Genomic DNA, 72,089 nt, shown 5'->3' on the forward strand with positions numbered 1-72,089 from the left:
TCCTTTGCAGCAATTGTAATGTATGCTCTCTTACCAAACGCACTCAAGAAGTTCTTTATGAACCCATTGGTCATTGGTATCTTCATAAACATACTAATTGTAACACCAGTAATTGTATCTACATGATTTGTTGTCCCTGTGGGCTACAATACATAGGGATGACCACAAGATCAGTAAAGATCAGAATAAATGAACATCGTAGCAACATCAGGTGTGGATGTCTTACGACCAAATTGAGCGTCCACTATCATGATGCACACCATACCCCGGACGATCTTTGGTGGATAGTCATAGAAGTTGTTCAATCACCCACAAGAGTCCTTTTAGAAGTAGAACAACATCAGGTGTTTAAGTTAGGGACTCACATTCATGGTTTAAATGACGATATACCATGGTTGAGTGTTGCAGGGGGTATGAGATAATTTGTGATACTCAACTGCCTTCCTGCACTAGCTCCCCTTCTCTGACCAAAATCAGAGTGCACCTAATTCTACCTGTTATGGCATTACCCACTAATTTACAGTGGACACGTCTTTGTCCTGCTTTCCATCATCCGGCAGGTCCCCTTACATTTTCACACGTGTTATTCCTTAGTGAATATCGGAATTCACCGGAAGTGCAGCTTCAGGCTGCTGCTGAAGCCTGCGCTCCTGTGTTTCTAGAATAGCGCAACCCTTCCCCTGCTTGCACCTTCTAGTAACCACTGACTTTGATTTTTCTAGTACCCCAGGGCTTGACATGTGCCATATAATATTAGCACTATATTCGACTTGTTACAACGTGGTCTGTTCGGGCGAGGCAGCATTACCAGCCGCATTTTAACAACCTTGCTCTTTTCCTGCTTTATTTGCTGGCCTAATCACTGTATACAGTTTGAATACAGACACTATTGTGAAATCCAGCCAAACAGCGTTTTTGCTCATAGCTATACCATTTTTAGTCCTTGCTGAGTAGATGGCGAGATAACATGTAAATTTGTTATTGGCATGATACAGATTTTTGTCTTTAATATATCTTTCTAGAACCAACAATTGCATGTAAGCTTGCGCATCCCAGAAAAATGTTGTCCAAAATATGGGTGGTAAGCATTTCTTTCCATTGTTTCTGCCTTGATATTACCTTGATGACCTTTAACATGCAGCACTAATTGTGTAACTCTAACGTAATAAGGTGGGCAATTGATTAATGCACTATTTTTGTATGACATTATTTTGTATCATATAAAAAAAATTCTTTCAATCTGTTTTGACTACAGGTATGGTTCAGTTGTAGGAGCCTATTGAGAATTGTTGTGAGTAAAGTCTCACTCTCAGATGCTTGGTTATTTATTTATTTTTTGACTGCATAATATTGTTTTCTTCCTATATTTGTTGGAGAAGAACTGACTTAGTCCTGATGAAGCGCCAGTAGATCCGTGTGGACATTGATAGGCGCAAAACATGTTGACTATTAGAGTGGTGTAATAGACATTTTTTAACCACCCATCTTTAGGAGTAAAGGATCATTGTTTCCCTTAACTCTCTTTTGTTTTTAACCTTAACCAGCGCTCCTTGACAGAAATAAAATAGTTTTTTTAAAGGAGTGTTAGAGCCAATTTTAACACACTTTTTTCTACCTCTCCTTCTGTTTTTTCCCCCTATAAGTCATGTACAGAATTTGTCAAAGTGGCCCAATTAGGGTGCCATCAGGCATTGCAGTACCAGTCTGACATGGAGAAAGCCCAATGATGAGACATGAGGGCCTTTGCTTCTGAAGTAGGATATACTTTAAGACAGACAGAGATTTTCCGGGGTTCTCATATTCTTTTTTGGAACAGTGACCCTTTTGGATTGATACATTATCACTTACGTATACTTCCCTCATTCTTCCACCTTCCACCATAGAAACAAAGCCCAATTGTAACAATGTGCAGGTTGTGCGTCAAAGCAAGAGAAGACCTGCAGCTCTGCATATGCAACTCCCTCTTGCCCTAACAGAAGACTGTTCTCTGCCTCCTAATCAATTTGAGTGACATTCGCAGCTGCAGACAGGCAGTAATGGCATGCTTCTCTGCAGATGACTTGGAACTAGACTGTCTCTTGGTAAAGTTCCTGGAAATAGTGGAAAGGAAACAAAAAGTCCTCTGGGCATTGATTAAAAGTTTAAGATTGTGAATAAGTTCTTACAGACTTAGTTAGATCCATAGAGTGTTTTAACAATGTGGCACTATACTAATGTTAAGTGATTCATAACTAAAATTAAATCATTAGGTATGTAGGTAACCATAATATGCAATTCTGGGTAACAAATGAAACTGTACTAGCTTGGCAACATTGCCATTACAAACCATTGCACAAGGATCTGCATGGGTTTAATATAGATGGCCCGGCCCTGGGTTGGATATGGCATGCAATAAGAACATACAATCATTGTTACACTAACCAAACACTCATCAAGGCCTCACACAGCACTAGGTCGTGCATTTTATTGTATTATGAAGTTAGATCTGTGCATTACAGTAAGGACATTGATATAATGATGTGTTTTAATTTTAGTATAATGATTCATATTTTTAACTTTGTTGGTTTTATGGAACGTGGATGCTACTTTCAATGGTTTTAATTAAGCAAACAAGAACCAATAAGTAAATACTATTTTAAAAAAATCTGCTCAGCACCAGAATACCATCCCATATGATAGTGTACTCGATAAATCTGCATAACCATAACATAACATTGTTACCTTGATTCATCAAAGGCAGAAACGGCTTAGTTCACCTGAGAGTTTTCCAGTTATTTGTTATTTGTTATTTGTTTTTTTGTTGCATTTTTAAAATGTGAAACTTGAGACAGCAACAAAGGAGTGTTTTACATCCACCTAAATAACAGTAGAAGTACATTCAGCCAAAAGAGGTAAGTATAACATAGGAGTTAGTCAATCAGGGAACTGTGTTCTACAGAGGTATGTCTTAAATTTGTTTATGAAAGCTAAAAGATAAAAGTTATCAAATTATTGCTGTATTTCATCTGGTTCCTAATGGGTCACCCCTTCCCTCTGTACTCTCTGAATGTTCCATTTTGAAGTTAATTTATAATGTTGGATACTCTAGTCAGTTGCCTGTCATGCAAGACTGGAGACATACCTAAATGGTCTATCAATAAACTCAGACACTTGCCTTAGTTGTATGTCACCTTTTTTCAATGGTGAGAAGAATGGGATGATGTGCAGGGTACAGCCATATGTCTTCAGCCCTGTGATCAATGGTTCTTGCCTCCTGACTGGACATTCAATGTGCTGTGTCAAGACCTGGAGTTGCTGTGATGCCAGTGCTCTTTTTGTATCTTCTCATGAGGTTGAAGATCCCTTGATGCTGTTCTCAAGGGGCATCACCTAAAAGCCTGTATCACCCATGTCACTGCTGTTCCATATTTCATACTGTATACAGTGGCGGTCCCTCCTTCAGGGCAGATGAATGTCGCCCCTCTGACTAAAATATGCCCTAGGGATGAAAAATAAAATGGTAATAAAATTCATTTATTACCATTTTATTATCCATCCTCCCGTCTTGAACCAAGTTTCAGGACGGGACCACTGCTACTCAGTGGCAGCAGCGAGCTGTGTACAATTTAAAGTGTGCATGTCTTTTTGGCAGGCTTTCTTGTGACAGCCAGCCAGACATGCGCACTTTAAACTTCTCTAACCCAGCTGTCTTAAGAGAAAGAGAAAGCACAGGCCCCCAGTGCTCTTAAGAGTGCTGAGAGAGGACACTCCGTCCAATCCTGATGTTTCTTTTATGCTGGTTACCAGCATGAAAGCAGCGCCACGATTCCTTAAGGGAAGTTGCTGGAGCCCGAGGAGACAGTAGTGAGGAGGGCAAGTGTTTTTTTCTTTTTATTTATACACACCACTCACCTTGCATGCATGAACGCTTGCACCAACACCACATTTGCCAGACCCCCACTCTGCTCTGCCTCCATGCCAGCCACCACTGATGGTATACCTTGTGGGAGTCTATTGATGTATTTTTTGTATGTGAAGTATCAACTGGTGTCTGCCACCAGCATATTGTGTTCTCTCCAACTGTGGTGTGGAGTGCATTGGATGCGGCAGAATGAGGATAGTCTTTGTTCCCTCAGGAGAAAGCAGAACATAAGTTACTGCTAAACTTGCTGTCATTGTCCCTCATTGTCGAACAGTCAAGTCCTTGATGTAGTGGGGATACTCTCAAAAGGAAATTTATCTGTACACCCAGCAGGCACCTGCCGTGGTTGGTAGGATGCAGCCCCATGCCTGCAATTGAGGAGTTCCTTCCTTTTTTATGAAACCACTGGTTATTCACTCCAAGTACTTATATACTCATGAGCAGAGCCAGTTGATCCAGCGTCGGAGAGCAAAGACAGTTGAACACAAATTTTCTTAGGTAGTGTTCTTTGCATTCTGAGGCCATGTTCTTTGCATTAGCCAGGTTGCAATTACGGCAGAAGCCAAAGCTACTGTTGACCTTCATTACCGAAACTGTACACCTATGATGACTTATTTATTGGGAGTCCCTGTATTCTACTGGAACCTTCTCCTATTGACTTGCAAACTTTCCTTCCTGCAAGCAACAGAAAAAATCAGCCCTCACCCTTCCTAATGATATGGGTGAACTGGGGTTACAGTGGGAAAAATTGGTAAATATTTGTTTATAGTATTTAATAGTGTTAACGCGTCCCTCTATGTCAATTTTATACACATTAGGACTCGTTTTAGGCCAATGAATCTTGTGACCCAGTGGTGAGACACCTTAGGACGAGATAACTGATCAATATGTCAAGCAATATATCAATAATGTCATCAATATTCACCACCACAATACACTTTACTTTGGTTAAAGACATTAATCAAATTATCGGCACAACCATGACCTTTCAGCCATGAATAACCACACCTTTTGGTAGAATTTTATGAATTTTATTCCCTATTGATTACAATCTACCAGCAAAAGTGCTAATCTCAAAACCAAGAAGCATAAGAGCATAGTCACAATATGGCAACTGTGATAAGATTTCATTAGTGCAAGAATCACAAACATAAGAACATAGCACGGCGTGAACATGGATCAGAATACAATGAATATCACGTAAGTCTCAGTTCAGCATAGCGCAACGTCAGTCTTTGTCTATTTACGTCAGTCAGAGTGATTATCTGTCATAACCACTAATTAGCATCAGCATGTTGGGCTTCATGCAAAATAATTTAGAACATCAATTTAGAAAACGTCTAGCTATGGCCTCTAATAAAAAATTAGCAGTTGGTACCTAGAAAGGAAAAGCAAACAGACAAATTACAAATCGCATTGTCATAATTACCCTCCAAGGATTAAGTCAGCACACAGGATCAGTCTTGGTCTTCAGGACATCAGTCGAATCGCCATCAGTCTAACCTCGTCTAAAGGACAGGGGACACTTCCCTCATAAGGAGAAGAAAAAAGGGGCAGTCTATGGCTGAGGATGGTTTATTAAGGCTCAAAGTCACCAAACAGAGTGACAGAGTTTCTGGATAAAATCAACAGCATTCCCTACCTAGTTCTAACGTCCCTTCTGTGACATGAGTTTTTATCCCTTTTTCGTAATACCTTCCCCCAAAATTCTATTGGACATTTACTATACCCCACTATCTTTAGCCTATCAAATTATACATTAGGTAATCACAATTGTCACCCCACGATAATTTATAACACTTTGATTGGTCTTCATAATTGACGTCTTCGGAGGTGGCACGTCCGGTGGGTTTCTTCACCACTTGGCACGTCTTCTTGGGTCATGAGTTCCTTTGTCCATGGTGTAATTTCCTTGTACATTAGATTAATCTACTTTTGTTTCAAATTGTATTTGAATTCATACTAAGGCAGCAAGCATGCGGATGAGAACGGAATAAGGTTTGTTACATAAAATGAAGGAGAGGAACAAATGCAGGGTCATGGCCCTTTGCGAGTCAGCACACTGGAAAACAGAGAAAATGCTTTAATATGAGAGCTAGGCAGCCAAATCTACAACTCACGCTCACTTAAGGCCTATAAGATTTTAATACAAATGCAATATCGTAACTGTTAATATAAATCATAGCATGAACAATTTTACTTATCATTATTAGCTCACATATATATTGGTAACCTCATACATTATAGTCATAATTCAGATGCGTGTTTTAAGCAGAACACTAATTATTTTCGTTTTCTATGCAGCGTCATTAATCATTGATATAAGCATTTCACGTTTAGTATATGTAATATTTAAACTACGCTCTATCAATAGCGATAGGCAACAAACACTGCTACATAATTTGGGCAAACAGGGTGGAAAAATATTTGAATATTTTCAGAAACACCTGATATAAACATAGGGAAAAATAAGGAGTCACAATTAGATGTATATCAAGCCACATTAAAGAAATTAGAACATTTCAGTTGGAAAATCAATGTGGTGCTAATCAATCAATCAATCAAATTTCTTTACGCACGCTACTTACCCGGTAGGGTCTCAAGGCGCTGTGAGTGGGGGGGAGTTATTGCTCGAAGAGCCAAGTTTTGAGGTGCTTTCTGAAAGTCAGGAGGTCCTGGGTCTTGCATAGGTTGGTGGAGAGGGAGTTCCAGGTTTTGGTGGCAAGGTAGGAGAAGGATCTTCCTCCGGAGGTGGTACGTTGGATGCGGGGGACTGTTGTGAGGGCGAGGTCGGTGGAGTGTAGCTGGTGTGTTGGGATGTAGAAGTTGATTCTTTCGTTGAGGTAGGCCGGTCCGGTGTCGTGGAGGGCTTTGTGTGCGTGGATTAGGATTTTGAAGGTGATCCTTTTGTTGATGGGCAGCCAGTGTAGGGGTCTGAGGTGGGTGGAGATGTGCTTGTGGCGAGGGAGGTTGAGGATGAGACATGCAGCGGTGTTCTGGATGCGCTGGAGTTTTCTCTGAAGCTTGGCAGTGGTCCGTGCGTAGATGGCGTTGCCGTAGTCAAGACTGCTGCTGATTAGTGCGTGGGTGACCGTTCTTCTGGTTTCTATTGGAATCCATTTGAAGGTCTTGCGTAGCATGCGGAGTGTGTGGAAGCACAAGGATGATATGGAGTTGATTTGCTGAGTCATGGAGAGAGACAAGAGTATGATGCTGAGATTGCGTGCATGAGTGGTGGGGGTCGGGGTGGTCCTAGGGTGGTAGGCCACCAAGGGTCATTCCATGCTGTCTTGTTTGGTCCGAAGATGATGATTTCTGTTATTCCTGAATTTAGTTTGAGGTGGCTTGCCGTCATCCAACTAGCAATGGCGAGGAGGTGTAGGTTGTTCTTGGCAGTAGATGAATTTCTCGTGAGGGAAAGGATGAGCTGGGTGTCATCGGCGTAAGAAATGATGTTGAGGCCGTGGGGGCAGACAATGCTGGCGAGCAGAGTCATGTAGACATTGAAGAGGGTGGGGCTGAGTGAGGATCCTTAGGGGACCCCCACAGATGGACTTGGTTGCTTTGGACCAGAATGGGGGGAGGCAAACTCTTTGGGTTCTTTCGGAGAGGAATGAGGTGAGCCAGTCCAGGGCTTTGTGGCGAATTCCAGTGTCGAAAAGACGTGTACGAAGGGTTTCGTGGCATACAGTGTTGAATGCTGCAGAGAGGTCTAGAAGGATGAGGGCCACGGTCCAGTCTGATCCTGATGTCCTCTGTGCAGGCGATGAGGGTGTTCTCGGTGCTGTGGTTTTTGCGGAATCCAGACTGGGAGACGTCAAGTATGTTGTTGTCCTCCAGGAAGCGGGACAGTTGTTTGTTTACTATCTTCTCTATAACCATCACAGGGAAGGGGAATAGAGAGATAGGTCAGTAGTTTGTGAGGTTTTCGGGGTCTGCTTTGGATTTTTGGAGCAGGGCGTTGACTTTGGCGTGTTTCCATATATCTGGGAAGTTACAGGCTTGAAGGAACTGTTGATAACGGCCCGGAGTTGGGGAGCGATGATTTCGCTAGCCTTGTTGAAGAAGTGGTGAGGGCAGGGGTCTGTTGGGGAGCCTGAGTGGATGGAGATCATGGTTTTGCTGGTTTCTTCGTCGGTGGTGGGGGTCCAGGTGTTCAGCAAGATGATGCGGCAAGGTGCTGCGTTGGTGGTGGTGGGTGGCAATGATATGAAGCTTTTGTGTATATCTGCGATCTTGCGGTGGAAGTAGCTGGAGAGGGAGTTGCAGAGGTCTTGAGAGTGCGGAGGGTCGATGGTGTAGGATTTGGGTTTGGTGAGTTATTTAATGATGGTGAAAAGTTCTTTGCTGTTGTGTGATTTGTCTTCTATGCGTTCTTTGTAGAAGGAACGTTTGGTGTTCCGGATGAGCTGGTGGTGTTTGCTCATGGCTGATTTGAGGGGGGAGAAGTTGCTTGCTGATGGTTCTTGTTGCCAGGTTTTCTCAAGGAGCTGTTTTGTTGGTGCGGGTGTTGTTGCTTTTTTTGAGAGGGGCGAGGGAGTTAGCGCATGTGTCGAGCCAATATGCGAGGCTGAGGGCGGCGGCGTTGGGGTCTTTTGTAATGGGTGGTGGAGCTTGGGCGAGGTTGGAGATCAGTTGTTCCTTGAAGATCTTGTTCCATTTGCGGTAAGGGATGGGATGTTGTTGGTGGTGGGCTTCAGGAAGGAGAAGTGAACACAGTGGTGGTCCGTCCAATGGAGTTCGGTGGTGTGAGTGAAGGTGATGTGGTTGCTGGAGGAGAAAATGGTGTCAAGTGTGTGACCGGCTGAGTGGGTGGGTGAGACCAGTTGCTTGAGGCCGAGGTTTGCGAGGTTGTCCAATAGGGCAGTGGAGTTGTGGTCGTTAGTGTTTTCAAAGTGGAAGTTTAGGTCGCCGAGGAGTAGGTAGTCCGTGGTGGCGAGGGCGTGGGAGCTGATAGCATTGGTGATGGTGTTGCAGAATGGGGGGCGGGGTGCAGGTGGTCTGTAGACGAGGGTTCCTCTCAGGGTGCTGTTGGCGTTGCTGTGTATTTGAAAGTGTAGGTGCTCTGCGGCGTCCAGGGTGTTGTTGGGGTTGGTGGAGATCTTGATGGAATCTCTGTGTATGATCACGAGTCCTCCTCCTGGTTTGTTGATACGGTCTCTACGGGTGATATTGTAGCCCTCTGGGATGGCTATGGCAATGTTGGGTTCCGATGAGGGGTTTGTCCATGTTTCAGTGAGGAAGGCGACGTCGGGAGTGGTTGTGGCGAGTAGGTCCCAGAGCTCAATGGCGTGCTTGTGGATGGAGCGGGTGTTGAGGAGTATGCAGCTGAGGTGACTGGGGTGTTTGGTGTTGCTGTGGTGCTTGTTGGTGTGAGTGCAGGAGAAGCGCCAGGAGTGATATGCGAATGGTCCGTGGGTGTGTCTGGGGTCAGCTTGGGTGCAGGCTGTGTGTCGGCCGGAGTTGAGAGTGAGGAGCTTTGTGGGGGAATAGAGGTGCTTTGGGAGGCTTTTGGTGCGTGGACCAGGAGGACAGGCGCTGGGTGCGGTCCAGGCACGGACGGGCGCAGATGGGCTTGCCTCTGGCACACTAGTGGTGCGTCCGCGCAGCGACCGCCATTAAGATGGGGAGGTGGGAGGGAGGAGCAGCTGGGAGGTGGGAGGTGGGAGGCTGGAGGCGGGAGGGAGTGGTGAATGGGGGCGTGAGGGGGCGGGGTGGGGCCGCAGGAGACACAGCGGCAGGGATTTCGAGAACTGGCAAAAGCCAGAAAAAACGGGCAGAGAAGCGGAGCAAATGGGCACAGAAAAAAAGCAAATATACGTGAAACAGAGATCAAAGCAACAGTATATGAACAAGAATAGAAAAATACAGTAAATACACAGTGATATACAAGATATGCCTATCACTAGGCACCGGGGATGAGGCGCAGGCGAGTGCCGGCGGGTGGTGGAGGGCCTCGAACCCTTCACAACAGCAAATCCAGGGTATGGGTCACAGAGGCAGGATGGTGGAGCTGTCTGCTGTGCCGAGTGTACTCCTGGCCTGAAGGAGGCCAGGAGTACGAGACACAGATTGTTTGGGAAAGCTCAAGGTAACGTTGAAAAAGTAATATGTTACATTGCTGTGTATAAAAGGTTATCTACTTATTGTGAGTGTGGACATTTAATAATTTCCAAGAATTAGAGACCAATTGGTCAGGTGCACCAATGACCCAAAGATTCAAGACAAACTGCTGGCTTATAATCCCAATTTAGTTGAAGCCATCAGCATTTCAAAAAGCATTGTGCAAACAGCTATCTGTATCAAGGAGGTGAAAGTATCTAAAGAGTTTCCGAGACAAAGTCACTGAGATGGATGACCTTACTAATGTTAATGAATTGTGCAAAATAAAGGAGGAACACAGGAAAAGACTGAAAGGATAATCAGGAGAAAAACATAAATATTTCTGATGTGGCAATAGCAATCACTTAGCCAACAACCTCAAATGACCTGGACGTGGAAGGATATGCAGAAAGTGTAACAGGAGAGGCTAATATGCTAAAGTTTGTTGAGAACAAGCAAACATTATTGTTGACAATATTAGACCAGAAGAAGAAATAAGAGATGAAAAAGGTAAAAGGGTATTCCAAATGAACTCAGCAGAAGGTAGAGGTACAGATTCAAGATCAAAAGGAACTTGATGGAATCCCTTTAAAAGCATATGCTGACTCCCACTAATGTTTCACCTTAATAGACAGGGAAACATATAATGGTAAATTTGTAAGAAGGACACACTCAAAAACCCTTTGACCTTAACCCAGATGGATACAGTAAAGTCTGCATAACCTTAGATGATATTTTAAGGATGGAACAAAATGGGTACAGCCTACTGGGCTGGAAATATGAAAAGGTTCTGGGCATTAACCTTGACGCTAACAACAAGGAATAGGTATTACTGGTTGACAGATCTTTCATTGATATGAATGTGTGTGAAGAATTCCCCAAAGGATTCCCTGAAAAATTACTTTAAAATTGTGTGCATAGGATAAAATGTAAGTCAGATGTAGTACCTGTAGCACATAAACATGTTCATCCTATCATTTTACTCATGAGAGATCCCTTAAGGAATATATTTGAAAAACGTAAAACACAAGGAATAATTTAATAAATAGAAAGCTCTGTTGTTATTTATGTTAAGAATGCTGAAGATAATATATGCTTATGTCTATAGCTGAGAAATGTAGAAACAAATATTTCAACAGACAGACAAGAATCTACAAAATGTTAAGCCTTAGATATGATGTCAAATTCTTTGTGTCCTCAATCTCTCTTCAGTATACCACCAAATTGCACTCTACCCAGAGTCAAGATCCCTTGCATTGTTTGCCACATCTTTTAGAGCTTACAGATTTTTCCCGATACAATCTGGAGTGGCTGTGGTTTTCCAAGGGGAAATGCAAAGAGTATTAAAGGACATACATGGTTCGCTATGGTTCCAAGATGACATTCTGATATATGTAATATCAGAAAAAGAATATAATGATTACCTTAAAAGAAGTACTTAGCAGCTTGTGAAAAAAAGGATTCACTACCCAAAGAGAAAAATATGATTTGTGTTACATCCGTGGACTACCTCAGACATACCATCTCAGTTGAAGGGATTAAAACCATATTGGGTTTAATTGAATCTATCAAAAATACATCTCCACCCTGTAACTAAAATGAACTTAAGCTGTTTTGGGGGTTTGGCAGAGTAAATGTCAACACTTCGTTACTCAAAAAAAGGGGCCCCATTTGAATGGTCATTAGGACATATCAACACTTGTAATGAAATGAAGAAAGCCATCACCAAACCACCTTTCAATGGTTGTTTTAATATCAAAGCAAAAAACATACTAACTACAGATGCTAGTTATAAGGGCCAGGGGGCTATGTTATCCCAAGACGTTGATGGTACTGAGAGAATAATAGCTTTTGCCTCTAGATCCCTCAGAGATGTGGACTACAATTACTCCACAGTGAAAAAGCAGGCATTAGCATGTTTCTGGGCCATAAATTATTTCAAGTTCCAACCATGGTAATTACCATTTCTTCTAAAAACAGACCATACATTTTAGTGTTGGTGTTCTCCACCAAATAAATTGAATGAACAACTCCCAGAGTAGCAAAAAGGATCTTTTGCTTATAAGAGTACGATTCCTGAATGTAATGTGGTCCTGGTACACAAAAATCATGCAACAGACTATCTATAAAGATTGCTACTTGAAAATGAAACAAGTGATGTGACAGTAGTAGGCACATCAGTTTTATCAGAAATTCCTGCAATATTTAAAGAAGAATATGAAAATTATATGAAATGTGACAAATGTTAGATTTAGTAAGAAACAAGATTCTGCAAGAACGTCAAGAAATCTGTAAAGGATTACTAGATACACTGCATGAAAGATGAATTATCCCTAGCTAAGAATATTTTCAGATCTGGAAAAATGATTCCACTTGAAGGTATTCGAGAACACATGCTGGCATTTCCCATGAAAGCCATTTAGGCAGACATCTCTCTGAAAGCAAGATCAGGGCAGAATATTGATTCCCCCATTTGGACTGCATCATAGAAAAGAGGGTGAGAGATTTTTACGCCTGTGGCATAAGCAATAAAATCAACAGTACATGTAACCCTCTACTTTTCCCTATTGAAGGCCCCGCCAAACCATTGGGCAAATTGGGCTTGAACATGATTGGTCCCATTAATTTGAATGGAATCGAAAATAATGTTATATTTACTTTAATAGATTATCATTCTCAAGGCGGTTAACACTCAATTGGTCAACAACTTCAGAATCAAGTCCATAATTGACTTCCTCTCTGATATTTCTCCCAATGAATTAATTCTGAGCAACTTTGTCATGGACAATGAAGGGCAATTTATTTCAGAGGAAATGCATACATTTATAAAAAAAATGTATTCATTCGTATTGTAAAGACCCCACCCACTTCATTGTTAGAAGACCAAGTGGCTTTGTAGAATGATAAAAGAGTCTGTCCACATAGCCTATCTGCAAGTAAACTCATTTTCAACACATTGAGAGATATGCTGTGGTCTTACAATGTCCCATCAAATTCTGTTTCTGGTCTCACATTTGTACCCCTAATAGGTAGAAAACTTGTGTTAAAACTCACACCTAACTGGCTAAATAGGGGACAAACTGTTTCTGTTAACAGAGATATACTCAATGAGAAGATAGCTATCCATATAGCTGAATGCAAAGCATGGTATGATAGAAAGTAGGGCGAGACAATCAATGGTGGTAAAGAAACTGCTTAGTTGCCAGAACAAGTTCAATGCATTTTTCAATCCATTAAGGATTAAACAAATAAAATAGAATGCTGTGATCCTTGAGGATGGGCAGACTTGGAGCATGGATAGAATGGCTGAATGTCGCAACATCTCTAGTCCCAAGTATGCTACTCCTTTCCAGTCCATTACACTTCAGAAAGGTCCTGCTGCTGCACAGTGAAACACCAGAATGTGTTGTCCCTCAGTTTGGCCAATAAGCTGTATGCAGTGTCAGTTTCTTGTACACTTCTTACCAGCGCTTATAATTGTTTATTTTTTATCATCATTATTTTGTAACTGTAAAATCCTATACTATAATTTGATTTACCTCTTCTGTTTCTATTTAGGGAAGGAGATGCGCTGTATCTCATTTAGGGCCAGGTCTAGAAGAAAGTGGTGCATTGATCTTGATGCACCACTTTTCTTGTGCTGCCCCTGCCCCATTTAATGACACTATGGTTGTGCTTTATTTACAATACGGTGCACCATGATGCTCGTTTCCACAATAACAACATTTGTGATGCTTTTGTGCCACTTTGCGGGAAAGTGCCATAAATTGTGGCGCTAGTGCAGCAAAGCACTAGGGAGTAGCATAGGCAACTATGGGCCTGCCACTTTAAATCCTGCCCTGAACAGGCCTTAAAAATGACGAAAACAATGTTGCAGTAAAATCTTTTAGATTTCACTGCGACATTTTTTGTGCCCTTCCTGTGTGGGAATGCCCCCTTTGCATACATTATACCTGGAACAAGTATAATGTGGTGCAAGGGGTTACAAAGTGTTGCAATGCTCGCACTGAGCCACTTTGAAAATATGGTGACGGAGAATGGCCTCCTTAACTGATAAACAGACACTCAAACTACTATGCCTGTCACATTTTCATACATTAAGCGGCTAGATACAACAAAACACTGCAACCAGAGATAAATATAAGCTTTATTTAAAAATCTATGTTAACAAATCCATTTATTAAAGAAATCTCATCCTGCTTTTTAACTCCCAATGCCATCTATCTGCTCAACACCCAGCCATGAATGCATAAAGGACAGCATAAAGCTTCTCTCACAAAAGGGCAATTTTCTGTATTTTTCACTTTCAAAAAACATACAGACAGAAAGCACATTATTTTATGTCTGTATTTATCTGTAGAAATCACTAAAAACATAAAGTTGGGATCCAAACAACATCAAGGCAGCCTTAAATTCTTAAACTCCACTTTCCAGAGCATTATGGTTTCCTGCCATACATAAAAAAGAAAAGTTGCCATCCAATTCTCAACTTAAACTTGAAAGAAAGGCTACGTGCCAAATAAAGGTAGATGCAAACAGAAGAATAGGACATTCATGTATATTGTAGAGTACAAATGATAGGGCCTATTAACAAATTGCATTTTGTAGTACATTTTAGATTACTGCAATAGTACTACAAAACTTCTGTGAAATGTTATCAGTAAACTTACATGCAGAGTGTGCACTTCTGGCTCTCCTGACCTTTTCTTTGTGGAGATCTCCACTCAACAGAGGGGTTTCTGCACACGTCGGTATATATTTTATTGGTAGATGTGGGAGGGAATGGCTAGAACCTGGAAATTGGGGAATACTTATAACTAAAGGGGAGGAGTTAAGGGAGGGGCAAGGAAGGCTTTAGGAAGGAACATGTACCCACTGACAAAAGAGAAAGCCTGTAAGGAAATAATGCTAAATTAGAAAAAAAAAAAATACTTACAAATATAAATCATATAATATATAAATACAAATCTTTTACTGTTAAAAATAAAAAGCACATATTTTTAGCTATAAAATGTAACATTTTTTGTATTAAAAACGTAATCTGACTAATTAATGTAACAATACATATATACCTTTGATGATATGCATAATTTTTAATATTTATTAATGCACAATAAAAATCCTGTTTTGTTACTTTACGTAGGAATCTATATTTTTATTTTAAACTTGAAAAAAATCATGTTCGATTAAATTTAATTATTTACAATAGTTAAAGATCTTTTTCAAAATTAGGTTATATTGCTGTAGCATGTATAAAATGTACATCATTATTCAGCATAAAAATGAATGCTTTTTAACATTTTTCCTATACTTTACCATATAGAGATTCTGCAATCAGAGTGGAAGTCCGAATGTTAAAGAATAGAGAAAAGTCCTATCTCAATAATTTTCTAGGAGATCGTGTTGCAATACCAGTGGTTGGCCATGTGTGGTGCAGGACTTACTACTGTTTTTAGTAGTAATTTACACTTGTAAGTTTGACTCCACCCCCTTTTTCATTAGGTGGAGACATGTAAGTCTATAATTTTGGTAATTTTAAACTCAAATTTGTGAATGCCAAAAGTAGTTAAGTTACTCAAAAGTGTAAGAGTAAAGTTACAAATGTAGGGGCTGATTCACAAAGTTAAACTTAGACCAAAAATTCTAAGTTTAGACCTAAAGTCTACTTTACTTTTTGACTGGACTTAGACTTTTGGCCTAAGTTTACATTTCTGAATCAGTCCCATTATTACACACAAGTGTAACTTACCTTTGTGATTAACCCCAAATATGTTTATTTTTAATGACTTTAGAGTTAGGAAGGGATTTTGATTTTGCGTGTGAATTCTGGTCCTGTTTAAATGCCATAGAATGGATTCCTTTAAGGAATAGTTCCCTGGATGGTTCATGCAATCATCCAGAATGATTTTGTGTCTGTATCCCGATCTACAGAGATGTATTCTAGCACTACACTTCTACATATCAACTGTTATTCTTACTGTATGTGGTGAATAGTTAGAGATTTGTTATTTAATATTCTCATATTTTATCTCCATATAACTTCCCTGCTATGTTTTGAATCCCACTTTCGTGGATTTCCTGTTTATTCCTCTTGGGATACACATAAGGAAAGCATTACCTATAGTGCTGTTGGCATTGTTTCATTGATCTTCACTTCTTAACATATTTTGGAGCCTTTGTATCTGTCAACTTGGCAGACTACAAATATTGTTCTCCTTCTTTTTAGCAAAGCAGAGAAAAAGCTATAAAGGGTTTTGTGAAACCAGTTTTTCAGTAAATGTGAACCCATAGAAATTATACTACAAGTGTATTTCAGATGGGATGGCTCATAAGAACAAAACACATCTTCACATAGACCTCTACAAATAAGACCAGAGATATGGTGGGTTCCAATTGCTAAGGTGCTATTTATCTTGGACATTCTGCTTCAAATTTTGATGTAGCCAGTTACCATGTATAGATTTAGATATAGTTGGCCTCTGCACCTCTGCCCAGTTAATTCCATTGGGACTGCACGGGTTTTCCAACTTTGATGACACTATGGCAGTTCTATTTTATGAACCATCCCTAGGTATATGTCACATGAAAAGCCAAATTAGCTTTTACTGTGATGAATTTACAGGAGGAAAGTGATGGACAGCAGTTGTATAGAAAAAATCAAAAAGCCTTCCTAAATTGTCATTATACTTTGCTGGCTGCATTCAAGACAGGTCATTCATAAGCAGTCCATGAAGAATGAGCTGATAGATGCTAAGCTTAGAGCTAGGATGTTTTAACTTACACTGCTAACCTCAGGTATTTAGTTGCTGTCACTAAATAATTTATTGAACATTGTCACTGTATTTGAAAAGAAAATCTTGAAAAAAGTAAAACAGAAAACCATAGCCCTCTTCCTCACTGGCCACACATAAATTCAGCTCTGAAAATCTGGAAGAGAAGGGATGAATGAAGAAAAGAAATTGAAAAATGCCTCTTTCATTCTTAGTATTGCCATTAATTCCTCAATGTCCTAAGCTTTTTTGGTTAGTAAGTTTAATAGCGAGTAGTGGGTGAGGAATAGACCTGTGTATATGGGTGTAATGTGGGACTCCCAGAGGGAATCAGAAAATGGATAAGCCTCTCTCTTGAAAAGGGTCCAGAGTTGGGTCCCAGGATGCTTGTTTCCAATCCAGGGAGAGCCTAGCCTGGCAGTTTGGGCTGGACTGTTCCTATGGGGGGGCAGGGTCAAGACTGATTTGCATACGGCTGGGTTCAAACTGGAATGGAGTGTGAGCAAAAAAAGATAGATTTAGGCCCAGATCTGTGAATGGAGGTAAATGTTTGACATTGTTCAGCATTCCTTCTATCATCTGTTCTTTTTGCATTTGTCACCTTAAGTGGGAACGGTATACCCAGAGGTGTGTCTTGTGCTTTAAGCTAGCCTGGCTAATGAGGGGTGATACCCCAAAACCGGTCCCAGGATGCTTGTTTCCAGTTCAGGGATGACCTGACAGCCATTGCTGGACCACTCTCATGAGGAGCAGGTTCAAGACTGATTTGCATATGATTGAGTTTAAACTGGAATGGCATGGAAAGCAAAAGAAGCAATGACTTTAGGCCTGGATCTGTGACTGGGGTGAATGTTTGACATTGCTCAGGATTCTGTCCATCATCTGTTCTTTTTGCATTTGTCACCCTAAGTGGGAAGGGTATGAGCAGACATGGGTCCTGGGCTCACCATGCCACTGGATTCAAGCCAGCTGGCTGATGAGGGGTGAAATCCTAAAACCAGTTCCAGGATGCTTGTTTCTGATCCAGAAAGGACCTGGCAGTTCAGGCTGGACTGTTCCTATGGGGAACAGTATCTACACTGATTTGCATATGGCTGGGTTCAAACTAAAATGTTAAGGTGAGCAGAAACAATGGGTTTAGGCCTGGATCTGTGACTGGGGGTGAATCTTTGACACTGTTCAACATTCTGTCCATCATCTGTTCTTTTTATATTTGGATCAATGGTGGCTGAACCTCCATGTTGACAGAAAGGAGTCTGTCATTACTACGTTGCCGTCAGGGCAGAGGGATTGTGCTGAGCATATTTAGGTTTAACAGCCATGGTGGCATTGTTCTGATGGCAGATACCTGATAGTGGGAGTCCATCTTGGGACATGCTCAACATTCTACAATGGCTATTGGATGGATATTAGCAGCACACACCTGAGGTGTATTGGCCAATTGTGAACACCTGCAAACCACACTATAAATCACACTCCATTTCAGACCATGATCCTTTGCCATTCTACTGCATACCACCATTTTGCTGCTGAATCCACCATTTCGAAGTCATGTTATTTATTTTTTGTCTCCCTGTGTTCATTTTTCATTTGTTTCATTTGTAAAACTTTTTATCAACTTGTGGGCCACTGTTTCATTTATTTCTTGTTTCTCACTATTGCAGGGAGGAGAAATTAATGTTTTACTGAGTGATAATTGTTAGCCGTAGTGGATGAAATCATCAGAGTAGAGCCACATTTGTTTCGAGCAAATGTGGGTCAAAATAGTTGACAGAGTGAATGCTGTAGCAAACAACCTGTGCACACAGGAGGAAATTAGTAACAGGTGGAATGACCTGCGGCGGACAGTGTGTTCCCTGGCCTCTCAGCATCAGAGTGAACGCTGTCAGAGTGAATGCTGCAGCAAACAACCTGTGCACACAGGAGGAAATTAGTAACAGGTGGAAAGACCTGCGGGGGACAGTGTGTTCCCTGGCCTCCAAGCATCACCTGGAGGCCAAGAGAACTGGTGGTAGTTCTCCCAGCTCCCCTACCCCACTTACAACTTTTCCCTGGGAGCAGAAGGTCTTGCAGATCCTACAACCTGAGGGCTTGACAGGAATCCCTAGTGGAGTGGCGACTGGTAAGTTAAACTTATCAATGGCTCAGGAAGGAGAAATGTGTTTGCTCTTCACTTAGCTGATGATAATGTGTTTTCCACCTTTGCTAAACATATACACCACAATTTAAAATTCACAAATCTAATGTCATTATCAAAATAGTAGCAGAATGGTAATATCTCCAGTTTCAATACTAGACAATATGTGTAGACAATGGCCCTCATTATGACATTAACGGTAAGTATCGCTTACCGCCATGCTGACTGCCGCCAACATACCGCCGCAGGTGGCGAATTTCTGCTACCCATATTATGACACACACATAGCAATCCATCACTATACAGCCACACACACAAGTCCGCCAGCCCAATGGTTGGTGATAAACTGGGGGTATCCAAACCCACACCGTTACGCCAACAGAACTACGCCCACAACATTATGACCCACGAATCACCACAGCGGATATTCAATGGCGGTAAACCATTGGCGGTACATACCGCCGCGCTCAAAATACACACACACATAAAAAACAACACCAGATTGGACAATTGAAACTGCGCAGACCTGACACCCATTCACACACCACACCCACACCACTATAAAACACACACACACATTACCCACAACACTTTCCGTCTACAAACAAGTGCCACAAGAGAGATAGCAAGACCACAGATAAGACCACAGCCACACACCACCATCACCTATACACCATCCAAGCACCTTACATCACACGCCCCAACACATCACCCTACACACCCTCACCCACACCACTCACACCACTCACACTACACCCATGGCACCACAACCACAACCTAGGTTCTCAGAGCTTAGGGTCATGGTGGAGGAAATCATCCGGGTAGAGCCAAAGCTATTCAGATCACAGGTGCAGCAGACATCCATTGCTAGGAAGATGGAGCTATGGCAGAGAATCGTGGACAGGGTCAATGCCGTGGGACAGCACCCAAGAACAAGTGCTGACATCAGGAAGAGGTGGAACAACCTATGGGGGAAGGTGCATTCTGTGGCAGCAACACACCAAATAACTGTACAGAGGACTGGAGGTGGACCCCCACAACTAACAACATGGGAGGAGCAAGTCTTGGCAATCATGCATCCTGAGGGCCTACCAGGAGTAGCAGTAGGACTGGACTCTGGTAAGTCAACTCTTTACTACTTTCACCCGCTCTACCTGCATGCCATCACATACCCCCACCCTTACCCTCACTCCCATCACTCCACCACCTCCCACATAACCCACCATCACAACCCACCCATCCCAATACCAAGCCCTGCATGCAGCACCAATGCATGGACACCCATCACAGACCTACATGGACACCTATCACTAAAGCATGCACACTAGAGGGAAACGGCTAGCCCACCAAATAACAACTCACACAAGGCAAAGCTGCCAGGGCATAACAACCAGAGGGCAACACACCCATGCACAAGCTGTCACACCCAGAAACAATAACACTGCATGTACATCCCCACACGTCCCCCAGCCAACGTCAGCGGAGAGGAGGTGCCAGCAATATCCAGTCCCCCCCAGAAGAGGCCCACAGTGATGACAGCAGCTCTGGACACCTGGATCTGGATGACCAACCTGGCCCATCAGGGATCTCCGGACAGTTGGTTACCCAGGCACAGTCCCATACCACCACAGAACCTCCACCCTCAGGAAACACCAGCACAGTACCCACCCAGCGGGCCAATACCTCTGTCCCCAGGACACGTCAATCAGCAGTGTATCCACCACTACAGGGACCCCAGGCCACCACACAAACACAGGACAATCAGGGACCTGGGGTCAGTGGCACTGGGTACACGGTTCAGGAGACAGAGGCACAGGACAACAGGGAAGCTGGGAGGAGTGCTGTGTGACAGGAAGAGGACAGGCCCAGGGATCCGACTCTCAAGGAGGCACTCGCCGAGATCCTGGGAGAATACCACCACTCCCCGGAGACAAAGAAAAAGGACACAATGCAGGAGAACCAGCGGCTGTAGGAGGGACAGTACCTGGGGATCAGAGAGAGGACTTGAAGGACATCAACACTACCCTAGTCACCATTGCAGGGGTGCTGCAGACAGGGCCAACACTATGAGGAAGGCAGTGGCACACCACCGAGCCCCTACCACTAGCCAAACCGATGAACAGCCCTCCACCTCCTCTGCCACTAGTGGACAGAAGGCCCTGCCACAGGACCAACAGGCCACCATCACCCCTCCCTCTGCAGAAGGAGAACTACCCCGCAAACATTCCCTGCGATCCTGGCAGAAGAAAGAGACTATTGCGAAGTCCCCCGGCATGAAATAAGACTCGCCTGAATGTCACCCTTGTGTTCCACCCTGTCACCCTGTCCTCCTTGAACTGCCATTGCTCCCCTTCCTATGCCTCCTTGGACAATGCACCTGTGATCCACATAGACTGGACTCTATCCCGGACTTTCCTCCATCATCACTCCAGCCCATTGCACATCCCCCTCTACTTATTAGCACTTAAATAAATACCCTTTGAAAAAATACAAGTATGGTGTATGTCAAATGATTTAACTATGTATTAGTTTAACAAGGTCGAAACACTGCAATACAACTGTACAGCAAAGTATACATAGGAATGATCTGTAGTTGGCTGCAGTCAACACACCAGGAGTGATAGTGGGGCACAAATATCTGCAAATAGAGATGCCAAAGGGTACGGTGAGTGGCCATAGAAGTGGGAAAATCAGCCTGCCCGTGACAATGTCAAACACAAAACTGTGAATTTAAAGTGAAGTTACACTGTCTTATCTGTGTGTCATTGGAAGTATTGATGAATTATTGCACTTCTGTTGTCCTCATCCTCATCCTTTGCCGCCTCATCTTCACTGTCCACAGGGTCCACTGCTGCCACACGCCCATCTCCAGCCTCATCCTCCTGCAGAAAAGGCACCTGGCAACGTAAAGCAAGGTTGTGCAACATCCCGCATGCCACGACGATCTGGTAGACCTTCTTGGGTGAGTAGCACAGGGAACCACCTGTGAGATGGAGGCAATGAAACCTAGCCTTCAGGAGGCCGAATGTTCTCTCTAAAATTCTTCTTGTTCGCCCATGTGCCTCATTGTAACATTCCTCTGCCCTTGTCCTGGGATGTCTCACAGGGGTCAGTAGCCATGAGAGGTTGGGGTAACCAGAGTCACCTGCAAATATCGAGGGACACCTGTTAGACACAAACTAACCCATAGGGCCCACACCATACCCATACACCAACATCCACTGGGTGGAAACCAGGGCTCACCTATTAGCCACACCCGGTGCCTCTGGAGTTGAGCCATCACATTTTGAATGCTGCTATTCCTCAGGATAAAGGCATCATGCACAGACCCAGGATACTTTGTATTGACATGGGAGATGTATGGTACGCCAGGCGCACTATCTGCACATTCCTTGAGTGAAAGCTCTTTCGATTTCTGAACACCTGTTCATTTCTCGGGAGGGGGAACAAATGCAATATGTGTACCATCAATTGCCCCAGTAATGTTGGGGATATGTCCCATTGCATAGAAATCAGCTTTCACTATGGCCAAATCCTCCACCTGGGGGAAAACGATATAGCTGACTATGGGGGTTATTCTAACTTTGGAGGAGTGTTAATCCGTCCCAAAAGTGACGGTAAAGTGACGGATATACCACCAGCCGTATTACGAGTTCCATAGGATATAATGGACTCGTAATACGGCTGGTGGTAAATCCGTCACTTTTCCGTCACTTTTGGGACGGATTAACACCTCCTCCAAAGTTAGAATAACCCCCTATGTGTTTAATGAGAGCAGGCAACACTCTGGTCAGCACTATTGAGAATATTGGCTGTGACATTCCTGCTGCCAAGCCCATTGTCACTTGGAAGAAACCAGTTGCCAGGAAATGGAGCACAGATAGAACCTGCACAAGAGGGGGGATCCTGGTGGGGTGACGTATATCAATCAATCATCAATCAATCAATCAAAAAATGTATAGAGCGCGCTACTCACCCGTGAGGGTCTCAAGGTGCTGGGGGGGGGGGGTCAAGGGGGGGTAGAGAGGGTCACTGTTCGAACAACCATGTCTTGAGGTTCTTTCTGAAGAGCAGAAGGTCTTTGGTTTTGCGAAGGTTGGTGGGGAGGGAGTTCCAGGTTTTGGGGGCGAGGTAGGAGAAGGACCTGCCTCCTGTGGTGGTGCGTTGGATGCGGGGGACTGTGGCTAGGGCGAGGTTGGCTGATCGGAGGTTGCGTGTGGGAGTGTGGAAGTTCACTCTTTCGTTGAGGTAGGTTGGGCCGGTGTTGTGGAGGGATTTGTGTGCGTGGATGAGGATCTTGAATGTGATTCTCTTATCTATGGGGAGCCAGTGAAGGGATTTGAGGTGTGGTGAGATTCGTTCGTAGCGGGGAGGCCAAGGACGAGGCGTGCGGCTGTGTTCTAGACTCTCTGGAGTTTGCATTTGAGTTTGAGTGTGGTGCCGGCATAGAGGGCATTACCGTAGTCTAGTCTGCTGCTGATGAGTGCATGGGTGACTGTCTTCCTGGACTCTGGGGGAATCCATTTGAAGGATTTTTTTAGAGTGCGGAGTGTGTGGAAGCAGGAGGAGGTTAGAGCATTGATTTGCTGTGTCTTGGAGAGGGAGGGGTCCAGGATGATGCAGAGGTTGCGTGCGTGGTTTCCGGGGGTGGGTGCGGACCTAGGGCGGTGGGCCACCAGGAGTCGTCCCATGTGGTTTTGTTGGGGCCGAAGATGATGATCTCGGTTTTGTTGGAGTTAAGATTGAGGTGGTTAGTAGTCATCCAGTTGGTGGAGTCGAGGAGAAAAGCGTGTAGTTTGGTTTTGGCGGTGGTGGGGCTGCGGGTGAGGGAGAGGATGAGTTGGGTGTCATCTGCGTAGCAGAGGATAGTGATTCTGTGTGCTCGGAGGATGTTGGCTAGGGGGATCATGTAGATGTTGAAGAGTGTGGGGCTGAGGGAGGACCCTTGGGGGACTCCGCAGATGATCTTGGTAGCTGTGGAGTGGAAAGGTGGAAGGCGGACTCTCTGGGTCCGGTCGATGAGGAAGGAGGTGAGCCAGTCTAAGGCTTTGTGGCAAATTCCTATGTTGTGGAGGCGTGTGCTGAGTGTTTGGTGGCAGACGGTGTCAAAGGCTGCGGAGAGGTCTAGGAGGATGAGTGCGGCGGTCTCGCCTTTGTCAACTTTGGTCCTGATGTAGTCAGTACATGCTATGAGGACGTTTTCCGTGCTGTGGTTCTTGCGGAACCCGGATTGTGAGGGGTCAAGAGGGTTGTTTGCTTCGAGGAAGTGGGATAGGCAGGCGTTGACTAGTTTCTCGGCAACCTTGGCGGGGAAAGGGAGGAGGGAGATGGGGCGATAGTTGGAGAGGATCTCCGGGTCGGCTTTGTTTTTTTTTAGGAGAGCTGTGATTTCCGCGTGCTTCCAGGGGTGTGGGTAGGTGGCGGAGTTGAAAGAGGAATTGATTATGTCGCGGACCATGGGGGCGATGGTTGGGCTGGCTTTGTTGTAGATGGGATGTGGACAGGGGTCAGAAGGGGATCCGGAGTGGATGGAGTTCATGTTTTTTTTGGTTTCTTCGTGTGTGGTGGGGGCCCAGGTGGTGAGTGTGGTGGGGGGGTCATGAGTGGGGCTGGGTTGGATGTGTGTGTGGTGGGTGTGTGTGGTATGAAGCTGTTGTGGATGTCCAGGATTTTGTGGTGGAAGTGGTTGGAGAGGGCGTCACATATGGGCTATGTGTGTGAGGGGTCTATGTTGCTGGCTTTGGGTTTGGCAAGTTCATTAATGATGGTGAAGAGTTCTTTGCTGTTTTGAGAGTTGTTGTCAAGGCATGTCTTGTAGTGATCTCTTTTGGCGGTGCGTATGAGTTGGTGATGGGTGCGAATGGTGGCTTTGAGGGTGGAGAAGTTGGTTGTATAGGGTTCTAGTCACCATATTTTCTTAGCTTGCCGGCATTTGCGCTTGGAGTCTTGGAGTTGGGGGGTGAACCATGGGGCGTTCTTGATGTTGCGGGTGGCAATGTGTTTTCTGAGGGGGGCTAGTGTGTCTGCGCAGGTAGTGATCCGTTTGGAGAGGTTGTGTGCTCCTGTGTTAGAGTCATTGGTGTGGGGGGTTGTGAGCCAGTTGGGAGTTCAGGCGTTCTGTGGGTATCTTGTCCCACACGCCGTAGGGTGTTGTGTGTTGATGGTGGTGTGTGGGGGGTTTGGTGAAAGAGAAGTGGACGCAGTGGTGGTCAGTCCAGAGGAGTTCGGTGGTGTGGGTATAGGCCATTGGTTGGCTTGAGGTGAAAATTGCATTGAGCGTGTGTCCTGCTGAGGGGGAGGGTGCAGTGACCAGTTGTTTGAGTCCGAGGTTGGTGAGGTTGTCTATGAGGGAGGTAGAGTTGTGGTCTTGTAGGTTTTCCAAGTGAAAGTTGAAATCATCAAGGAGGATGTAGTCTGTGGAGGTGAGGGCGTGCGAGCTGATGGTGTCGGCGATGGTGTCGCAGAAGGCGGTGCATGGTACTGGTGGTCTGTAGAATAATGTACCTCTGAGGGTGGAGTTGTTGTTAATGTGGATCAGGAAGTGCATGTGTTCTGTGTTGTCAATAGTGTCTTGGGAGCTGGTGGTGACTTTGATGGTGTCCCTGTGTAGGATGGCGATGCCACCACCTGGCCTGTTGAGGCGGTCTTTGCGTTGAAGTTTGTATCCCTTGGGGGTGGCGATGGCTATGTCGGGTTCTGAGGATGGGTTGGTCCAGGTCTCTGTGAGGAAGGCAATGTCAGGTGAGTGTGATGGGCAGAGGTCCCAGAGTTCTATGGCATGTTTGTGAAGGGAGCGGGTGTTGAGGAGCAGGCAGTTGAGGTGATTGTGGTGGGTGGTATTGGTGTGGTGCATGAGGGTGTTGTTGCGGGGTGTTTTCTGGTTGTGGGCTGGTGTGCGGTGCGGCTGTTTGGTGGGGGTGGGGGCAGAGCAGGTGAGTAGTGCATTGGGGGTGTTGTGCTTGTTGTCGGGGGGTCGCTTTTGTCGGTGTGTGGTGTGAGGGATGAGAAGCAGGAGCAATGACAGGTGTGGCAGGTGAAGGGGCCATGAATGTGTGTGGGGCTGGAAAGGGTGCAGGTGAGGCGGGGCCTGGGTTGAGTGAGTGGAGGGTGAGGGGGGAGTAGGTTTGTCTGCGAGGGCCAGGGAGACTGGCGATGGGCGCGGTCTTGGCACGGATGGGCGCAGTCAGGCTTGCCTTTGTGCGACCACACCGCGGCTGCCATAAATGTGGGGGAGGGTGGGAGTGGGAGTGGCAGCTGGGAGGAGGGAGGGCTGGGCGAATGGCTGGGGTGTGGGGCCGCAGGAGATGGCAGCGGAGGGCAAAAAGAAAAGGAAACGGAGGTGAGGAGGAGGGGGAGGAGGGAGGGGCCACAGGGGACGCAGCGGCAGGGGAATTGGACTAAAGAAAGAGAAAAAGATGTGAGGAGGAGGGGGAGGTGGGAGGAGGGGGAGGTGGGAGGGGCCCCAGGGGATGCAGCGGCAGGGGAATTGGACTAAAGAAAGAGAAACAAAGGTGAGGAGGAGGGGGAGGCGGGAGGGGCAGCAGGGGACGCAGCAGCAGGGGAATTGGACTAAAGAAAGAGAAACAGAGGTGAGGAGGAGGGGGAAGGTGGGAGGGGACGCAGGGGACGCAGCAGCAGGGGAATTGGACTAAAGAAAGAGAAATGGAGGTGAGGAGGAGGGGACTAAAGGAAAAGGAAGAGACGGTGAGGAGGGGGGAGGTGGGAGGGGCCGCAGGGGACGCAGCAGCAGGGGAATTGGACTAAAGGAAAAGACAGTGAGGATGGCGCTGGGCGGCGGAGCGGGGAGCGACCTGCCTGCAGGATAGAAGATATAAGATCAGGCTTCAATTGGGCACACAGCTCTGTGATTGTGGCTCTGTCCAGTCTATAGGTGAGGATAATGAGCCTGTCCTCCATTGTTGCCAAGTCCACCAGGGGTCTGTACATGGGGGGATGTCTCCATCTCCTATTCATCTGCAGCAGTTGCAATCTATGGGTAAAACGGTGAGCAGCTGGTCAGTATCTCACATTTCCAAACACTACCCTTCATTGATTGTAACAGTATATTGTCGGATAGGTCAAAATGTTGCTTATGTGTACTGTGACGCAGTTAGGTGCAATGGCCTGCCCCCCGCCCGAAATGGCGTCCGTCTGTCCTGTATGGAGGAACATGTGGAAATGAGGTAATTCCACTGACGTTGTGCACCGTTGCGGGAGGCAGTCGAGAACCTCCGTGCAACTCCTCATTGGTCATCATTGGGCCCTATGGGTTACAGTGGCCAATGGTGATGTACACCAGCGGTGACAGTACGCACTGCCGCGGACATGACCACCATTTTCTATCTGTTTACTCACTTGCTACCTGACCTTCAACAGGAGAGGACCTACACTGCATGTGCTGCTGTGACCTGTGTCTGGAACCGACCATGGCTCGTGTGACTGAGGAAAGGGCCCCTGCCTTCACCGCGGCAGAGTTGGAGAGACTGGTGGGTGGGGTCCTACCCCAGAACAGAATGCCTTATGGGCCTTCAGACCAACAGGTGAGTACACTGTGAGCACAATGCATGGGGCATGAAGGAATGGAGTGGTGTGCGTGAAGGCTTTGTGTAGAGGGGGGTTGGTGGAAGGCCCCTGGGCAGCATGCTGCATGTATGTTTGGCCATGTCTGTGTGTAAGGGGATGTGAAGGGCTATGGCGGGCCATGGGTGTAACAGGCAGGACGGTCTGACTGATACCTTTTCCTATGTGTATTTCTCTGCAGGTCAGTGCCCATCAGAAAAAAGGTATATGGCGTGCCTTCGCCAAGGACGTGCGGACCCTGGGGTCGGAAATGGTGGGAGGACCTGGGATGCTGGGCATGGAAGGGGGCGGAGGCCCAGCTGGGGATGGCCTCACAACGAGGAAGGGGTGCCCGTCGAACCCTGACCCCCCTAATGGCCGTTATACTGGCGGTGGGCTATCCGGAGCTGGATGGGCGCGTCGGGGCATCACAGCCACAATGGGATGAGTACAGTGCCCCAATATACTACTTGCGCGTGGTGGGGTGGTATCCGGGTAGCGGATGTGAGCCTGTGGGTGCTCCTGGGCCAGGCCGGAAATTGCAGGGTAGGTCTCACGTTGGGCAGGGTCTGATGTAAACTCCCTCCAACCAAGCTAGTAGGCATCCACTACTGGGCAGGGGTCTGTGGGTCTCAGTTATGCTGCAATTGATGTTAGGTGTCCCTGTCCATGGGCTGGTGACTAGCATTGTGACTGGTAGAGCATTGCTAGTGCATAGAACTGTTCCCTGTGTGTGTGTATGTCAGGTACGCCAGCCGTGGTGTTGTTGCCACCCTTGACCAAGTGTATCCTTTTTCTCTTCCCCCCCTTTTTGTTTTGTCACCCTGTCCTTATGTGCATTAGCATCATCTGACAGAGGAGCAGAGGCACCGCCGACAGAGGGAGCTGCATCTCACAGGGCCCAGAAGGCCAAATCCACCGACGGTGAGGGCATCAGTGGGACGGAGGGCGAGGGGAGCACCACGGCAGAGACTGGAGGTGACAGTTCGGACAGTGATACCTCCTTCGATAGAAGCTCCCTAATGGTGGTGGACACCTCTCTGCCCACCCCAACTACAGGTACATCTGCCACCCCCCATACCAGCACCTCCCTCCCAGCAGCCCCTCAGCGTGTTTCCCATACCCAGGAGGGTGGGGATCTCCTTCGCCCCAGGCACCTCAGGCCCTGCCCCAGTTAGCCCTGCTGCCCTGAGTGAGGAGGCTATTGACCTCCTGCGATCCATCTCTGTTGGGCAGTCAACCATTGTGAATGCCATCCAGGGGCTGGCAGCCCAAATGCAACAGACCAATGCATTCCTGGAGAGCATTCACACTGGCATAGCGGCCCAACAGAGATCAATCCAGGCTCTGGCCTCCTCTCTGATGGCAGCCATTGCCCCTGTTTCTAGCCTCCCCCCTCCAACTTCCTCTACCCAATCCCATTCCCCTCAACCCCAACCTATCCCAAACACACAGGCAGACCAGCATGCACACAAGACAACACACAGGAGTGGTTTAGGCAAACATAAGCACCACACATCATCGCACAGGCACTCACACAAGCACCATCCAGATGCAGAAATACCAACATCCACTGCCTCCACTGTGTCCCCCTCCTCCTCGTCGACCATCTCCCTCCCAGTTGCGTTTACACTCACACCTGCATGCACTGCATCCTCATCCACTACCACCATCACCATCACGCCTATCACTACACGCCCCTCACTGGCAGTCACCACCCCCACATCCATGCACACGTCCCCTGTGTCCTCTCTCACTGTGTCTGTATCCCCTCCTCCCAAAGTACACAAACAAAAGCACTCAGACACCCAACAGCCATCGACCTCACAACAGCATCCAGCCTATGCACCTGAACCCAAAATCAGTAGACACCTCCTACAACCACTTCCTCTTCCTCCACTCCCAAACCTTCACCCTCTTCCAGCCCCAATGTCCCTAAGAAGCATTTCCTCTCCACTGTTGACCTCTTCCCTACCACTGCCTCCAATCCTTCATGTCGGGCCAGGGTGGTCAGAACCCAGGCAAGCACATCAGCCATCTAGTCCACGGCCACAGTAGTGTCGACAGCTACTCCCAGTGGGAGAGGATACCGGGCACTAGGCAGCCACACTCAAAGGATGTCTGCACCAGGTGCTGCAAGGAAGGCCAAGGAGGCACCACCAGCTGCGTCAAGGAAGGGCAAGGAGGCACCCCCAGCAGCTTCAAGGAAGGGCATGGAGCAATCCCCGGCTGCTGACAGGAAGGGAGAGGGGCCTGCACCAGCAGGCATGAAGGACAGAAGGCCTGATGCTGGGACTAATTTGGCGCCCCCACCACCAACCATAGGGGTTCAGTCATCCGAGGCTGCAGGGGATGGGCTGGATCCTCCTCCCACCACTGCTAGCACTGCCATCAGCACCGCCACCAGCACCGCCACCAGCACTACTGCCATCAGCAGCAGCCCCAGTGGGCAGCCGTCCAAGGCTGCAGGGGAAGGGCTGGAGCCTCCCCCCACCACTACCCGCACCACCACCAGCACAACTGCCAGCAGCAGCAGCCCCAGTGGGTAGCCATCCGAGGCTGCAGGGGAAGGGCTAGAGCCTCCCCCCACCACTGCCAGCACCGCTACCAGCACCACTGCCACCACTGAGAAGCCATCACTGCCGACAGACAGTATGTAGTGCTGCAAACATGGGCTGTTGTGTGGCCTGGCCCCTGCAAATCCTGTGGGTCTCACACCCAGGTGAGAGACTGTGATCTTGCATACCCCAAGATCTACATCACAGGGCACAATGCCCCCTCCAGAACCAGTGGAGAAGCCATCCACTCACCCCATCCTTCACAGGATGAAGCACACTGGGCACTATGCCCCCTCCAGAACTAGTGGAGAAGCCATTCACTCACCCCATTCTTCCTATGATGAAGCACACTCGTCACTATGCCCCCCCAGAACCAGTGGAAGAAGTCATCCACTCACCCCATCCTTCCCAGGATGAAGCACACTGGGAACTATGCCCCCTCCAGAACCAGTGGAAGAAGCCATCCACTCACCCCATCTTTCCCAGGATGAAGCACACTGGGCACTATGCCCCCTCCAGGACCAGTGGAGAATCCATCCACTCACCCCAGCCTTCCCAGGATGAAGCACACTGGGCACAATGCCCCCTCTAGAGCCAGTGGAGAAGCCATCCACTAGAGAGACTGTGGCCTTGCACTCCCCAGGACAAGTCAGTGGAGAAGCCATTAACTTGAGAGACTGTGGCTTTGCACTCCCCAGGACAAGTCAGTGGAGAAGCCATCCACTAGAGAGACTGTGGGCTTGCACTCCCCTGTACCAAGCAGTGGGCAAACCACCAACTTGAGAGACTGTGGCCTTGTACTCCCCAGGACCAAGCAGTGGGTAAACCACCCCCTTGAGATATTATGGCCTTGCACTCCCCAGGACAGCGCACAGGGCATGTTGCCCCCTCCAGGACCAGTGGTGTTATACCATCTTCGGCTGAGGTGCCCCTCCACCCCTGTCCCCATGAGGTGCCTGTCTATTTTTGACCTGATGCCCCTCCACTGTTCTCTCTGTGTTGTTGGAGAAGTGAGGTGGGGCCTTGGCCTATGTGTTGTGGCCCTGTGGCCCACAGACATTGACGACTGGGCAGTGTCCCTACATTCGTAAATATGTATATACGTTTGGATTTCGATGCACTTATTCATAGTATTTTATCGTTTTACACTCACTTTCTTCAAATCATTTAGCCCTTGCATTATTCCTGAGGGGTATGTGGTAAATATGTCATGTTGCTGCATCTGGTTGTATGTACGGTGTTGGCGTTGGGGGTGTGTGTTGCGTGTGTGTGTGTCACTGTCTTTTTCCACCCCCTTCCTTGTGTGCTAGGCACAAGTACTCACCGTGGTCGTCTTCGCCGGCGTTGGTGTTCATAATGAAGCAGAAGGTAGACGAGCATGGGGAAAACTTGCAGCTCGGGCTCCATAGCGGCGTGGCTGTTCCTTGAGTCTCCACAGGTGAGTCCTTTGACTTCAGAGATCTGTTTCCGCCAATCTTTTGAAGTCATAAGAACTGCCCCGGAAAAGGTGGCGGATAGGCCGGTAATAATAGAGTGGGCGGTACATTGTCTTCCTCCTGGCTGTTGGCAGTTACCGCCGTGGGGTTTGTTGATTCCTCCCTGGCGGTTGGTGTGTTAAAGTGGTTGACCGTCTGAGCGGTTTCCGCCGTGGTCATGATTCCATTTTTGTTACCGCCGGCCTGTTGGAGGTATTACCGCCGCTTTATCACCGACCGCCAGGGTTGTAATAAGGGCAAATATGTGTGTTATTCTTCATTGATCATGTTTTGCAGTATCCAATGTCCATCTATTAGAACATGTAGCTATACTGATTATAAGTGTTTCTTCAACTAGCAACATGTTTCACAAATGGTATTCTTTTATATACGTGTGTACATCTACTCAGCATATATTTCACTAGAAATGTTCAAAGAACATTTTCCAAAGTGTTGGCAATGCTAAATTGAAATTACTACAATCACCATGATGCCTTGTTTCTATATTTGGAAAACAGGTTTGCACTGTGATGAGTCTCATCAACTCTTTTCCAACATATATGCACATGTTAAGGTTTCATGCATTAATCCAGGGTTCTGCAAAGTCGGTCCTGGAGAGCCGGGTCCATGCCAGATTTTTAGCATATCCACATTTAGAAAAATGTAGATTTCTGAAACATCTTTTTTCTAAATGTGGAGATGCTAAAAATCTGGCATGGACCTGGCTCTCCAGGACCGACTTTGCAGAACCCTGCATTAGACAACCCCCATTTGAGGGAGTAATTGAAAAGGGTATGTTTTCCAAAATTGAATTTTGTCTCTTGCTTGTCAGTACATTGAATTGATGCAATTGTTCTCCCAAATCAAAGTATGTTGATTTGAAGGCTTTCTTACAAGTAATGTTGCATGCAGAACCTACTTTGTAATTATAGTTAATGTATCTAGCAAAGTTGATATGATGACTAATGCCAGAATCCTACCAAGTCGTATGATAGACTAATTATTAGCATGCTAGACCTTGGATTGGTTTTCTTGACATTTTTCCTCCCTTCTGAGTTGGGTTGACTGTGTGGTATATAACATGCACCCTTTCTAAGTAGTTATTACTTTCCAGGACATCTCTTTAGATGTAGTTATTTTGTTAAGTTTTTATGAGTGTAACTTCTAATGTGTTTGTAAATTGCCACAATCACTGAAAGGTCTAATCATACAATTTTTGTAAAATATTTCCCTTCAGCATATTTGCCTTATATGTAGCTCAAAAGCCAATCCTATAATCCAGACTCTTACATCCTAGGGCCTACACCCAGAGTATGTGACCGACCATAAACTACAGAGAATACCTCCACTCCAGACCAGGCTCAACCTACATTGAGGGCCACACCCCTGTAATTCCAAATGCTGGTGATCTGCCTGGTCTATCTGGTCTGTCTGGATAGGCAGCTCCGGTTAGTCTCACTCGGCTCCCCCCTACACTCCCCACCCCAGCTGTTACAACACCTCTACCAATAAATACCTCAACGCCCTGTGTCCAAATTAATATCGCAAGAATCTTTTGTCCCCCCATCCTGGCTGCTGGTGAGACAGCACCAACACCACCACCACATTTCCAATTTAGCCAGAACACAGTGGGACGAGGCACACTGGCTCAAGGGTACAAGGTAGTGGCAATAGGGATCATGGAAGGGAATCTGTCGGCCGGCAAAGTGAGGCCACTGAACACACTGACACCTAGACCACCATTGACCAAGTCTTGAGAACCCTACATCAGTCCCAAGACATGATGGACCAGGTCCTTACAGAGCTCCTGGACATGAAGCAGTTGCAGAGGGAGCACACTTTTGAAATGCTGAATCACAACCCCAGCATGAGCTTCTTGACTTGGGTGCTGTTTGACATTTACTACCATACATATGTGCAGGACTTTCCCAGCAACATCTGTAGCCCTTCAACATCTGGCCCCACTACACCTACCTCAGCCACAGAAATAGAGACTTTGCCACATGCAGAAACACTTGCAGCCACCTACGTCACTGCAACTGTGGACTCCCCTTCCAAAGGAGGGGCTGTTTATCTGGACCACTAGGAGTGGATGGCAAGACCTCCACCACAAAGAGTCATAGAACCCAATTTCCGCCAGTATGTGACTGACATTCACTCTATGGACCATTTCCAGACACATGTACATTTTTAAGGACAGTTGTATTCTGTACTACTCTTGCCTTTACAAAAATAGTTTCATTCACCTTGACTGACTGTTTTGTTTTTGATTTTCATTTGTATATTGTTTTCATCCTGTTTGAACTGTTGTGTGTTTGACAAATCAAAGCTTAACACACAAAGTCAAAGACTGGTGTTTTTCCTGTGGTATACTATTATTAATTATTTTTATGGTCATAATATTTCAAAAATTCAGAAAACAAAAAGATTGTTTGAAGCAAATTGCTACATTTAGGTAATGTTTCTCACATTTTCTAACATGTAACATAATTAGTATCAGCACAAATCTTGATGTATCAATTATAAACATTTGCAGTAAAGATTTGTTGGTCAAATAAAAGTAAAATAAAGAACATTTTTTTGGACATGAACCAAATCGTCTGTGCCATCATTGCAAGTACAATTCCAGACCTTGACACCATGGAAGAAAGGGATTTGATACAACAAAAAAAGTTCAATAGGCAAAGTAAACTTGATTCCTGTCATCAGCTCGAGCCAGAAATCCTGACTCACAAGAGGAATACCTCATCAATAACACCAATAGTCAAAATCGTGGCAGTACTAACTTTTGTGGAGACAGGACAAATCCAATATATTGTGGCAGTACCTAGTGAAATGTTACAACCAACTTAAGTGGTGTGTTACAAGACGTTCATCATACAATGGTGAGCCACATCAACAGCCTCATACACTTAACACAAACTGAGGATTTATCAAACGTGAATGGAGATGAGTATGCTATGGTTGAAATCACATATGTGGTTATAGCAAGTGATGAAGCACATACTGCCTTGGTGGCAACATACAACAGAAAACAAGTCTAATGTAATACCAAAAACTTCCTATACAATCAATGTGAAAGTTGTCTTTGTACAAGATTTGTACATCCAAAGTGTGTTTGTGTCTTTCATAGGATCGACACATATTCCCTTTGTACTTGGCAACAGCAGCATGTAAAAGCAAATTTCACAACTCTGAAATGTCCAAATGAAGATGATATGGTGAAGAATCCTAAAACAGAGGAGCAAGAAGAAATTCATTTATTTTTCTGCCAAAATAGACATCTTACAATTAATAAACTATGAGGACACAATCACTTAGATCAATCAAAGATAATCAATGTACATGAACACAGTAGTCAATGTGTCAAACCTAATCAACAATATCTTGACATGCATCATTTTCTTCCTCTTCTCCACTGTCAACTTCATTTGCCATTTCAACATCATCACCCGGTGGCTCTTCACTGTCTCCATCCTCTGCGATGTATGGAATGTTCTGTTGCAGGGCTATGTTATGCAACATGCAGCAGGACACAGTGATCTGGCACACCTTATCGGGTGAGTAGAGTAAGGTTCCACCAGCCTTATCCAAACAGCAAAATCTGGTCTTCAGATGCCCAAAAATCCATTCCGCTGGCCTCCGTGTTCTTTCATGTGCCTCATTGAAGTGGACTTCCCCCGGCATTGTTGGATTCCTCAGGGGTCGGTTAGGATAAGCTGAGTCTCCTATATGAAAGCGAAAAATATATTAAGCAAAACAAATCTCCTCTCATTGCACATTCCAAAACTATAAATAAAGCAAATTGATCCTATTGTCATAATATGCTTACCAACCAGCCAGGCCCTCTCAGGTCCAGGTTGCGAGATTTGCAGAGATATGCTACTGTTCCATAGTACAAAGGAATTGTGTTGACCCTGGGAAATTGGCACACACCTTGAGGTGTACAAATCTGGTAAACAGACAACTTGCACGTTGATCGAATGGAAGTTCTTCTGATTGCAGTAGACCTCTTCCCTGGCGTGTAGTGGCACCAAGGCAATATGTGTTCAATCAATTGCTCCAACCACATGTGGCATGCCACCCAAAATAAAAAAATCTCTCTTCTTATTTGCAAAATCCTCATGTTGTGAAAACTGGATGAAGCTGTTGTTGATCATTGAAAAAAGGACTTCTTGTAGCACACCACTGAAAGTTGGTAGTGACATGCCTCCAAATACTGCCAAAGTGTATTAGAACGATGTAGCCACAAAATGGAGTACTGCCATGAGTTTCACTATTGGTATTACTGGTGTTGGATTCCTAATGTGAGGCAGTAGATCTGGCTCCAGCTGATGACATAAGCCCAGAAAAGTTTGCCTATTCAATCTGCATTTTTTATTATGTCCCTATCTTCTATGGTGGCAAGGTCTGGAAAAGATCTGAACACTTGAGGCTGTTGTCTTTAATCTCTCCTTGGGTTCATATATCTGCATTTAGGAAAATTAAATTATCACTTAAAATGATCATACAATACTAAATAATCAACACACATCTCATTTCTTTATACAATAACATATGTAAGTTATAGTATCCATTTTTTACATGTCAGATTTTTTTACAATAATGTGTAAATAATATATTTCAAATATCTCATTTCTAAAATTCAGTCAAGGGAAGTATAAAATACACTGGGCCATATTTATACTTTTTGACGCAAAACTGCGGCAACGAAGTTTTGCGCCAAAAAAATTAGCGCCGGCTAACGCCATTCTGAAGCACCTTGCGGGCGCCGTATTTATTGAATGACGTTAGCCGGCATTAGCCGCTGGCGCTGTCTGGTGTGCGTTAAAAAAAACGACGTACACCAGGCAGCGCCGGCGTAGGGGGAAAATGGCGTATGGGCGTCCACAAATGGTGCAAGTCAGGCTGAGGCAAAAAAATCGCCTCAACCCGATTTGCGCCATTTTTTTACGACGCCCAACCCCCATTGAAATGACTCCTGTCTTAGCAAAGACAGGAGTCATGCCCCCTTGCCCAATGGCCATGCCCAGGGGACTTCTGTCCCCTGGGCATGGTCATTGGGCATAGTGGCATGTAGGGGGGCACAAATCAGGCCCCCCTATGCCACACATTTTTTAAAAAAAAAATACTTACCTGAACTTACCTTAATGTCCCTTGGGTGGGTCCCTCCATCCTTGGGTGTCCTCCTGGGGTGGGCAAGGGTGGCAGGGGGTGTCCCTGGGGGCAGGGGAGGGCACCTCTGGGCTCATTCTGAGCCCACAGGTCCCTTAACGCCTGCCCTGACCCAGGCGCTAAAATCCGGCGCTAATGCGGGTTTTTTAGACCCGCCCACTCCCGGGCGTCATTTTTGCCCGGGAGTATAAATACGACGCATATGCATCGGAGTCATTTTTTAAGACGGGAACGCCTACCTTGCATATCATTAACGCAAGGAAGGTGTTCACGCAAAAAAATGACGCTAACTCCATGAACTTTGGCGCTAGCCACGTCTAACGCCAAAGTATAAATATGGAGTTAGTTTTGCGTCAAATATGCGTCGAAAAAAACGACGCAAATTCGTCGCAAACGGAGTATAAATATGCCCCACTGTGTCACTATTGGTCTTAAAAACAGTAATGCTTTATAATATGTTAAATGTATCAACAATAGTGTTGTACATATTTTATATTGGTAAACAAACCAGCCACCATTTTAAGTGGTGCTGATGTACTTAACATTTCAAAATACACTGGTCCACATCCTAAAATGGCTGCCGCCTGACCTTGCCATCAGGACATTGGCAATCTGACAGTCTTCGGTGGATGTTGACAATATAGTAGGTATAAAACTCCACGACGGACACAGCCATATGCTAAAGTGTGTGATGGCTATGCACATGTGTGATGGCTATGCACAAAGGTCAGTGGCTGTGTCTGTCTCTGCTTCAGATCACATACGTTGTTTACATATATGCAGCGTTAGGAAAAAAGCACACTTGCCTCCTAACACTACAGCCAACAACACCGCCTCTACTTTTAATGCTGTTATCGACCTGTAGGTGACAGGGCCCCTAACCTCTCCACTAAGGAATTGGAACTCCTCAAACGTAGGTCCTGTCCCTGTAAAGCCAGCTGTTTGGGAACCAGAGAGAAACAGGTACATGTTTGAATGGAGAATGTGTTTCTAAGCAACTTGTTTCTTCTTAATACACATGCTAAATTGTCCCTTTTAGTTCCTTAGTGAAGTGTTGTGATTGGAGTGCAGTCAACTCAATAATTTGGTGGGGAACATAATGATTTTTAACAATGTTTGGAATGTCTGTACATTGGAATAAAATAGTCATCTTAATGAATAAGGTGACTTTTCATTTCGATTAACTCACAAATCAAGATTTCAATTTACAAACTGCATGCCCCTTACTTCCAGTGGCCATTAGACACTGTACCAAAAGTATCAGTGAAAACACAGACATATGTTGAAATGAGAGAAATGTAAAGTGCAAGAAAAAACTTTCATGTTCTGGACTTGTTAGAATATTTTTTTCACTTTAAATTTACCACATTTTTAGAAACATAAGTATATGTAAGGTTTGCCCATTAAATGGTGCTACATATGGGGAAAATAGTATCCTGTGCTGCAAATACATATGACACAGGCTCTCAATCACCCATACAAGCATGTCCCTTTCACACACACACTTGTTCATACATCACTAAAAACCATGCTATCACTGACACACATGGCATTCCTTCCATGCTGCTCTTATTCATTGTATTTGGTTCAAACCATAGCATCTGTTTCTAAACGTATTAGGCATTAAGCCAATGTAGCTGTGTGTGGAGGTGCGTGCTAATAATGTACAAGTTGTTAGGACTTCAGTAGCTCACAATGATGTGTACTGCTCAGAAGTAGCTCCCACTGCAGGAAATGTTTCAGACCCCTAGCCTAGACAATGTTTGTGGCCTGGATTACTAACATGAGGACATTGAAAGTGTTGAGGGTACTCAACAGGCCACCACAAATTATTATTTCCAAGAAAAATTCAAATGTTGGTAAGTCATTTGTACTAACCTTTTAGAAATACTTGTAAGAGAGGTAACAAATTTGTGTACCAGCAATACAGACAAACTAAACCTCACAAAACATAGTTTTCTTTCCTTTTCCATATCCATACAGGTCAACACCCATCAGAAGGAAGAATCAAAGGCCATCACCAGGAAGGTGTGGGCCCTGGGGTTCTATAAGTAGTACAGTATTCACTGTCCCAAGAGGTGGGAGGACTTATGATGCGTACCCCCAAGCCAAGTGAAGTCCAGCTTGGCAAGTCCTCCTAATATGAGAAGTGGGTGCACTGCATCTGACCCCGCTAATGGCCCACATACTTATGGTGGACTATCTACACTTGATGGGCAGTTGAGAACCTAACAGCAGCATCCCTGGGGTAATTTGGGTTATTGAGTTCTTATTGTTAAATAACCATTTTTTGTTAAATCAATGATTTATGTGATCAAAATAAAGGTTGATTCACATCCAAGGCACAAGAGGATTTCTGAAAGTTGTACGTTTTGCCTAAGGTGTATGATGATGTGTTTTGTATATTGATTTGTGTTAAAGGATGCCACTTGATTCTTCATCACAACCAAAGCACTCCTTTCAGAAGACACATACCTGCCTAGGAACAAAAAGGAATCTGTTTTGTGTCTATGTTATGAGGGACTGTTGTATCAGACAGGCCCCAATTGAGAATTCTGTTAGGTGGGATGCCCCATCACAATTGTGAGTAGGTAATGTTAGCCCTGTTATCGGTGGCATGGCATACAATGCATTTATGATACAGTGTATATTTTTGACTTCACATTCCTGAGTTGATATTATGACCAAAAAATAGTGAGCATATGGTCACAAATGAGTAGGATCATGAGTACAATGGCAATATTTCATAGCAAAGACATTTGAAAAAAATGTTTTCACTGCAAGAATCAAGTCAGTTCATGTTGACAGTAGCCGATTGGCATGAAGACTTACTTCTTCACAAATGTGCATTTAGGACAGTCTGTTTCAACAAACATCAATTTAGTACACACACATTTGTAATTGAAACAGACAGGAATGTGTACACATTGGTGACAGAGTTACTTGTACTCCAAACAACATTTTTGTGTCCTTTGTTATCTTCAGATGATGAATCAACATTAAAGAAAATGGATTATTGAAAGGGACTTCTGCAGATGGACAAAGTATATGTTGCAAAGCTTTCTTGCTTGCTATTTGATCTTTAATTTTGTGACATGAATTCACTATTCAAATATCTGATCTATTGGTAATGTACAATTACATGAGAACTTTGAAGTGTCTAAGTAATTTGATTAAAAACGAGATGTGAGTAATGATGGTATTTTGCAAAAAGGTGACCAAATGAGTCCATGATATGTTCCTAACATACAGGTGGTAATGGTGAAGTATGCCGAAGTGTTAATGCCTTGCAGCAGGTGAAACAATAAGGGTATGAAATGCCTTCTTAATTAACCTCATGAAAAATGTCAGGCACACGCAAAGAAGACATTGGCTGTGAAGGCAGGGAAGAAGCTGGCCACTGTGTTTCGGTTGCAGAAACCTAAGACACGGACTGACACAGTGGCATGGAGGGTGAGGTGACTGGCACAGAGGTCACCATCTCTACATCTTCTCTGTAAGCCTCCACAGAAGACCAGTCCCAACTGGTGACAGACCAGACAGGATATTTACCATCTGCATCCTTGTTTACCATACACATTCCTATCTCCACCCTCCCTTTTGCTCCACACAGTTGGCCAAATCTGTCCCCCTAAAAGGGGTGGCGCCTCCTTTGCCATAGGCACCTCCCCCTTTCCTCTCTTCTCCAACTGCGTTCAGTGAATAGGCTTCGACCTTACGCAGCATTTCTGTAAGCAAGACAGCAATTGTGAATGGCATCAAGGGGCTTAGTTGTCAAATGCAACAAATGGTTGCAGTCCTGGATGCCATTCATAGTTCCATGTCTGGCATGCAGAGATAGCTTGCAAAGATAGCCTCTGGACTGACTGCAACCTCAAAACGGAGCCCACCTTGTGCCCCTAATCCTGTCCCTTCCTCATCCCAGATCCCACATCCCACCCCACCCCAATCCCAAGCACACTCACTTCCCTGCATGCACCCACTTCAACAGATAAAAGCAGTACACACACATATAAACACAAACACACCAAGAAACACAAGCATACCTATATCCAAAAGACACTCCACCCACAGGCACCACAATATCCACCACCACACCCACACCCACAACCACCACAACCACAACAGCCATCACCACAGACAGAACTACCATACCCACAACTAAAACACCCACCACCTCAGACACAACCACCACAAACACAGCAACAACACCCACCACCACTGGCACAACCACCAGACCCACCACACCCACCTCCACAGGTGCATGCAACTCCACCACCACCACAACAACCACAACCACCACTACACCCAGCACCACACCTACAAGCACCACAAGATCCACCTCTACATCTCACTCATCCAAACACAGTCACACACACCTACATGTAAGAAAACATCCACCAGGCTCACAATCACTTGAACACAGTACACCTACCAAACCACACACATCAAAACATACACACTCACTGAAAGGCACACAACCCCAACACCCACCAAACACCAGCACACACACTCACCCGAACACCACATACCTTCCAAGACACAGACACCCAAAAATTCACCACATACACAGAACCACATGCACCTGCACAACAGACACACAGCAGCCATTCTAGCTCCCTCTACCTCCCAGACCCCGTCCTCTTCTACCCCTTCAACTCCCTCTCCTTCAGATGCTTTTACTCTTGCCCTGTCCCTGACCCCTGTGAAACCCAAACCTGCACCTTACAAGAAAGATCATTGAGGTGCCTATTCTGCCCACCAGATGACCCTTACTCAGGTGTACTTGTCAGTGTCATTAGGAGGCAATTTCTGTTCCTGAAGCCCACATATTAGTTCCTAGACTCAATGGACAGTGACATATTTGTCTTTAATTTTCATGAGGAGAGATGTATCTCATTGTTTGATTAAATCTTCTTTTATTTTTAATAACTTTGTCTGTGCATTCCTTGTCAATTATTAGTAATTGACTGATGACATTGCTATTTATGTAAATGTATGTGGCATGCACATATTTTAATTTCCGACAGTGACAACCACAGGTATTATTTTTAACATATTTATATGGTGCATACATTAGTGTTGGACATTTGTGATAGACATAATAATGTTGGTGGTGCACGCATTTATCATGTGACCTGACACTTACACCACAATTTTACATGTTTATATCTTTATAACTTGTGAATGTGGGTGTGTTAATTTGAATATGATATGTGTTAATAAAACTTTTGAGTTAAGTGAAATTCAAATGGTTAATAGAAATTACACAAAACAAGGGGAAAAGTGACCTTAATCTATGACATGTTAAAAAAATTAAAGGTGGCATTGGATTTACATTTTGTTTAAACCCATTTGTTGCATTGTGTAATGCAATTACTACACTATGTTGGATTGAATTGGTTACAATGATGTGTCCTTGTTATATATCTGGTATGGTAGTAATTATTACACACACTTGTATAAACACATTAGAAAATAGGGGTTAATGTAAATTTGTGTGTAGGTGTTCATTGGCATGAAGGCAGTTAGTACTAAATTGGTGATTGTAAATAAGATATAAGGGTGTCTAAAATATAATTAGAACATTGGAATGTTGGCAGCTCCTTTGAAAACAATGGAGTGCTCCGGGCTTTTACTAGCCGGTAAAAGCCCGCAGCGCCAACATTCCAATCTTCTTTGTTCACAGCAACAGCTGTGAACAAAGCCTCACGGCGCTTGGGGGGATTTAAATCCCCTCCGGTTCCGTGAAGCCTTTGTTTTATTTATGAGAACATTCTACCCTTTGGCACCTTCAGCTCTGGCCTTTAACGCGGAAGCGGGCCTTTAATAGCCGGTAGAGCCCGCTACGCCGGGTTCTAAGGCTCTATTGGAACACTGGTAGTGCACCATAGTCAACAACATTTGAATGTCCAGTTCTTTAGTGTATTGTCATTCAAATCTTCTCTTTATTCTTTTTTCTTAAAACAGCAGATATTCATAGCCGAAACAGCCAACGCATTTCATCCTTAGGAAAGGATTTCTTCAGGGCTGTAATATATTAAACATAACTCCCATTCAGTGTACATGTATACATATATATATTAACAAACATAACCAACAAAAAAACATTAAGAAACACAACAATATAATATATATAAAGAAAATGCATATTTCTAAAAGACAAAAAACATATTCCTAAAAAGCTTTTAAACTTTACTCAATACCCTATGACAAAAAGAACCTAGCAAGAGAATATTTCGACTTATACCAAACAGAATATATATATACAAAGAACATACAAATAATATACATAATAACCTATTATGCATAAAGACAAAAACAAACAATTTGACAACTATAAAATATAATAAATAAATAAACAAATATACATATATAAACAAAGAAAAAGGGAAAAAAAACTACCTACTACCCAGGACCTATAATTAAAAAGCACCCACCAAGGATATCTTACATAATTTTAAACTAAATTGTTTTTGAATTTGAAAAAATCTTTTGGGATATCCAATTATATATACTTACTAATCTATGTAGTTTGTATACTTACTACTCTATGTTATTTCACCCCAAAAAAATCTAAAACGCTTATACCAACCTAGTGCAAAAAACATATAATAATATTAGACTTTTATTCAAGCCATAATTATTTGCTGAAATGAAAGACCTTACACATACCAAATATTTCAACTCCACTTCGGTCCACCATACTCAACAGGTCATTCCCCATGTAATATCAAATGCATCCAAAGGAAATGCCTAGTATAAGAAAAAAGGCTACATCACTTTTCCAAAAGAGAATTCTTACTCCTAATTGTCAAAAGTTACCAGCTATGTTTATTAGTCTAATGATCCACCATCAATAAGAAGAAGAAAGATTGAAATATAATTAATTAATTTGTCAAATAACACACACTGTCTCTTTTATGGCAAATAAGCTCTACATTTCAATATATATAGTGACAATTGTCTACCACTCACAATCCAATAAGATCATCAACATTATTCTAAACTAGGAGTATATCAACTGCTCATTATACTCATGAGAAATAACTTTAACTCACTTATAGCAGTTGCGTATTATTATGTAACGCCGAAGACCCTAAACAGAATACTCATGAAAGAAGTTATATATGTATATAACAATGTTACTCAAAGTCAACCAACAAATAGATTCTCACATGGCATGTTATAAATATTTTGTAACTCTCACCAATACTCATAGAGCGGCAGCTAAATCCATATCTTTCCTTAATAACATATCATCGTCAAACGTTAACATTTGCCATGAATTATTTTATAGCTATCCCTAAATGAAATTCAAAGTGATTAAGAAGTAACTGTGAGAAAACAGGGCTGATTGCAGAGGCCCCCTAACTTTTTGCTGCCATTTTCCACTTTTTGCTGGTGTTTTCCTGACTCTGATGGTGCCCTGGGTACTGCTAACCAGTCCCAGGGCCTGTGCTCTGTGTAAAATCAATATGCAAATTAGGCTAATTGTAATTGGCTAAATCAACCTACCTATAAGTCCCTAGTATATGGTAGGGCATGTAGGTTTAGGGACCACAGCATAGGTAGTGCACCCATAGGTGTACTGCTGAGGTGCCCAGTGTCATTTTAAAGGCAGGCCTGCCCTGCTGGCTGCTTTTGAATTAAAGGCATATGCAAATTCGACTTTGGAATTAAAAGTAGTTCCAAAGTCTTAAACGACCTTATTTTTACATATAAGTCACCCCTAAGGTGTGCCCTATGTGCCCCTAGGGCTGGGTGCCATGCAACTATGAGCAGGGACCTTATAAAAATAGTTTTATAAGCCCTGGTGAGGTAAAGACAGACAAATTTGTTTTCCCTCATTGTGGTGAATGGCCTTCATAGGCTACAATGGGAAGACTTTATTTTAATTTTTAAAGTCCCCTTTAATGACAGATACATAGAGTTTGGTATCAAATTAATTGTTATAATAAATCCCACAACTTCCAGTTGTTGGGTTTAATATAACTTGTTCAGGTAAAGAGTTTTAAACTTTACCTGAAAAGTTGCCAGTTTCAGCCCTGCATTGTTTTTGCTGCTGTTCTCTGATTGGCCAGCCTCTGGCAGCCTGGCCAGGCTGCCTTGATGAGGTGTGAAGTGGCCTGGCTTCACACAAAGAGATGTGCCTGTGGGAGGGAATCTCCCCTCAGCAGATGGTGAGGCAGGAAGGGGGAGGGCTGACAAACTAGTCTTCAAAGGCAGAGAAGGACATTTGGAGCAACCCAACAACACCCCCACATCCTGCAACCCCAGACAACTAGGTGCCCCCTTGATTAGATTAGGAGAGGGCAGGAGAGGGGTGTGTTTATGATTTTTAGCCACACTAGTGGGTGGGCTCAGCCAGATGTAACCTCCAAAAATAATTTTCAGCCATGATGGATTTTTGAAGAATGTTGCCTCCTGGGATTGATTTTTGCCACACTTCCCAGGAAGTGGTCATCACAGGGGGAGGACCCTGCACCTGATTGGAGAATCAGGACCCCCCTGTTTTTCACCCAGGAGCAAGGATAAAACTGGCAGACCTGCACCCACACTTCAGATCCCCATCAGATTCCAACAAGGAAGAACCAAAGGAGAAGAAGGACTGCCCTGCTGGACCCCTGGTCTGCACCTGGAACCTGCACTCAGAAGGACTGCACCAGCTGCACACTTGGGCTTCACCACAAGAAGAACTTTGCACGGCTTCAACTGGTTCAAGGAGGGACTCCCTGTTTGCTACAGGTGAAAAACTCCTGAAGAAATCAACTAGCTGACCACTGCCCAGTGGCCAAAAAGGAGTTTGCGCCAGGTGCATTCTTGGAGTTGTAGCCCATACCCCCAAGGATCATCTCAGAGCTTCTGGACCCTTGGGGTGAGCTGTGAACTCCAAAAGAACCTTACAAAACCTTAAAAGAACATCTGGGAGAAGACCCAGAAGTTTGGAGAAGTTTGGAGAACTTTTGAAAAAAAGCTCCATAGAGGGAACGACCCGACGCGGCAACTCTAGCCAGCTTGGCTCAACCGCGACCCGGCCTGATTTGCAGGTTCGTCCCAGTGAAGAAAATCTCCAAAAAAGAGACTAAGTCAGAACGGAGAAAGTTGAGCGGGACCTCCCAGCCAGCGTATCCAAGGAGGGCTCCAAGGACGTCGGATCAAAATCCAGGTTTACCCTGGTCGAAGGATTTTCACCTCGAAAATATGACGAAGTCCGAAGGTAAAAATCTCCACAGAGGATTCCCGCGATGCGTATCCGTAGACGGGTTCCAGGAGGTCGGATTGGACTGGCAGGTTGGTCCCGGTAAAGAAAATCTTCAGAAAAACGACTAAGTGCAAAGATAAACTTTCGACCGAGGCCTCCCGCGGCCTGTAGCCGAGCCGGGCTCCATCGCGGTCGGCCTTAAACTTTGACTTTGCTCCGGAAGATGTGCAACCAGATGACCCGATTGGCGCTTTTTGTTTCTAGGCGCTAATAAAACAATAATTCTTTAAAAATTCATATCTTCGGTTCCCATTATCCGATTTTATCCGTTTTTGTGTCATTTTAAAGATAAAAATATAATCTAGTTTTTATAAATTGGTTTTGGATTTTTAAACTCTTTCCTGCGTTTTATTTAATTACTGTTTTGTGATATTTGGATGCTTTACACTCTGTCTCCTAAGTTAAACCTTGTCACTCGTTGCCAAGCTACCAAGGGTTGAGCGGGGTTTAATTTACTGAGACCTAACTGGACCTAAGTGGAGGTTAGTGGCCTATCGTTAAGTGTAGGTACCTACCTGCCCTTACCAATAACCCATTTTCCAAGAGTAACATTTTGCAAAAAGCTTTTTTGAAATTAGCAATACCTTCATGCGTGCCAAGAATAGGGGGCGTAACGGTCCTTTGGTCTTCGTAGGCGAAACATATAACAAACTGAGTTGTTCGAAGTGCCCGGTTTTTAAACACCCGCCTTTAAACTACCCACAATTCCTCATCTTAGGTGTCCCACCAATCCACTCGAGGCAACCAGTCACATGTGAGGAGAAACACCATTCCCCAAATGTCATCGTAATCATGACGGCCATCTTGAAGCAATTAACGTATTTTTAACAAAGCAAAGTTCAATTCAATTAAAAATAAAAATAAATACCATGTAACACCTCACAAAAAACCTTGGCAGCAGGTGTTGGTGTTAGTGCACGCAGAGAGGAAAACATTTTTTCAATTTTTTTTTAAATCAAATTATATTTAGATTTAGGGAACCTATGGATCAGGTGTGTTGCGTTGTAGCCTGCTGGTGTGTGGTTTGAGATATTAAGATATAAGGGTGTATTTCTTTACATTTTTTTAAATACCACATTACACACATATTCACTGCACATTGTTGTATTAGTGCTTGCAAGTATTTTTTAACATGCAAGAGTATAGAGCAAATGTACACAGATAATTCCAATGGTAACAGGTAAAACAGTCACTTTGGTTCCGGCAACGACTGGGTTGACTTGCATCATGATCCTGCATAAGCAGCAAAGGAAGGACTTGTACAACTGGGTCCATGGCACTAAGGGAAGTGAAAAGAAGAGAAAACGGTAGGTTTTGAGTTTATATACCTCACAATCCGGTAACTCAGGTGTGGAGGTTTTGCCACCACAGTTATGTCGGTGAGAAGGCACAACTTGTTTGTCCCAGAAGTGAAAGTTTCTGTGGTCCCTCCACCAGCTGTTTTTCCCTATGGTGCCATTGATGCGAGTACACAATCCTAGCAGCAACTGCAGTTCACCAACGGACCTTAGTTTATGGGACAACCAACATCTAAATAGAGCAGTTAGACCACCGAAGGTGGAGAGTGGGATATCTGGCAGAAAATAGATAATGGGACCGATTCAGCCAAGATCAAAATAAAGCCTAAAGTGTACAGTTTTTTTTCTCCTTCACTTTCTGAAGTACTTAAAATAGTTCACCTACTTTGTGTGTTTTTTTCTCCTCCCTACAAGCATTAGCAAAATGTTGAACTGTTCTACATTCTACCAATTTGGCATTTAAGTCGGGTCATTTTTCAAGCTGATATGAATGATTTGGATTACCACACCTTAAGTTTTTAGTGGTTGTTTAATTATTGATATCCCTATTGCACGGAAGTGCCATCTTCCATTTATTATTATTGTGCTTTGGTCACTTTACAATGATCCTTATGGTCAGTTTCGCATCCAGTCTTTTACTATCTATTAAGGCCTTTCTGTTAGAAAGTCCAGCTTTTTAACAAATGTCATGAGCTTTTAACGGTTCTTAACCAATTGACAACAACTTATTTTGTATTATCTGGTAAAATGTATGCATCACAATTTGATCAAGCACAAATTGATCACGCAAAGTTCCAAAACAGCAGCCACATATTCAGCTAATGTTTCTTTCTTACCTTTCTTACCTGGTGTCCAATTAAAGAAGTGGTATCTATATTTTGCAACCCATATAGACAGTGAAAAGAAAGTATCCATGTCTCAAATCATATTGATAAAAACAAAGCTTCCCCAGCCTCACATTTTTCCTCTCTGTTCATAAATCTGCAAACCATCTAGGCTCAGCTTGTATAAGAATATTGTTTTCTTTTCTGAAGACAGTGAGTTATCTTTACTAATGAGTAATGAGTCATGTCCTAATACTGGATCATTTGGCACTGGTAGAAATGGCTGAGGAAGAGTTAAATGGAAGAAGAGGCATTAAAGAAAAGTGCTGCACAGATGTAATAATGTTTTAGGACAATAAGTGATATAATCACACATTTAGACAGAATTTCACGAAAACTGTCTTACCATACTGTTGCAGCTGATGCATTCTCTCAATGTTTCATTTAGGTTAAATATTCTGAAGTTATGATGACTCTCCTTGATATACCACAGCATACATGGACCTTCATATCCACATTAGTGAGGATCTTCAATTTTTCTACTACTGATTTTGAGGTGTATGTGCAAGTCATGTGATGATGTGTGCATCAATGTTTATGGAGTGTTGACAAATTCTACCTTTGAGTTCATACCACACCACAACCTCATGGTCACAACATCCCACTAGATCCCTTGAGGCAATTAGACACACAAGCACCACTGTTAAGTAAGAGCATTTAACACACAATCTTACAAAACCACTGCTGGTATATTACATTTTCAGAAAGTATCCGAAAGTAATTTCCAGTATGGTATATATTAGGCCTGGCATCCTTGGTGTGGTCTCCCCTGGCCTTTTTGCCTCTGCATCCCATGTTTTGACTGTGTGCTGGACTCTGTCTTTGCTGCTTAGGTTACTCTGGGCACTTTACCACTGCTGACCAGTGCTAAAGTGCAAGTGCCCCTGTGTAAAAGGTATGTGTAATTGGCTTTTCCATGATTGGCACGTTTGATTTATTAATACATCCATAGTAAAGTGCACTAGAGCCACCCAGGGCCTGTAAATCAAATGCTACTTGTGGGCCTGCAGCCCTGGTTGAGCCACCCACATGAGTAGCCCTGTAAACATGGCCCAGACCTGCCACTGCAGTGTCTGTGTGTGAAGTTGTAACCTGCCAATTTGACCTGGCAAGTGTACCCACTTGCCAGGCCCAAACATTCCCTTTTTATACATGCAAGGCACCCTTAAGGTAGGCCCTGGATAACCCAGATAATGGGCAGGGTGCAGTGTATCTTAAAGGTGGGTCTTCGGCTGATGTGTTTTACATGTCGTAAATTTGGTTTTCACTGTTGCAAGGTGTCTCTCTCTCTCTCTCTCATAGGTTAACATGTGGCTATCTTTAAATATCTTTTAAGACAGTTTCCTTTAGGAGCAGATAGAAATTTGATGTTTGGTGTCTCTGACCTCATAATTTAAAAATATATATTTTGGTAATGTTGTTTTTTAAATTGTGAGTTTAAAATGCCACTTTTAGAAAGTGGGCATTTTCTTTCTTAAACCATTCTGTGACTCTGTCTTCTTGTGTATTCCCTGTCGGGGTCACACTGATAGTTGGGCTGCTTGTGAATCTCTGCTAGACAATGACACAAAGGGAGCTGGGGTGTAGCCTGCATATCCTGTTGGGCCATCTGGGCTGGTGTGGAGGGAGGAATGGTCACTTACACCTGAATGGGCTGTGCCTGCCCCCACACAATGCAGTCTCAAACCCCCTGGTGTGAGTTTGGAGCCAGGCCTGAGCAGGGCAAGATCGTGAGAACAGCAGAGACTTTCCTTTGGAGTTTGCCTACTTAAAAGGCAGAAAGGGGTTTAAGTAGTGGACCCAGAACCCCAGATTTTCAGATTACTTCTGGAACCAAGAGGATCCTCTGCCAAAGAGAAGAGCTGAAGAGCTGGAGGAGGAGTACTGCCCCTTTGCCTGCGACTGTGCTTTGCTGGGTTGGTCTGCAGTTGTTGCTTTTGCCTGAAAGAGGACAAAGACTGGACTTTGTGGTATATTCTTGCCTGTGAAGATTCTCCAAGGGCATTGATTGAGCTTGCCTCCTGATTTGAAGTCTCAGTTCCATCAAAGAATTCCTCTGCCAGCACCTGGACTCTCTGATGAGACTCCAACACTGCTAACTGGTGCCCTATCCAGCCCCTGTCCCCTTGAAAGGTGAAGCTGGTAGAACAAGGATTGAAATCCATGCACAGGAAGCTGTGCGGGGAAAATTTCAATTACCACATGCAACACGGCTGAATCAACGCACCACCTGCATCGCAGCTGGAGAAACAACCCAACATCCACTTGCAGCTGCTGAAAATGATGCAAACCCCTCTCAGCGCGGTTTTCCATCACCGTGCGGCCAGATTTGTCACGCAACATCCCTGGCTGTCAAAATCCACATGAACCTCAGCAAATCAGAGGTGCCCTGTCTGGAAAACCACGCATTGCTTTCTTACGGAAGAGAAAAACTATGCATTTCCATTGTTTTCTATGGAGTAAGGCTCTTATTATTTTAAAAATTCATATCTTGACTTGGGTATGTTGGCTTTTTGGCATTTTGGTCTTGTTTGTTTTAAAAAAATATTGCCTATTTTTCTAAACTGGTGTGGTGTCCATTTGTAGTGTTTTCACTGTATTACTGTGCGTGTTGATATAAATACTTTACACATTGCCTTTGAGATAAGCCTGACTGCTTTTGCCAAGCTCCAAAGGGGGTGAGCAGGGGTTATCTAAGTGTGTATCTCCATTGCCCTGAGTAGAGTGAGGGTTTCTGTTTGGACAGAGTGCAAACTGACTGCCAACCAGAGGCCCCATTTCTTACAGTATCCCAAGGTAGGACACAGCATTAGTCTTGACAAGACAAAGGGCTTGATTTATGGTTTTGGCAGATGGGTACTTTGACGCAAATATGACAGATGTCCTGTGCCAAAAGAGATGGATATCCAGTCTACCTTATTAAAAGTATACTAGGACAACATGACTTAATATTGAGGCGTTGGAATGGAACACACACTAATAATAAAGAAATTAAAAAAAACACTGCAATATGCCAGTAATACATTTGGTAGTTCTTCATAAGCTAACCATAACTTCTGCACCATCATGCACTGTTTAGGACCTCATATGTTACTTCAATCATGACATGTAAAATGACATAAGTGATGACATTACTCATGATATCTCAGTCACAGACTTTGACCAGACTCTCATTCCAATCTAAATCAGGACTTGGTGTCAGAGTCCAGACTTTGGCAAGGCCCTGCATCCAACCATCTGCAAGCATCAAACCTCCACTGCACACTTCATTTTCTTCAGCCATTCGTGAGACAGGTTTGATAAAGTACTTAGTGTTGTGCACTTGCAGAAAAGCAGAAGGTATATCTGTCATATTTGCAACAGAGTACTTGTACACCAAACTGAGCCCTTAATAGAGAAGCTAGATAAAACTGAACTTTAGCTGCATGCGCATGTGTGCTCACATCCACATTGAAAATACTCAGTGTGGAAATCCTATTGTGACTTACAGTAATGTGTTGAGGCTCATTTGTAGTTCTTCCCAAGGTTATTTTAACAAAATAGGAGCCAAAGTGCAAACCGCATCTACTTTATTGGCTCCACATCAATGTCCCCCCACCCCTACTCTAATCAAAACATTCTGCCATAGAGTCTTCAATGTAAAAACCCCACAAAAGGTGAAACCAAGTAATATTTACATACATTACAAAACAACAGCTGTTCTCAACCAATTCTGAAGAACGATTGAAGACATTTTCCAAATCTTCCCCACTGGATCCAGATCCCATTCTACAAACCAACAAAACGATTTCTTCAAATCACATTTATATCTCTTAAGAGTGCCTGTTCCCCAGTATTCAAGGATTTAAACAGAATCCTGTTTTAAAATGTGTAGGTCATGCCATTGTCTAACTACCTCCATTGTGTCATGACAGTAGTTTCTTTCAATGTGCAGGGATGATTGCCAGCTGATAGTCATCTCTATGTTTGATAGACAGTAGTTCCATAGGATGGTAAAGGCAATGTCCTCTGCCACCCTAATGGACAAAGTATGTTCTATCAAAAGATAAATCAGGTCTGTAGTTCTCCTTAGACTTATGTCCTTAACTACTGAGACACTGTCCATCTTCAGAATGAAATAATAATGAATGAATCATCTTGTCCTGTGTGTGAAACCTCACCAAAAAGGAGCCATCAAGTAACTCCAGGCAGTTTATATGTAGCTATAACACCGCAACCTACAATTTTCTTCCAGATAAAAGCTCATGGCACCTGGCTCCTAAACCAAGTCTGTTGGTGCCCAATTCAATTATCAGATCTGACGAGGATCTGAAGATCATCCTGGCAATTCAAGCTTTTGTTTTAATCAACTGCCATTGGATCTCAAGCTTGGCTTTGTTGGACAGTGCCATGTAATCTGAATTGGATAGGCCCCTGCCTAAAAGAAGATTTTTTAGCTTTTAAAAGGCATTGTAATGTCTAATGCTGTGAAGTTGTTAAAAAACATACACAGTTCCTTCACAAAGGCATCACAATAAGTAGATCTGCAGCTATAGAACCCACCTGCAAAACGGCCAGCTTGCCCAATATCTGATCAAATCTTATGAGGAAGTAGAGTCCTCTGTCTGTTTTAGCTTTCATAAAATAGAAACTGCCTGCTGTGCATATCCCACTTGGACTTTGGTGCAGCTGTCACTCTACCTTACTAAGCGACCATGGCCATACATAAAGTTTTGCCATTAGGCTCTTCTAGGACTAGTAATGTTTTTGGATTGGCTTGTCAAGCTCTGTCAGTGTCCCTTTTCAGCTCAAAGGAGAATTCCTCATTAACAGCCATTTTTTAAGATTGACTTTTCAGGGTAGCAGTGTTTGCGCGCCAGACCTTAATAAGTAAACTTGCAAGGGGACGCAAATAGGTTGATGAACCTTTTGACCCGCAATTAAGATATTCTTACCATAGCTCCAATATGTAATCAATACACAATAATTAATAATCATTAGCAATCAATAAATCAATACATCAATAATCAATGGAGTCAGTAATTTGTCAGGCACCATGACCTTTCAGCCATGAATAACCACATCTTTAGTAAAAGTTTAGAATGTTTATTTCCCTATATTAAAAATGCTAAGGTCATGTAAATTAATCTCAAAATAAAATAAAAAAACACATACAGAAACAGGGCTGGTTGTCCAAAGCGGCGGAAGAAACACAATCTAATCAAAGCTTGAACTACAACATATTCTAGAGTTATGGTGCAAATCAATAGCTGACTACATGAAGTTGAGCAGAGAAATTCACCAAGCATTAGTCCCTGTTATAATAAGACAGGATCCTTAACTAACGACAGATTAGCATCAGCATGTTGGGCTTCATGCAAAACAATTTAGTAACACAAATTTGGAAAACATCTAACTATTACTCTACAAATCAGCGCAGTTGGTACCTAGAAAGGAAAAGTAAATATGCATAATAATCACATTTCAGAATATACCTATCCTCGGTATGGATCAGCAAAGCAGAATCAGTCTTCGTCCTCAGGACATCAGTTTGATCAGCAAGGCATCAGACTTAAGCATCAGGAATTATAAAAGTGCAAAGTCATTAAGCATTAATGTTGAGTACATCTCTTGAAAAGAAGCATAATAAATAATAACCTTTCGGTCAGGAAAATATGGGCGGAAGGACTGTCTTCTCTCAAAATGAGCGTTGTTATATTAAAGTCCCCTAATTCCCTATTTGTCAGTTAATCGCATGTTCACACTCTGTCCAATAAAACTAATATCCCAAATCTATGGATTCTAATATTTCTCCAGTCTCATATTGTTGATTGGTTCATCTTGTGATGTCCTCATCATCCGTCTTGTCAGGTAACAATATTGTTGCAGCTTCTACTCTAGTCAGTATCTTCACTGTTCTTGTCCTGTGAAAGTCAGTCTCACACACATTACACATAAAATGTTGTATTGACAAGAACATCATCTCCTAGCAGTCGGTTCTCACGAAAAGCTTCTGTTATGAGCACTTTTAAACAATACAATAGATATTTCACAGTTTAATTCACTTGCTCGGCATTTTTATTAAACGTTAAGAAATACAGCTTTTACATGAGGCCTGGTAAAATAGACCAAGACACTCACTAAGTTAAGGCCTACAATTCATAAAGCTAAAGCTTAATTCATTAACCCTTGATATGACATGTTACTGCATTAGTCTAACATATATTCAATATTTCATAAGTATTAATCATTGATTAGTACATTTCGCTAACATTGATGGCCATTCTGTGTGATCACATTTCATTTTTCCACGTTGTTACATTTTCTAGATAAACGTATTATTCAAAATACATAAACATTTAATTAATAATTTTTTATTAAAGCACCTATGCTAGCAGCAGTCACCTTCACATCTAGAGAAGGCTCAGGACACTGTGCAGAGGTGATTTCTCACTATTTAATTCATGTTGTGAAGCAGTCAAACATTTACATAGGTTTCCACATAAGGGGATATAATATAATAAAAGCCTCTCAAGTGGACTATGTCATCTTTTTGGTCATTTCTTGGTTTCACAGAGTTTTTCTTAAAGTTTATCTGCAAATTAACTTATTTTTTTACTTGTTGACCATAGCCTTATGCTTCAGGATTTTCAGAAATCTCACAATTGTACAGACCTCTTACGCGGGTTCCTGCACTTGCTCTATATAAAGTACTCATATGCCACTTGCAGCTGAATCTTGTAAGTAGCCAGGCTTTCCCTTGCATGTATGCCCTGCACCTTAATTAGCAGAAAGGTATCTTTTACTTTCTTGAAGGTATCCATGTAGGATGAATGCTTGCTCGTTATCCTTGATAAATGCTGGTCTTTCAGACCTTTCTTACCATTCCATTTTATTGGACCCATTTCTAATCTCCTTCTTCCTCTCACAAGGTGGCTGGTGGTTGTGCATTGCACGTTTTGTAATTGTTTGGCCAAGGCCCCACAACCACTGAGACAGGGGGTAGAGCCAGGCGCAGAAGAAGATGGCAGCTCATTTGTAGAGCCGGACAGAACGGTGACGGAGAAATGGGCCAAAGAACATTTCTCCGATTTTCATACACCTGGAAAGCGAATGCAGATGCATCGGAAGTCGTCAGGATGGCATAGACTATAGTGCTGTACAAATCACATGCTGTGTAACCAAAATACTTGCTGAAACTCGTGATGATCAAAGAGTTCAATATGGCGACATACAGATAAGCTCGAACTCTGAATGTTACAAACTGCTTTTATCTACACTTTTAAACCTCCGGGAATAATGACGGTCATCTCTTTAGTACATCGCGTAACTTCAGGTACTCTAAATGATGCTTGAAATAGATCTTCAACATAATTGGACATATTATTGTGCGGTGTGAAACAGACTTTAATGGCCTATCGGCAAATAACAAATACGTGTGCTGCTTGGTTAAATATCTCCCGCATTGACATTACAACGTGTAGACGCTGGATGCGCTAATATTATGTCTTCTCGTCGTGTTGTTTCCTGTTTCAACTTTACATTTAACAAAATATATCGCAATGCTGCATTTTATAGAAATCAGTGAGATAACATATATTTAATCCAGAGGTCAATGGACAATCTGATTGTTTCTACTGCATTATTTGGGTAAATTACAAGATTGTCGTAATATGCCTTGAATATTAATCGGCCCAAATAAGTTTTCATATGATCACTTATCTTGTCAAACTAAGGGACAGCACGCGAATAACTTCTTGGAACTACTGCGAATTATGGCTATAATGATTGTAATTCACATGGCGAATTTCACAATGGCTTAGAGAGTCTGAGATTAAAATAGTTCAGAAATTCTAAAAGAAAGCTAATATATTCCATATCTCAGATCCTAAGGCAGCAAGGAAATTGTTGTATAGTGAAGCTTTATTGACAAGTCCTGGCAACACTGCTTTTAAGTGTAAAATGGCAGACTCTACTGAATTACCTTCAGCAGCTATGGATACAATTGTGAAAGAACTGTTGGACGTAAAAACCTCCATGCTTCCCTGGACAATAAGGTTTCCACCAACACTACGGAAGTCCAAGGTTTAAGGAATGATGTTACCAAGTTTCAATCTCGTATGCAATCAATGGATGATCGAATTACGAATATTGAATCTCACCTTGACTCGATACCTGAATCTAGTGAAGATATCTGGTATTTACAGCAGAAAGTGATTGATCTGGAAGATTGGAGTAGAAGGAATAATCTCAGAATTATAGGTCTTCCAGAATGAATAGAGAAAGATAACATTTCAGGCTTTTTATCCACTTTGATTCCGACCCTGACAAACATCACTTTTACATTGCTCTTGGAATTTCAAAGAGCTCACCGGTCAGACAACGTGGAACAGACCACTCCACTAGACCTAGACATATTTTAGTCTGCTGCCTACGACATCAACAAGCCCGCCAAATAAACATGGCATCTAAAAGACATGGACTATATGAAGATGAAAAATCTCAGGTAATCATCACGGCAGACTTTTCAGCACCTACTAATCTCAAAAGGAAACAATTTTGTAATTTACGTAATAGACTAAAGAAAAGAGATGTAAAGCATGGTCTTTTGGAACCTGCCACTAGGATTATAACTTTTCAAGGGAAAACTAAAGAATACTCAGACCCACATGAGTTGGAATCCTTTTTAAATGACTCGGATGAAAAAGATTCAGAGGTGGAACATAAATCTTCTTCTCCTTTACCGGTTAAAAAACTTTCTCCATCCTCTGCCACAGAGGAAGAAGTAGATCAAGGTGAATGGGAAACTGTTCAACGCCATTGGACACATGGTGGTAAATTTAAAACATGGAAAAAATATCAACCAAGAGACAACCCTTGAAATCTTAATTTAGGCTGAAATGCTAATCATAGACAATGCTGCTGTGTATGTTTTTCTTTAATTTTTCTTCCTTTTGAAGATTATATTAATTTGTTTTTTAAATGGGGAAAGAAAAAAAAGAAAAAGAAGAAACAAAAATGGGATACTGTATAATACATTTGACATGGCACTTTCTTCTTCTTCTCTGTTCACCTCTTCGAGACACTTTGGTATATTCCCCCAGATTAAAGTTTTAGATGTCAGGTGTACATAATTGTTTTAACACCTAGTTGGACACTCTATTTAGATTTTGATAGGTTAGATAAATAATCATTTCTTAATTTAATTTAATATATAATTTTAGTGATTTAAGATCTAACTTCTAATTATTGATCTGACAGAATAGATTACATTTTTCACACCTTTTTTAACTTCTCTTCATATTTCTTTTTCATCTTCTCCTTCTCTTCTTTTTTCTTTAACTTCACCCTATATCTTTCTTTCTTATCGTCAAAATTCATATTGTTATTGTTTTGTTAATTTACTTATGTTAGCTTATAAATTGAAAGCTTTGCATGTTGTATCCTTGAATGTAAATGGTTTGACACACTTTTATCAAGAGAAAAAAGATAATCAATTTTTTAGGACAACAAAAAACAGATAGACCTTTAGTACAAGAAACACATCTTAACGAGCCAGAAAGTGAAAAATTGAAAAGAGATTGGATTGGTCAAGTTATACACGCAAGTATAACACATAATATTTCCAATAATGTTGATAATCCTATTCGGAAATGTGGAGTAGCTATTATATTTCATAAAAACTTACCATATAAAATCATACAGTCATGGTTGGATGACAAAGGCAGATATGCATTTGTGAGAATACGTATTAGGAATTCATTTATGATCATCGGCACAATATATGCACCTAATGATTCCAAAGCAATATTAATTTCAAAGATTAGTAGATTACTTTAATCTTTAGGACCTACAAAATTATTGATTGAGGGTGATTGGAATGTTATTATGGACCCATTTATTGACAGATCTGGCAAACCAGGTATATATCACACAAGTGATAGATATGTTATAAAAGATCTCATGGAAGATTTCGCATTACAAGAACCATGGTGTTTGTTACACCCAGATGATAGAGACTACACTTTCACATCTTGTTCACACTTAATTCGCTGTAGAATAGACTACTTTTTAACATCATCCACAATGTTGCAATCAAGAACACATGCAGGAATTATTTCTTGTAGCCTCTCAGACCATGACTTAATAGATTTGCATATTAACATTGAATTAACACAACCTCCTAAATCTAACTGGAGATTTAATGTTTCTATGTATAAGACCCCTCAGGCTAAATAAAATTTATGTCAACATGTTACCCAATTCCTAGAGGAGAATAAAGACTCAGTCACAGACACTAGTACATTATGGGGAGCCAGCAAAGCAGTCTTTAGAGGAATGATTATGAGAGACTTATCTCCTTAAAAAACAATAAATAATGAGAGAGTTTTATTGGAAAAAGAAATTGCAACACTTTCAAATGACTATAATATATCTGAATTCCCTGAAATTTAAAAAAATCTGTTAACGGCCAAATTCAGACTTAATAACTTATATACTTCCCATGCAGAAAAATGCCTATTTCTAATTCGACAACGTAATTATGAAAGAGGGAAAAAGCGGAATGTCTCTTAGCATATCAACTATGTCAACAAGAATCATCCAGAACAATATCTGCCATTAGAGATTCTTCAAATAATTTGATCACTTTACCAACAAATATCATAGCACAATTCCAGAACTATTATGAAACACTTTATACTTCATTGAATTGTGAGGATGCTAAAATGGAAGAAGACTTTTTCACTAACCTAAAAATTCCAAAATTAATGCAAGAACAGAAATTAGGATTAGAGGGACATTTAACAACAGATGAGATTGCAAAAGCTATCGATTACTTAGCTGCAAATAAAGCACCCCAGAGAAGACACTTTACCCATTGAATTTTATAAAATCACTAAACCTCAAACTATTCCAATAGTACAATCCTTTTTTAATGAAGCTTTAAAAAAGGCCACTTCCCCTCAGAATTTTTAAGAGCACGCATTACTGTAATACTTAAACCAGATAAAGACCCATTGGAATGCTCTAGCTACAGACCTATTTCTCTAAAAAAATTCAATATTAAAATCATGGCTAAAATACTTGTGACACATTTAAATACTGTCATTACTTCATTTATTCATTCTTCTCAAGTTGGTTTTGTTCCATCTCGATCATCTTAAAATCATCTTTGTTCAATTCTACATTTATTATGGCAAACATGCAATAGATTAGAGGAAAGTATTGTTTTATCTTTAGATGCTGAAAAGGCATTTGATAGAGTGGGGATACTTGTTTAGAACCATGGATACAATGGGTATCGGGAACTATGTTATTACTTCAACTAAGGGAATGTATCCCTTTCCAACTGCTGCAATTACTTGTAATGGTTTTACATCCCCTTATTTCAAAATTTCACGAGGTAGCCGACAAGTATGTCTACTACCTCCATTGTTATTTCTTATTGCATTGGAGCCTTTAGCCATTGAGATCAGACAAAATGCTAAAATCCAAAGTATTGGCACTCCAATGGGAGAGGTAAAGGCTTTTTATTATGCAGATGATATTTTACTCACACTATCCAACCCGAAGTCCTCGGTTACAGCTTTGATTAATTCATCAAATCAATTTCCGTTATTCTCTGGATATAAGATTATCTGGTCTAAATGTGAAGCGTTACCAGTGAACAATAGTACTACAACAATCTCATTAGGTAATTTTTCCTGTAGGTGGAAAACATTGCAACTTAAATACCTCAGGATTTTACTTAAAACAGGACTGAAGAATATTATAATGGACAATTTGAACCCAATTTTAGATAAGCTTAAAAGACATTTTATAAGATGGTCTCAAATTAAATTTGTCATTATGGGGCAGAGTACAGATGATTAAAATGAATACTATTCCAAAATGTAATTCTCTATTCAATATGTTATCCTTCCCCATTACTTCAATTTTTTTTAAAATTACCTCATCAATGATTACTAAATTTATCTGGGGAGAAAAAAAACCTTGTATAAGTGGTTCAAAATTGCACTCATCCTCCTTAAAAGGAGGCCTTCGGCTTCGACATCTAGAAAACTACTGGATTGCACAACAATTATCACACTCAACATATATGATATCCACGAATAACAATACACCCATATGGGTGAAGTTGGAACAATTTTTATTGAAAACTAACATTCCCATGGCCATTTATTATACAAAATGTTCACAATTCTCTAACCCGATCATTTATTCTTCTCAAGTGGCATGGAAGAAAGCACATAAGATTATAGACTGTAATCCTCAAATTCACTCATATGCTCCAATTTGTAATAACTCAGCAATTACTCATAAGGGTAAAGAACTTAATTGCTTTGTCTGGAAAAATCATAAAATCAATACTTTATCAGATTTATATACACAGAATAATTCCTTAAAATCATTCTCACAACTACAAGAAACGTATAAGCTCCCTAAATCACAATTTAATAATTATGCATTATAAACGTCAATTTTAAACTCCATTGCAAACCTGAATACAGATCATCTAGTACACTCACCTATTGCTTGCCATATTTATTTATGGAGCAAGTTTAAAGGCATGCTATCTGGCCTATATTCTAATTAATTGATAGATTTTTTTTTAGTAGATACTTCTAGAAATCTAAAAAAATTTGTGGTATACACGACTTAATATTGACTACTCAGATAAAGAATGAACTAAAATCCTAGAAAATTATAATCAAGGACTTTGTGATGTAAGGTTGAAATTTAATTATTTTAAAATTCTACATTGTTGGCACTGGTCACCCTCCATACTTTATTCGGCTAAACTTAGTACAAATTCTGATTGCTGAAGATGTCACCTACCCAATTGCGATATTGTACATATTTTATGGGCATGCTCTGAGATTCAACAATTTTGGAAACAAATATTGGAACATATGGGGAAAATTATTCCCAATATCCCTTCTCAATCATCAAGTCTTATTTTATTACACGATATCCATGGAATGAGTAGAATTTCTTCCAATTTCTTTAGATGGTTCCCCGCGGCAGTCAGAATAGCTGAAGTTAACATTTTACGTTTTTGGAAAACTAATGTCATACCAACGGTTCAATTCTGGATGAAGGATATGTTTGAAATTGCACAGTTTGAAAGGATGATATATAAATTGAACGATAATCTACAGCAATTTGATCAAATATGGAATTCCTTTTTGGAATAATATTGCTTCATATTTAGGTTATAAGACGGCATCCTACACTAGAAGACTGTTTAAGTATTCCTTATTGAGTATGATATATATATTTTGTTTTTTTCTTGTTCCTTTTTTATTCCTGTCACTTTTGTTAATATTCAATACGAGATGATTATGGAAAATTCTCTTTCTGTTAGTACACTTGGTTTTTTTATATTTTTGTTTTTATGTCTCAATAATGAATTGTAATTGTAATATTGACAATGAGTATTCTTTGTATTTATTTTATTTCTTTAAAAAAGTTTAATAAAGAATTGAAATACCAAAACCACTGAGACAGCTCCCTGAAATGTCTCCTGAATTGGTTTGTCAATTGGGGTTCACCCAGCCTATTTGCTACAGCCTACTACTCTTCTCTGAAGTTAATCTAATCTCTGGGAGCCATCAAAACCCTGTAGATATCTGAAAGGCAGAGAAACGTCAACAAATCTAAAGGACACCGTTTAATTGTGCAGTTTGATTAAAAGTGCTGTTTTGTACACATTTTGGATGTATTAAAATTAAATGTATGTGTTGACAAAATCTTAATCAGCTGTATTAATTTTTGGCTTCACCACAGCCCCTGATATTGTTGACAATTTCCAGAAAAAGAAGTAGTGACTGGTCCTGGGGCAAGGACGTGCTCACATTCCAAGAAATGTATGCAACCTCCGCAGAAACCTGCTGTCCGTGCAGCTCATCAGGGCTGGTGGCATATGTCTCAACAGAGCACTCACTTAATTGTTTGCCACAGAGCAGCAGAGGACCATCTTGTAAAGCCCTTAAGGTCTGATGGGCAGCACATATTGGCAACCTGAAATGTTAGTCTGTGCAAAAGTATCAAAATGGGACTGATGCCCATTGCTCAGCTCATGTGTACCAGTCCTCCCCAACGGCTGTGAGTGGGTATCACAAAATTCCTGTCTCTGAGCGGTCAAACCTCAACTGCTGTCAGCTTGGCAGTCTTCAGACCGCGCTTCAGGTCAGTGTGGATGTCAGTGTGTGTTCATCCGTGAGGAAACACAACGGTAAACCTATAATATCCCAGGTAGCTAATGGGAAAAAATCAGTATTAAGTAGATAGTAAGCGGACATCTTGGGTGTTGAAGGTTGTTAAACTGTATGTTGTTGTAATAAAACTATAGTGTATTTCAGTAAAGAAAGTAAAGGAAATTAGAGCATACTCCTTACCCTGAGTTCTAGCATACAATGTCGGTCCGATTATTCATTATTCTGGCATTAACAATGCATAGATTTATGTTACACAATTCTTGCATATAAAATAATTATCATGCATGTTTGAACATCCGTCGTTCTAGCTTACAATTCCCAAAAGCAGGACAGTTGAAGTTCTTTGCCCAAGTCCTTGAGCATTTTGGGTGCGGTCCGCTTCAGTGATATCTCGTATGCACATAAAGCAGGACTGATCTGTTTTGGTACAGTACTAGGTGGAGGCAAACCATATTTTTTAACTTTCTCAGGATACGTTTCCTCAAGTATGAGTTTCTTTTTGGATTGGGTACGTAAATGAGGTCTACAATTACCATTCAATTACAATTGGTACATATTTTATTTTCATGTGTCAAATAGTTACCTGACGCTGTCTTTTTTATTGTAGACACTTTAAAAAAAATAAAAATGGGTAACAAAGGCAAAGAAAGCACAGTTTACGCTTGCTAACGTCTGGAACAAAATAAACATTAGTTTTAGGACAGATTGTCCTAAAACACTGGCTATAGTTAGGTAACATTTTCCATCACAGCCACAAATAAACATTTTTCTATTTTCCAATTATTTGCTGAGGGTTTGTGTTCATACAGCTTATTTTAGAAGTGCTCCAAACCTGATTAAATTTGGCCTTTAGACTTTCATCTGAGTTCAGCTTGGATGACAAACACTATATAAATGCAAATTGTATTCCATCCTCTTATTGATTGGCGCATCTAATATGGTCATTGTGCGGCTGACAAATCGGTGTCATTTTCTACCTCCCTGAAAGTGTAAAGGATGGTTCTTTTTTCTTAAAACCGGAGGGCTTTTTGGTTGGCGGTATGCAACCTTCTTTTTTTAAAAGCGAGTTCAGTTATATCAGCATTTATATGGGTTTCTATTTCAGGTCAATTTCAGCTAAATTGCAACGACATATTTATATTGTGGCTGCCAATAGGGATTTCTCACAGCCATTTCACGTAATGAAAAAATACACAATATAATATTTAGTAGCTATTTGGTGTATGGGTGATTAAATGTGCATAATTTCCCAGAGTGTACGTATCCTTACTTTTTCGGAATAATGGTTCCAGTATTAAAGCTGAGAAATAGTGTTGTGCAGTGGGGAGTAGCAGCGAAAGCTTGTGCTGAGTAAGGAATGTGGTTGTGCAAGATTTAAGTGTGGTGTTGCACTGTATGTACACTGCCTTGACAAAATTTGACTTTTGTATATCACCCGCACACAGAGGCACATAAAATCAAGGAGATTGAACAAAAGACGTAGGAATGCTTTCAAGCACGGTTCACTCAGTGATGATGTTGAGTGGGAGCACATGATATGTATTTAGCTGGAAAGTGTTCATTTGAATGCTGATTAACACATGCATAATAAATGAAAAAATCATATATTTGGACTTTAAAAGCCCACAAATGAAGTAACATAATGGATTGACTTAAGTTAGCCTAACTACTGACGCTAAATTAAACATTGACTTTAGACATTAGGGACAAGAGGCCTGTTTTCGCATTTGAACTGTTGTTTTGCACAAGATATTTTTCTCTTTCCACTTCAGATGCTGTAATTTTCTAGATGTCTTCTGGTACCCAGTGAAAAGACATTTGTTATGTGTTAAACAACTGATAGTGTGGCTCTCACTGGGAGGCGTGGAGATGGTAGGAAATGTGACTCATGGGAAGAACTATCTGAGCCACAAGATTTGTTGAATGTAACAAGCCAAGAACATTATTCCCAGCCACGGCTGGAATTGGGACAAAGTGGTGGGGCGGGGTGGGGCACAAATCAACAACACAAAAAAAACATACCCACTGCTTCGCTGCATTGACTCTTCAGGCTCCACTGTCCACTGCAGGTACAGGGTCCCAGCCTGCCTTGGGGCCAATCTTGATACCGCTTCTGGCAGCATGAAAGCAGCATCAGGATTGGCCTGAGCGCCCTCAGTTTGCGCTCCCAGGCAGATTGGGAGCCTATGCCTGCTGTCTTCACCTGAAAGCACAGCTTGGGCTGGAGACAGCTCAGTGCGCATGTCAGTTTGGGCATCATGAGATGGCCGGCCAAACCCATATGTACATTGAGAGGAGTGCAGACCACTCCCCCTTCATCGGTATCATCCCCCATGGTCCCGCCCCCCAGGTAAATGAAACAATAATAAACATGGTTTATTATCGTTTTATTTTTCAAGTTTTGCAGCTCCTGCGGCTGGTGGGGGTGGGGGACGCCCCTCTGTCATAGCGGAGGAGCCACTGCTGATTGTTCCATAGCTCTTTCTGAAGACATGAGAAACTGGGGAGTTTACCTGCTACCAGAGTCTGCTGGAGACTGACTTGTTCAAGGGATGTAGGATTTGTTGCCAATTATGTTTTGGAAGAATTATATTAGTGTGTGTTCCTTATGTTAGGGAGCCACCTTCTTTCACAGCGCTTCCTCACTCTTTCAGAGACTAGGTACAGAGACCTTGCTGCAGAACCTAGGAAGCAGACCTTAGGGATGCATGTTGACGCAAAGCTGAGAATAATTTCCAGCTTTTTATAGTTTCCACTGCTTAAGTGTTATTGCTCTGATCAAAGCCCTTCATTTAGGTTTCTGAAACTGACACCCTACCTTGCTTATAGACCCTTTCTTCCTAAAAACCCCATGACTTTTCACTAGGAATTTTCCTTTATGGAACGTACTTGTTTTGTTTTCTTGATATTGTTTGTAATTCTACTAATGTGGTATTTTATTGAGTCCTGAAATATCACATTTATTGATTATTTGAATCTGTAGCAATGATGACTAAATTGAATACTTACTAAATTAATAAGTTGAAGTTAAGTTTGAATTAACTTGCTAATAGAACCTTTTAAACTCTCACCAAATCTCAATGTTGATTCCTGTGAAGCTACAATTGAAGTTTACTATTCATGATGATGCAAATGATTGATCCTTATCATCTCTCCTTGTTGACTAAAAAAGGTACATATGACTAATGGTGGGGGTTAGTCAATGATCATACTCGACAACTGAGACACAAGAGTCCCCGCTCCGGCAGGATGACGTACAATAGGAGATTGGAGGTAGGTGCGCAACAGAGTACAATGGTGTGATACACATGTATGTAGCCCAGGTGGTGTGAAGCAGGGAAGAGCATGGTGAGTTGCACCAGAAGAGCACAAGGTCATGTGTAACAACAAGGCAACACTATCTGAGAGTTCATCAGGGTGCCCACCACTATTGTGTAACAAAGAGCACTGGGTGCTATATATCATGGTATTTGACCCATTGTGTGTGTGTTTTTTTTTACCAAAGACCGTGGAGCTGATACACTGTATGACTGAGTTAGGGGAAGATAGCATAGAAAATAACCAATCTGATTTCTTTCGAGAACTATCATTCTCAGAATTCCATTCAGCTGACAAGACTATTTATGTACTATCTTTTGTGACTACACTGAACTATTAGAATAGGTTATAGATTTCAGGACACACGTCATGCAATGTTCTGGAACCTTATTTGAATAATAAAAACAAGATTACATTTATTATAATAAAACGTTCAAACTACTACCTACCTTCTCATTATTGACTCTCATAGATTTAAGTATTTGAATAAAAAAAGTATGTATTGCAGCCATTTCAACTTATATTCCATTCCCAAGGTTCATTCCCCTTAAGGGTGCCAAAGTGGCATGAGGTACTTAATGAATGTAATACTTTGCATTAACCCACACAAAACATTAATTACTATCTATTAGCTGCACATTAAGCATTTTAAATTCATCACTCAATGCATGAAAAATAAACCTGGCATGAATTTGTTAGGCCAAATTAAACATACTGTTTCCCTCAACAAGAGCTAATGAATATATTAACTCCTTTACTGCTATGATTAACCACCTACTAAAGGGTAAATAAATGGATCTTGGAAAGTATCCATAGATACTTGGATAAAAGGTGTAACCCAGATTTTGCCTTTTTTTTCTCAAGTCAAAGTCTTTTATTAATTACTTTAAGACGGACCTAGACTTTATAACACTTGAGTGTATCTGTGAGTTCAGTTGTCTTTTGCCTCATCCAATACTGTATTAAAGACTGCCATCAGTTCATACAGTTTTTCGGAGCCATAATTAATGACAACAGCTAGGTCCATACTACGTTATCACACTACCTGGATATGCTAAAGGGATTACTTATCTACCCCACCCCAGCTGGTAAACTTATTTCTTGACCGTACTAAACTACCATCCCTTACAATCTAAGGGCCTGATTTAAGGAAAGTGGTGCTGTGCCCAGTGCAGCGCCACTTTGTTTTGCATCCCTTTGCGCTCCCACTAACGCCACCATGTGTGTGTGCCGTATCTAAGATACAGTGCACCTTGGCGGTAGTTAGGGGAACTAGCATCAAAGTTTTTGACGCTAGTTCAAAGCTTTGCAGGATTAGCGTAAAAATGTTTGACACTAATCCTGCAAAGCCCATTGAGGCCAAATGTTATCAATGGTGTGCCTTCTTTTAACGCCTGCTCTGAGCAGGCGTAAAAAGTGCCCGAATAAATGACATATAGAAATCTCTTAAATGTATTTGTGATACCTTTTCAGCCCCCTTAACGGGGGAACGCCCCCTTTGCATACATTATGCCTGGTGCTGGCATAATGTAGTGCAAAAGGTTAAAAAGTCGTGCATGCATTGCGCCACTTTGTAAATTTGTTGCGTCGTTTTTGGCCTTGTTGGGCCACATTAGCATTAAAAAATTATGCTAATGTGGTGCAAGGAGGCGCTAGAGGCTCTCAAATCAGCCACTAAGAATGCCTGTATCTCTTCTCTAGGAACTCTGTGTACAAGTCATAACCATGTTGGCAAATTAAGGAGCAACCAAATTATGTGCTTTCTCCTTTGCTAGTTGAGTTACCGTGGAGACAAATCATGTCGACTCCTCTCTGAAACATGTAATTTAGGACCCTCTCTCATTTATGTTGACTACTCCATTGGCATTTCATAACCAAAACCGAGGTGAGAGTTAGGACTCCCATCACTACTATTTTTCACACCAGATCTAACTGGCTGTCACTCAGTGATTTAAAGGTTTTGGCATTATTCCCTGTATGTACTCCTTCATAAATACCCTGCCCTCTCCTGAAGAATCCTCATACTGAAATTCCACAGTTGGAAACCTTGAGCCAGCTCCACCATTAGTGAAATTTGAACATCCGAAGATAAGAACAATACATAGCAGAAATTATTGCTGCCTTTCATACTGTTGCCTCACACCTGTAACCTAAGCCGTCTGTTGATATAACCCTTTGTAATCAATGGTTTAATTCCAAATTAATTGAAACACAACATTATTTTGTTAGCTATATTCTAAAGACGATACATTATATTTTTCAGAAAAACATTGAGGAGAGTGGGTCCTTTTAGTTAGCCTCTGGACCTCATACTGCTGAAGGCTTCCATCCTTTTTCCCTAGTCCCCACCTTCTATCCATCATGACATGGATAAAATAGTACATTTATACCCTTTTCAATAGCCAAAGAGGCTATTAAGACCTTTTTGTATAGTACATGTTAAAAAATGAACTATTTTTTCTTGGTTTAATTCTCAGCTGGTTAAGTTTAAACTCTTTGTAAATCCCACTGACCTCTTCGTAAGGGAATTGCTTTGAAAAGAAATTGTTCAACTGTTGAGCAGCAAAACTCTTTATATTACCTTTTCTGCTGCTTCCAGCTCTTGATATAAGTGAAAATTACTTTGGCTGCAACCATTTTCCAGAGCATTGAACTCATTAGCAATGGAAGACTCATCTGCCTCCAACTTAGAAAATGTTAGCTTTAGGTGTGCCTTCTAGATTGTGAGGCCTTTCAAATAGATCTTCAATTTTTTTACCTAAATTACTACAGAAACCTTGAATATATATTTATATGTATTGTCTCAGACCTATCTAGTGTCTCAAGTTCATCATGATACTTTTCATGGTGCCCTTTAGTCCACAATCACAAGACACCTTGTGTTCTTTAATCTAGTATCACCTAAACTACCTTATGTGTTTAGAGATCAGTGACCACTACCAAACTTTCAGCAACTTCAATGCTGTGCACAGGACCATATCTATGCAAAACACTGATGAGAATGTTATGGGGCTGCCGCATGGAGCCACTGCCAGGAAGGAGCTGTGAATGTGCCGCCTCCCCAGTCCCCCAGGTGGACAACAGAAAGGCCATCACCCTGAAGTCCTTCAGATGTCCGGGTTAAACAAAGGAGTGTTATCATCGACAAGGAAGACGCCAGAGAGAAAAGATGAAGCAGCAGAGGAGCAAAATGCGCCGAAAGGACCGGAGGTAACTGGTGACGGAGATGGCATCGGGAAGCCCAAAACTATGCCAGAGAAGAGAAGGAACAGCACGAAGGGTGGAACGCATAGTGAGAAGAGAGGAAAATGTCATGAAGCAAGAGAGATGGACAAGCAGCTCACACTACCAGCCATGTTCCAGGAGGGACGTGGCTCAGCAAGGTAGGTCCTTATTTGGGAGAGTTTGCTAAGAGAAAAGACACAGGCTGCTGTGAGAGTGGGGAGAGTCAGGAGAAGGATACCAGGTGGGGCCACAGGGAAGGGGCACAGAGGAACATCACTGCACCCAAGAGGTATTTAGATGTGGTGAGCACAGTGAGACCGATATTGTGCACTAGGAATCACTCATCACCATCCCTCCTCCCTCAGAGGCACTATACCTAACCCCAACCACTACCTTAAAGGATTAAACACTTAGCTGATCCATTCCTGTACTGTTTTGTCTGAGGTACAAGGGCAACTCAAAGACCACCAGCCATTCCACCTGGAAAACAGAAGACCAGACCATGTAAGGAAGATAAGACCTTGAGACTTATTATCCTAATGAGACTACAGGGTTTGGGCAGCAGAATCTCCTGGACTGTGGGGGAATGAGTCTGAACCCGCTCCAGGTGACGCCTGTCGGTCTAATCTGGGTTTGTTCCAGCTAACTAGCAGTGCCTCATCTCCACCCAAGAGCAGGGATGATTGGGCAACCGGGCACATGACACAAATGACTCCTCAGGGAAATCATGGTCACTCAGATCTCATCCGTTTCTCTCAGTTACATTAGTCTCACGTATGCAAGAACGATCAGAGGCAGAGAAAACTTCAATAAGGTTTTATTGAAGCATCTGCATCTTAGATAATAAAGCATGTATTGCAATACCTAGGATGATGAAGCACAATAGGATTAGAATTGTGACAAGGAGAGTAAAACGCAAAAATAACATTACCAGGTTCCCCCGGGAGGACATCATCTCTCATACCTGACCAAAAGGCCTGTAGTCTACATAAGCAGATGCAGCGAAGCAATCAGCACACAGTCATGGTCATCGGGCTGGAATCTCCCTCTAATGTACATGGGTCAAAATACTGTTTTATTAATAAAACAGCTGATGTTCCAAGAAAGGATCCCAATATAGTAGTGTATATGTTTCTGCGAACATTTGAGACAAAGCGTACCACTTTTGCCTGCAATCTATCTTACTGCAGCCTTGAGAAAAGCACAGAGTGAAAGAAATGTCTTGCAGTGCTGACCTAGGCAAAGAACAGCTAGATAGAGAAAATAAAACAAGACTGCAAATGTGGCTATTGTTAAAATAATATGACAAAGCTAGAATAAAACATATCTAAGTTAAAGTGTACAGCAGCAGGCCTAGTTTGCTAAAATAACTTGTCTAGAACTATAGCTAAAATGACTACACAACACCCTCCTCTTGCCAGTTCAAAGATGGTTCAAAAGCCTAATTATGTATAAAAGCTACTAAAATTCAACCTAAGGCATATATATGGGAATGTCAATAATGACAAGTTAAAGACACTTGAGCATGTATTAAAAGGACAATTTAAACTATTAATTGTGGCGTCAGGAAAAGCCCAATTCCAAAAGTCAGAGTCATTTTAAAAATTGCCAATTGAATCCAGGACAATGAAAGACAGGAAATCTTCCACTTCGGCAGGTGGTAAATTAGGAAGTTCTTGTCCAAGGAAAACCAAGGAGCATTCGTGTTCCAAAGCCTGAGCTTCAGCCAAGGCAGCAGCATTCCATGGTGTGCCCAACAGTGAGTTCAGAGCTGCATGATACACAAAGGGCAACTCATAAACAACTTCCGGTAGCAAACACACCCTCAACGTGCATATCTGGTAATGAGCCCTCAGTAAGAACATCAACAGATCAGCGTCCAATGAAAGCAAGCGCTGTGTACAAAAGACAAACTTTCAGTGCATATTCAAAAGAGCACCAAAGGCACCGAAACACAGGCTGCACACAATGCAAACCAGCCTGAATAATAGAGACCAGTCACACTCCATTCGCTGCAGGAGTGATGCTCCAAAGTACTGCATCATGTTTTCACGACACAGCTGTGCTGGTGGAAGCGCTTTCAGTCCACCTTGTTACAACAGTCATTGTGCATAAAAAGTAGCAATAGCAAGATGCCACCTATTATAGCCAAAGTTATTGGAAATCCCCCGAAAATATTGGAGAATAGTGAGTGGATGGCTGAAGGTATTAAGCCAAATATAGAGGAGAAGGTGTGAACAAAACCATAACCAACAGTCTTAAAGAAATTAGTAATTCCAGTAGTACTGGACGCATTAAATATCCGTCCCACGAGTTCACCAAAGTGTTGCAGAAAGTTAGTACTTAAAAGAGACTGTGGGGGTCATTCTGACCTCGGCGGGAAAAGTCGCTTACCGCCGGCCAGAAGGCCGCCATAACACCGCCGCGGCCGCGGTAAACCGCCACAGTCATTCTGACCCGCAACTGCCAAACCGCCAAAAACCCGACATCCACAAAAATCCGCCACACCAAAGGACAGCGAAAAAATGGCACTGACCAAACCTCCACCGTCACGCCAACAGAAAAACGCCCATACCATTCCAACCCACAAATCCACGCGGCGGTCTTTCAAATGCGGTATTCCATTGGCGGTACACACCGCTGCGGTCAAAATACACACACACATAGAAAACTCAGCAACATTGGTCAGTTCGAAATACACACACCTGATACACATACTAATACCACTCCCACACACCCAACACAATATAAAGCACACACCCACATCACCCACAAGCCCCTACGACCCGAAATCATTGATGAAGGCGAGAGACAGAGCACAGAATAGAGAATCCCACAACACAGAGGCACACAACACCATCACCCACACAGAATCCATGCACCACACACCACCACACGCACCACACCCAGCACCACAAACGCCACCCCACACCTCAACCACACCACCCCATGGCACCCCAAAGACACCCCAGGTACAGTGACGCCGAACTCAGGGTCATGGTGGAGGAAATAGTCCGTGTAGAGCCCCAGCTCTTCAGGGTACAGGTGCAGCACACCACAATTGCCAGGAAGATGGAGCTATGGCAAAGGATAGTGGACAGGGTTAACGCGGTGGGACAGCATCCACGCAATCGGGAGGACATCAGAAAGAGATGGAACGACCTACGGGTATCAAGGCACAACATTGCGGTGCAGAAGACTGGCGGCGGACCCCCACCTAC

The sequence above is a fragment of the Pleurodeles waltl genome, chromosome 1_1 (genome assembly GCF_031143425.1).
Source record: "Pleurodeles waltl isolate 20211129_DDA chromosome 1_1, aPleWal1.hap1.20221129, whole genome shotgun sequence".
Classification (NCBI taxonomy): Eukaryota; Metazoa; Chordata; class Amphibia; order Caudata; family Salamandridae; genus Pleurodeles; species Pleurodeles waltl.